Below are 72,089 nucleotides of genomic sequence, written 5' to 3' on the forward strand. Positions count from 1 at the left end.
ATCATGACACAAGTAATAACGTTTGAGAGATCAAGACATAGATCAGGGCTAGATGTGGAACGCAGACCTCGTTGAGTTAATTTTGAATAATGGTACTGAAAACATGGCGGCTCGGTGGTGCACTGGGTAGCACGTCCGCCTCACAGTTAGGAGGGTGCGGGTTCGATTCCACCTCCGGCCCTTCCTGTGTGGGGTTTGCATGTTCTCCCCGGGCCCGCGTGGGTTTTCTCCGGGCACTCCGGTTTCCTCCCACAACCCAAAAACATGCTTGGTAGGTCGATTGAGCACTCCAAATTGTCCCTAGGTGTGAGTGCGAGTGCGTATGGTTGTTTGTCTCTGTGTGCCCTGCGATTGGCTGGCAACCGGTTCAGGGTGTCCCCCGCCTACTGCCCGATGACGGCTGGGATAGGCTCCAGCACGCCCGCGAACTCCGTGGGGACTAAGCGGTACAGAAAATGTGCTGTGCCATTAAATTGGAACTATAGACGAAACGTAGCTCGGAAATAGGATGAGTTGCAGGACTTACAATATAAAGACTAGATCCCTGTTACTAGGAGAATTTAAAGTTTGGTAAACAAACGTTACTAGCGAATTGATGGCAGCAGCAATTGCGACACATGGGCCTTGCCATGTGTCGACCGGAGGGATGAAGTCCATCATACATCAACAATTCACTACCTTTGGTTTAGATGCTTACTTAAAACAAAATTGTAAAGCATGTCTTGTTTGTGTGAAACATAATCCACAAGGAAATATGAGACCTAAGAGAGGCTCATTTCCAAAACCGTCTTACCCATTTCAAATGCACATGGATTTTATTGAGCTCACACAAAGTGGACCTCACAAATACTGCTTAGTGATGATTGATGCATTTTCCAAATGGGTGGAAATAGTTCCATCCAAACGAGCATCTGCAAAGCCATCATACGATAAGTACGCTCAAACTGAAAGATGTGTCAAATGCAAATTCACTGCCGCCTGATCTTTCCTCCTCTCAGGTCGACAACCCCATTAAAAGAAAGAACTGGGTCAGCCCACGGTGGGAGGGACCATTCCAAGTCTTGCTGACTACCCCCACCACAGTGAAGATCGCTGAACGGCCCAGCTGGATTCACCTCAGCCACTGCAAGTTGCAGAGAGTGCTGGACCCCTAATTCGGAGTGGTGGGGAAGGTTGACTTCAAAGGGGTCCTATCGTTTAGGGTGGGTGGTCTCAATGTTGATGAAGAAAACAACTATCCCCACTCCGCTAGGCGAGGGGATGTCCCAGTGTCTGTGCCATCCTAGTAGCAACAGGGCTCCATATGGCAGATGGATCCTCTGCTGCGTTGTGGTTGGAGCGTGCTATGGTCTATGGACTCATTTGAACAGACCAAGTGACAATGTTGACCGTGGAAAACGATGGTCCCACGATGAGAACTTTGAGGACTGGTCATGGGACCCCAAAAACCCATACGAAACCAACACGTGGTACCGGTACGTCAAGGTCACTGTGAGAGCCCACACACAGGAGGGGTGTTATGTTTGTTCAAAACTCCCCCCTTCCTCCACGCAAGTTCATTTGGAGGCCAGAGCAATGAATGAGGCAGATCGTGGCCAGAGTGCCTAGACTTAGTGAAGCGCTATATGATAATTACTCCCACTTCAGAAGGGTTAACACCTTTTGAAATCATCCATGGGAGACCATATAGACTACCTGTGTTCCCTGCAGATGTGCAAAAAGCAGATGAAGAACAGTCCTTGGCAGACTATATGATAAGGACGCTCAAACTGAAAAATGTGTCAAATGCAAATTTACTGCCGCCTGATCTTTCCTCCTGACAGGTCAACAACCCCATCAATCCAGGAGACTGGGTCTACATCAAGGTTGTTAAAAGAAAGAACTGGGTCAGCCCATGGTGGGAGGGACCATTCCAAGTTTTGCTGACTACCCCCACCGTAGTGAAGGTCCCTGAACGGCCCAGCTGGATTCACCTCAGCCACTGCAAGTTGCAGAGAGTGCTGGACCCCTAATTCGGAGTGGTGGGGAAGGCTGACTTCAAAGGGGTCCCATCGTTTAGGGTGGGACGTCTCAATGTTGGTGAAGAAAACAACCATCCCCACTCCGCTAGGCGAGGGGATGTCCCGGTGTCTCTGCCATCCTAATAGCAACGGGGTTCCACATGCCAGGTGGATCCTCTGCTGCGTTGTGGTTGGAGCGTGCTAGTGTCTATGGAACCATCTGAACAGACAATGTTGACCGTGGAAAACGATCGTCACACAATGAGAACTTTGAGGACTGGTCATGAGATCCCGGAAACCCATACAAAACCAACACTTGGTACCGGTATGTAAAGGTCACTGTGAAGCACACACACAGGAGGGATGTTATGTGTGCGTTCGAAAACACCTCTTACTCCACACAAGTTCATTTGGAGGCCAGAGCAATAAATGTCACTGAAACGAAATGTATGGCATCCATGGGAGGAGTTGGATAACAACACCGTGCTGTCACAGACAGTGACGCTACCCCTACCGCCCTGGACTCGCAGAAATGAATCTGTGATTGAACTCTTTTGGATTGATCCCAATGTAACTGTTGGAGGACGACAGATGCCACAAGTGGCCTAAACAAAAAGGCTACCTGGAATGGACTACACGTGTTTCATCCAAGAAAACAAGACCCACGAATGCATTAACGACAACTGCTCTCCAGGAGGAAACTGGATGGGAGCTTTGGACATCACCGCTGTGTGCCAGGATGGGAGAGCCATTTCAAGGCGTAAGGGCTCTCCTACCAACATGGCTGCACCATCAAACGGAACATACTTCATACAGAATGGCTGGTGGCTTTGTGGTCGCAAGGTTTACCCGATGCTGCCAGCCAATTGGACAGGAGTGTGTGCACCAGTGTGGGTGACAGACCACACCTACAGGATACGACATCGTCAGCTGGCGACAGCACACAACTCTTCTGGACGTCAACGCAGGGCGGTTGCAACCTTTGCCCCTCATGGCCCTGTCTGGGGTGCGAATGTTCCAGACGACCATAAAGTATGGTCCGTTGGAGACAAAGTTGTTCATGCGCTTTTTCCCTGGGTCAGAGTTGGAAAACATTCACTCTTCATCGAGACACTGAACTATCGTTTTCAATCCTTTGCGAATCTCTCACTACAAGTCAACGATGGACAAAATAGAGAGATTCAGGCTATTAGGCTGATGGTCTTGCAAAACAGGATGGTTCTGGACTTGTTAACGGCAGCACAAGGCGGTGTGTGCCACATCATTGGGACTTCCTGTTGCACATACATTCCGGGAAAAAATGACACACACATCTACGACGCCATGGCTTCACTGAAGAACTTACAGCAGGTCATGTTGAATGACAAAGTTCCACAACAGTGGGGTTTCTTTTCATGGCTATTCTCTCGCAACTGGTAGCAACTGCTGTTGAAAATTGTGTCTCCTGTGCTGGTTGTGCTGGTGTTGTTGTGCTTGTTTACGACCTGTGTTATCCCATGTTTGAAGTCTGCTGTGACAAGGGTTGTCTCTTCTACCGTAGCGCAAGTACATATACAACTTCTTGGTCGTGACGGATGTGATAACCATAATGAAACGCGGATTTCGTAGGTGCTATTATACTGTGCGTGTTTTACAGAAACTTGATGATTTGACCATCGAAAATGCTTCGCAAGAGATGGATACAATGATGTACTGTTTCTGTGTTTTCCTTTTTATTTTTTATTGGTAGCTTTCTGGTCGCCTAAGGCAGAGGGACCGTGTGAGACTTTTCCTACATATTAACATCGGCCACCAGGTTTTTAGATCACACAATAAGTTTGAACTGGAGTATTGAGGAAAATCCTCGTCTTCACTTGAGATTGTTGCTATCATTGTTTGTTGTTTTTGTCATGTTTCACCCTACACTAGGGGTGTCCAAAGTTTTTGCAAGGAGGGCCATATTTAGTAACATGAAGGGGCCCGACGGCCAATATTTTTTGTCGCTTCACTTCCGGGGGGTCGGCGGCACTAGTGGGACAGCAAACGCTGTGCGTTCCCTTCTCTTCCGGCGGGGGGGGGGTGCTAGTGAGACGTCCAACGCTGCGTTCACTTCTCTTCCGGGGGGGCGGGGGCTAATCAGACGTCAAGCGCTTTGTGTGGCGGGCTCCATCTAGTGTGGAAACTGAGAAGTGCTCAGGCTGTTGTGCGGGCCACATTCAATTATGTTTCCAGAATTTGCTGCGGGCCAATAAAAAGGCTATAACCACCTACAACGTTTGGTTTATGTTTTATAAGCATTTTTAATTTTATTGCTTAAATCGCATTTTCTCGACGAGCTGAGCACGTTTTCTGAATGGTGCTTCTCCCGTCACTCTGGTGAGGTTGGCATAGAAAAAAGCGCTCTCGGGTGCTTCAGAGTGCCGAGTTCATCACTGCGCATGAAGAAATTGTGCTACAAGTACAGCGGGCTGGTTCAGCTCGACATCGGCGGAAGCGAGTTTTGTGGCGATCTGGACTTTGAAGCAGGGACATTAAAGGCGCTCGGTCTGCTCCGTCCTGAAGCGAGAGCGGGGGCGTCCGGGCCAGGCTGGCGGCCAACCCAGCTCGACCGGCCGTGCCTTCCTTTCTTCGGGCGAACGTTCGATCGCTGGGCATCAACATGCCTGCTGAGATCTATGAAACGGACAGTGCGTAACTGCTGTGCATCTGGAGCGGCTAGCGTGCTATCGGGCGGACCGGGCCATTGTACGAGGGGGAACATCGCGAGGAGGTGGAATGCGTGTCTACATCCGTGACGAATGGTGCCGGGACTCTGTGGTGGGATGCAAGCACTGCTCGCCTCTGGCGAAGTTTGTGATCTTCAGGCTTTTGGCGTCCTGAACTCTCTCCCCCGTTGTTTACTTGTATGTTACTCGTGTACTGTGTCTCGTCACCGTGGGATGGAGGAAACGTAATTTCGATTTCTTTGTGTGTCTTGGCATGAAGGAATTGACAATAAAGCTGACTCTGACTCTGACCTGCAACGTTTGGTTTATGTTTTATAAGCATTTTTAATTTTATTGCTTAAATCGCATTTTCTCGACGAGCTGGGCACTTTTTCTGAATTGTGCCGCTCCCGTCACTCTGGTTAGGTTGGCATAGAAAAAAACGCTCTCGGGTGCTTTAGAGTGCCGAGTTTATCACTGCGCATGAAGAAATGACCACCTGCAACGTTTGGTTTATGTTTTATTAGCTTTGTTAGAAAAATGTATATATAAGTTATCATGCGTTCTCTAATCAATGCTTTACCCCAATAGTACTGCAAGAGATGCTTGCTGTTTGGCCTTGCTGTTTTTATGATGTACCACAGAAGAGAGATTACAGCTGGGTCAGACAGGACGTAGCTGGCAACTCAGTGACAACTCAGCAAAAAGCATCATCTACCGTTCCTTTCTAACAATGACCACTTTTTTAGACAATATGCCTCATTGCTGTCTTGCACCCCAGATGAACCTCCAAGTGACCATTAAAGTCAGGGTTTTTCCTAACTATCTTTATTGTAGGATTAGGTTGGAATGTATATAACCAGTAATAAATAACTTAGCTTGTCAGGGTTTTCCAAAACTATCTTGATCATATGATTATGTTGGAATGTATGTAACCAGTAATGAATAACCTTGGTAGATTAGTTTTATGCTTATGTTGGTGTGTAACCAGTAATAAATAACCTAGCTTGTTCCATCCTACACAATGTCGTAAAACATCCCCTGCCCTGCTAATCTAGAGGTCAAGGGCCTTTTTTACTTGTCTATTCAGTCTATGGTCACCCCCACCCTTTTTCTCTTAATAAAGATGGTCTTGTGGGAAGCGAGAGTCAGACGTCATTCGATCATTGCTGTACGCACAGTGACGAATGGACTCTCCGCCTGCAGGTGCCCAAAACGACTAACTTGTCTCCGAGTGGTTCTTGCAAAATAAGTTAGAGTGAGCACCACTCTAACATAGCTTGTTGCATCCTACACAATGTCGTAAAACTTCCCTTGCTATGTTTTAACTAGAGGTCAAAGGTTTTTCTTCTGTATCCAGTCCACTCAAACTCCTCTTCCCAGATGTTCTTATCAGTATGTAAACACCTAGTGATTTTTTGCTTACGAGACAAAGCCCACATGCCTCCCCCCTCCCCTTAGTTGGCTCTTGTCTCACACTGTGGGTAGGGCAAATCCAAATAAAAAGAGCGGGAGTGCATACAGATATTTTAGTGTAGTGAGATTGTTGTGAAGGATCTGTACTGCACTCCTCGCGAGAAAAGACTTAATATTCTGTCTCACTTGTGGTTTGTTTGCTGTTGCTCTTCTATTCACTTATTCAGTCAGCGAAATAAACCTGACAGAAATTGGGGGCTCGTTCCGGGATCTCGACACACCTGGCGGGTCCAGCGGACTCTTCGACGCAGGCGAAAATCCTCGGCCGAGGTAAACAAAACCCCATTGACGGGACTGTCTCGGTCAGTCCGGCTGGACACCGGGAGGGTTGAGTAGGAATATTAATTCTACTAAAAAGGAATGAATGAGCTGTGACAAGAGGTCGTTTAATGCACTTAAAACCTTGAGAATTCTAATCCCTATCAAGTACAACTAGAATTTTGCAATTTCTGGAGAAATTGCGTGTGAAGGCGAAATGTATGAATAACTTTTTCGGGGAATGCTGCCGAACGATGTTGAAACGTGTTGAATTACTTGAGAAATGTAGAATATTTGGAGAATTTGTGGTGAATTTCAAAATTGAAAGTTTGGAATATTTGGTAAGTGGGAAGTTGTGGAATAGGTAGGCAAAAAACGAACAGTTGAAAGTTGGAATGGGTTGAATCGGTAGAAAAATGTAGAAGTTAGAGTAGAAAAACGAAATTTTGGAGAATTTGGTTGAACTTTAATTTGGAATTGTTGGTAAGTGGGAAGTTGTGGAATAGGTAGGCAAAAGATGAACAGTTGAAAGTTGGAACGGGTTGAATCAGTTAAAAAATGTAGAAGTTAGAGCAAATGTTGAGTCCCCATAGAGAATGAATGGGAAAACAAAAAAAAGCAATTGCGCCAAAATCTGTCTAAATTTGGAACAAAACAAAAAAAACGGCCTCAGGAGGTTCACTTTTGGGGTAAAAATGTTGAAACGGGTTAAATCAGACAAAAAACGAAAAAGTTAGCGCAATTGTAGCTATTTGGGCCACTCAGTGTTGAAATAAGGTCACTTCCGGTTTGATTCGGGTCATTTCCCGTCTAATTTGGGTCACTTACGGTTTATTTGGGTCACTTCCGGTTTAAAATAGGTCACTTCCGGTTTAGCTGAGGTCACTTACGGTTTATTTGGGGTCATTTCCGGTTAAAAAGGTCACTTCCGGTTTATTTGGGGTCACTTCCGGTTTACCTGAGGTCACTTCCGGTCTATTAGGGGTCACTTCCGGTTTGATTTGGGGCACTTCCGGTTTATTTGGGTAACTTCCGGTTTAATTTGGGTCACTTCCGGGTTCGTCGGAGGTCACTTCCGGTTTATTAGGGGTCATTTCCGGTCTAAGAAGGTCACTTCTGGTACATTTGGGGTCACTTCCGGTTTGATTTGGGGTCACTTCCGGTTTACCTGAGGTCACTTCCGGTCTATTTGGGGTCACTTTCGGTTTGATTTGGGGCACTTCCGGTTCATTCTGGGTTCATTGGTGGCACTTCAGGGTCATCCAAGATGGCCGCCACACTGGAATTGGGGGTCAAGGGTTGAATTGTGTAAGCATAGTGGAAGTGGGGGTGAATGGGAGTGAATGTGGGAAGCATAGTGGAAGTGGGGGTGAATGGGAGTGAATGTGGTAAGCATAAGGTGAATAAGGGGAATAAATGTGGAATGGGTTGAATCGGCTGAAAAATGTAGAAATTAGAGTAGAAAAACGAAATTTTAGAGAATTTTGGTTGAATTTCAAATTTGAGAATTTGGAATTTTCGGTAAGTGGGAAGTTGTGGAATAGGTAGGCAAAAGATGAACAGTTGAAAGTTGGAATGGGTTGAATCGGTAGAAAAATGTAGAAATTAGAGTGGAAAAACGGAATTTTAGAGAATTTTGGTTGAATTTCAAATTTGAGAATTTGGAATTTTTGGTAATTGGGAAGTTGTGGAATAGGTAGGCAAAAGATGAACAGGTGAAAGTTGGAATGGGTTGAATCGGTTGAAAAATGTAGAAATGAGAAGGGAAAAAGGAATTGGGTGTGAATTTCAAAATAAAAGATGTGAAGTTTTTGGGAAGTTGTGGAATAGGTCGAAAAATGATGAACAGTTGAAAGTTGGAATGGGATGAATCGGTTGAAAAATGTAGAAATGAGAAGGGAAAAAGGAATTGGGTGTGAATTTCAAAATAAAAGATGTGAAGTTTTTGGTAAGTGGGAAGTTGTGGAATAGGTAGAAAAATGCTGAACAGTTGAAAGTTGGAATGGGTTGAATCGGTTGAAAAATGTAGAAATGAGAAAGGAAAAAGATATTGGGTGTGAATTTCAAAATAAAAGATGAAAACGTGAAAATGTTGAATTTGGCAAGTTTGGGAATGTGCCCAATGTGATTTGAATGTGTTGAATGATGTGAATTTCAAACTGGAACAACGTACCGTTTTTTTCCGTGTATAGTGCGCCCCCATGTATAGTACGCACCCCTAACAATGGCATGCTGATGCTGGAAAAAAGCTTGTACCCATGTATAATACGCACCCAATTTTTATGAATTTCTTTTAATTTTTTTTTTAATTTTTTTTTTTTTTTTTTTTTTTTAAGTCCCAAAGATCGTCACACACGCAGGGAGGCAATGGGTCCCATTTTTAAAGTCTTTGGTATGGTCTTAACTAGGCTGGATGTCATTTTTTTTGTTGGCGTTGATTTCTCCGACTGCCCCTAAACGCACCACCGCGCTCCGTGCGCACACGGCAGCTCTGTACGGGAGAGACGTTGAAGAGGAATAAAAACACCCTTGGAAACCAAAACTTGCCCCTCGTCGTGACTCGGAGCCGCAACAAATGTTTTGGATTTGTGTAGGGTACATTGTGACAGACGGCAAACTAGCAGGTGATCGAGCGAGCGTCTGATACAAGAGCATTGCGGTCGTATGGAGCGTGTTTGAAATGAACAGCAGAGACGAAAGGAACAAGGCAAAGTGTTGTGAAATAAAATAATACCTGTAATACGCATTTTGTTATTTGCTGATTGAAACTGCTAATTAAACTGTGAATTGAAACTAATAGGAAGAAAACAACTCTCGCTCTTTATATAGCTGACGTGTCTTGCGCAACCGTTCTGCGCATCTGTAATGGCGGCCTCCGTATGACGTCCGGTCCGCGATGGAGATTAAAAAACAAACAATATTTGACAATAACACACCATCGAGGATTGCACCATCGCATCAAACGATGTGTCGTCAATTATGAATTTTACTAAGTGTGTTGGGCAGGATGGCTGAATGCGATGCGCGATTGACAACAAACAAGAAGAAAGGTGAGTTTTATTTCGGGGGAGATTTGTCATGTCTCGTCCCCAGTTTTGCTATGTGTCTAGGTTGCCATAGTTTCTGTTCGCGTCGCCCCTCTCTTCCTGTGTCACCTCAATCGATGTAACGTGTTTTGTATTTAAGTCCTGTCTGCCCCTCGCTCACCGTTGGATCATTGCATGTGTTACTGTCATTCTGTTCCTGTCTTTGGTAATGTCACCCTGTCTTTTTGTTCCACGACTTTGTCGGTCAGTCCTGTTGTTGGTTTTGTTGTACCATGACTTTATTTAAAAAAAAAAAAAAAATTAAATTTTCTTTTCTTTGTACCCATGTATAATACGCACCCCAGATTTTAGGACAATAAATTAGTAAAATATTGCGCACTATACACGGAAAAAAACGGTAAATGTGAAATGTTGAATCTGCCATTAAGAATGAATGGGGCAAAATTCGCCGTAAATTTGTGAATTTTGCGAAAACGGAAAATTTTTGGAAGGAAAAAAAGTGAGCAGACGTGCCATGAATATTTGGAATAAGTGAAAAGTGGAATGGAGTGAATAGGTTGAAGTATGTGGAAGTAGTTAAGCGTCAAAAAAGTGAGCGGAAGTTGAATAATAATAATAACTAGAATTTGCAATTCCTGAAGGAATTGCGTGTGAAGGTGAAGAAGTTGAATAAATATTTAAGGAATGTTGCAGAATGATGTTGAAACGAGTTGAATCGGTTGAAAAATGTAGAAATGAGAAGGGAAAAAGGAACTGGGTATGAATTTCAAAATAAAAGATGTGAAGTTTTTGGTAAGTTGTGGAATAGGTAGAAAAATGATGAACAGTTGAAAGTTGGAATGGGTTGAATTGGTTGAAAAATGTAGAAATGAGAAAGGAAAAAGGAATTGGGTGTGAATTTCAAAATAAAAGAAGTGAAGTTTTTAATAAGTGGGAAGTTGTGGAATAGGTAGAAAAATGATGAACAGTTGAAAGTTGGAATGGGTTGAATCGGTTGAAAAATGTAGAAATGAGAAGGGAAAAGGGAATTGTGTGAATTTCAAAATAAAAGATGTGAAGATTTTGGAAAGTTGTGGAATAGGTAGAAAAATGATAAACAGTTGAAAGTTGGAATGGGTTGAATCGGTTGAAAAATGTAGAAATTAGAAGGGAAAAAGGAATTGGGTGTGAATTTCAAAATAAAACACGTGAAGTTTTTGGTAAGTGGGAAGTTGTGGAATAGGTAGAAAAATGATGAACAGTTGAAAGTTGGAATGGGTTGAATCGGTTGAAAAATGTAGAACCGAGAAGGGAAAAAGGAATTGGGTGTGAATTTCAAAATAAAAGATGTGAAGTTTTAGGGAAGTGGGAAGTTGTGGAATAGGTAGAAAAAGTGATGAACAGTTGAAAGTTGGAATGGGTTGAATCGGTTGAAAAATGTAGAAATGAGAAGGGAAAAAGGAATTGGAAATGAATTTCAAAATAAAAGATGTGGAGTATTTGGTAAGTTGTGGAATAGGTAGAAAAATGATGAACAGTTGAAAGTTGGAATGGGTTGAATCGGTTGAAAAATGTAGAAATTAGAGTAGAAAAAGGAAATTTTAGAGAATTTGGGTTGAATTTCAAAATAAAAGATGTGAAGTTTTTGGTAAGTGGGAAGTTGTGGAATAGGTAGTCAAAAGATGAATAGTTGAAAGTTGGAACGAGTTGAATCGGTGGAAAAATGTAGAAGTTAGAAGTGAAAAATGAAATTTTATGAAATTTTGCAAAATTTTATGCAAATTTTAAAAGTGAAAACGTGAAGATTTTGAATTTGGCAAGTTCGGGAATGTCCCCAATGTGATTTGAATGTGTTGAATGATGTGAATTTCAAACTGGAACAACGTAAATGTGAAATGTTGAATCTGCCATTAAGAATGAATGGGGCAAAAATCGCCATAAATTTGTGAATTATGCGAAAACGGAAAATTTGTGGAACGAGAAAAATGTGAGCAGACGTGCCATGAATATTTGGAATAAGTGAAAAGTGGAACGGAGTGAATAGGTTGAAGTATGTGGAAGTAGTTAAGCGTCAAAAAAGTGGGCAGAAGATGTTGAATAATAATAATAAAGGACAGGAATAACAATAGTGTGAAGGTCTTCACCTTCACACTAACTAGAATTTGCAATTCCTGAAGGAATTGCGTGTGAAGGTGAAGAAGTTGAATAAATATTTAAGGAATGTTGCAGAATGATGTTGAAACGAGTTGAATCGGTTGAAAAATGTAGAAATGAGAAGGGAAAAAGGAACTGGGTATGAATTTCAAAATAAAAGATGTGAAGTTTTTGGTAAGTTGTGGAATAGGTAGAAAAATGATGAACAGTTGAAAGTTGGAATGGGTTGAATTGGTTGAAAAATGTAGAAATGAGAAAGGAAAAAGGAATTGGGTGTGAATTTCAAAATAAAATAAGTGAAGTTTTTAATAAGTGGGAAGTTGTGGAATAGGTAGAAAAATGATGATTAGTTGAAAGTTGGAATGGGTTGAATCGGTTGAAAAATGTAGAAATGAGAAGGGAAAAGGGAATTGTGTGAATTTCAAAATAAAAGATGTGAAGATTTTGGAAAGTTGTGGAATAGGTAGAAAAATGATAAACAGTTGAAAGTTGGAATGGGTTGAATCGGTTGAAAAATGTAGAAATTAGAAGGGAAAAAGGAATTGGGTGTGAATTTCAAAATAAAACACGTGAAGTTTTTGGTAAGTGGGAAGTTGTGGAATAGGTAGAAAAATGATGAACAGTTGAAAGTTGGAATGGGTTGAATCGGTTGAAAAATGTAGAACCGAGAAGGGAAAAAGGAATTGGGTGTGAATTTCAAAATAAAAGATGTGAAGTTTTAGGGAAGTGGGAAGTTGTGGAATAGGTAGAAAAAGTGATGAACAGTTGAAAGTTGGAATGGGTTGAATCGGTTGAAAAATGTAGAAATGAGAAGGGAAAAAGGAATTGGAAATGAATTTCAAAATAAAAGATGTGGAGTATTTGGTAAGTTGTGGAATAGGTAGAAAAATGATGAACAGTTGAAAGTTGGAATGGGTTGAATCGGTTGAAAAATGTAGAAATTAGAGTAGAAAAAGGAAATTTTAGAGAATTTGGGTAGAATTTCAAAATAAAAGATGTGAAGTTTTTGGTAAGTGGGAAGTTGTGGAATAGGTAGGCAAAAGATGAATAGTTGAAAGTTGGAACGAGTTGAATCGGTGGAAAAATGTAGAAGTTAGAAGTGAAAAATGAAATTTTATGAAATTTTGCAAAATTTTATGCAAATATTTAAAGTGAAAACGTGAAAATTTTGAATTTGGCAAGTTCGGGAATGTCCCCAATGTGATTTGAATGTGTTGAATGATGTGAATTTCAAACTGGAACAACGTAAATGTGAAATGTTGAATCTGCCATTAAGAATGAATGGGGCAAAAATCGCCATAAATTTGTGAATTATGCGAAAACGGAAAATTTGTGGAACGAGAAAAATGTGAGCAGACGTGCCATGAATATTTGGAATAAGTGAAAAGTGGAACGGAGTGAATAGGTTGAAGTATGTGGAAGTAGTTAAGCGTCAAAAAAGTGGGCAGAAGATGTTGAATAATAATAATAAAGGACAGGAATAACAATAGTGTGAAGGTCTTCACCTTCACACTAATAATAATAACTAGAATTGCAATTTCGGAAGAAATTGCGTGTGAAGGCGAAGGCAGATGTTAATTTACAAACGTTAAGCGTTAAAAATGATGAGCGGGAAGAGTAGAAAGGGAAAATAAATTATTGTGAAATAAATGGGAAAATGTTACAAATACATGTTACAAAAAGGTACAAATGATAAGCGTTAAAAATGAAATGTTACAAATGTTACAAAAAAGGTACAAATGATAAGGGGGAAGAATAAAGAGTAAAATAATTTATGACGCCCAAAGTGGGAATTGAACCCACTACAGGAAACTGGCTCGGGTTGACATTGCCATTAAGAATGAATGGGGAAATAAAAGGCACAAATTTGCTAATTACTTAAAAACGGTAAATGTTATGAACGAGAAAAAAAGTGGCAAGCTTGCCATGAATTTTTGGAACGTGTGAAAGGTTGAACGAGGTGAATCGGTTGAAGCCTGTGGGAGTAGTTGGATGTCAAAAAAGTGGGAGGAATAAGTTGTTTAATAAAAATAATAATAAAGTAGAATAACAATGTGTGAAGGCCTTCGCCTTCACACAACTAGAATTTGCAATTCCTGAAGGAATTGCGTGTGAAGGTGAAGAAGTTGAATAAATATTTAAGGAATGTTGCAGAATGATGTTGAAACAAGTTGAATCGGTTGAAAAATGTAGAAATGAGAAATGAAAAAGGAATTAGGTGTGAATTTCAAAATAAAAGATGTGAAGTTTTTGGTAAGTTGTGGAATAGGTAGAAAAATTATGAACAGTTGAAAGTTGGAATGGGTTGAATCGGTTGAAAAATGTAGAAAAGAGAAGGAAAAAAGGAATTGGGTGTGAATTTCAAAATAAAAGATGTTAACTTAATGGTAAGTGGGAAGTTGTGGAATAGGTAGAAAAATGATGAACAGTTGAAAGTTGGAATGGGTTGAATCGGTTGAAAAATGTAGAAATGAGAAGGGAATTGGGCGTGAATTTCAAAATAAAAGATGTGAATTTTTTGGTAAGTGGGAAGTTGTGGAATAGGTAGAAAAATGATAAACAGTTGAAAGTTGGAATGGGTTGAATCGGTTGAAAAATGTAGAAATGAGAAGGGAAAAGGGAATTGGGCGTGAATTTCAAAATAAAAGATGTGAATTTTTTGGTAAGTGGGAAGTTGTGGAATAGGTAGAAAAATGCTGAACAGTTGAAAGTTGGAATGGGTTGAATCGGTTGAAAAATGTAGAAATGAGAAGGGAAAAGGGAATTGTGTGAATTTCAAAATAAAAGATGTGAAGTTTTTGGGAAGTTGTGGAATAGGTAGAAAAATGATGAACAGTTGAAAGTTGGAATGGGTTGAATCGGTTGAAAAATGTAGAAATGAGAAGGGAAAAAGGAATTGGGTGTGAATTTCAAAATAAAAGATGTGACGTTTTTGGTAAGTTGTGGAATAGGTAGAAAAATGATGAACAGTTGAAAGTTGGGATGGGTTGAATCGGTTGAAAAATGTAGAAATGAGAAGGGAAAAGGGAATTGGGTGTGAATTTCAAAATAAAAGATGTGAAGTTTTTGGTAAGTGGGAAGTTGTGGAATAGGTAAAAAAATGATGAACAGTTGAAAGTTGGAATGGGTTGAATCGGTTGAAAAATGTAGAAATGAGAAGGGAAAAAGGAATTGGGTGTGAATTTCAAAATAAAAGATGTGAAGTTTTTGGTAAGTGGGAAGTTGTGGAATAGGTAGAAGAATGATGAACAATTGAAAGTTGGAATGGGTTGAATCGGTTGAAAAATGTAGAAATGAGAAGGGAAAAAGGAAGTGGGTGTGAATTTCAAAATAAAAGATGTGAAGTTTTTGGTAAGGGGGAAGTTGTGGAATAGGTAGAAAAATGATGAACAGTTGAAAGTTGGAATGGGTTGAATCGGTTGAAAAATGTAGAAATGAGAAGGGGAAAATGAATTGTGTGAATTTCAAAATAAAAGATGTGAAGATTTTGGAAAGTTGTGGAATAGGTCGAAAAATGATGAACAGTTGAAAGTTGGAATGGGTTGAATCGGTTGAAAAATGTAGAAATGAGAAGGGAAAAGGGAATTGGGTGTGAATTTCAAAACAAAAGATGTGAAGTTTTTGGTAAGTGGGAAGTTGTGGAATAGGTAGGCAAAAGATAAACAGTTGAAAGTTGGAATGGGTTGAATCGGTTGAAAAATGTAGAAATGAGAAGGGAAAAGGGAATTGGGTGTGAATTTCAAAATAAAAGATGTGAAGTTTTTGGTAAGTGGGAAATTGTGGAATAGGTAGAAAAATGATGAACAGTTGAAAGTTGGAATGGGTTGAATCGGTTGAAAAATGTAGAAATGAGAAGGGAAAAGGGAATTGGGAGTGAATTTCAAAATAAAAGATGTGAAGTATTTGGTAAGTTGTGGAATAGGTAGAAAAATGATGAACAGTTGAAAGTTGGAATGGGTTGAATCGGTTGAAAAATGTAGAAATTAGAGTAGAAAAACGAAATTTTAGAGAATTTTGGTTGAATTTCAAAATAAAAGATGTGAAGTTTTTGGTAAGTGGGAAGTTGTGGAATAGGTAGGCAAAAGATGAATAGTTGAAAGTTGGAACGAGTTGAATCGGTGGAAAAATGTAGAAGTTAGAAGTGAAAATCGAAATTTTATGCAAATATTTAAAGTGAAAACGTGAAAATTTTGAATTTGGCAAGTTTGGGAATGTCCCCAATGTGATTTGAATGTGTTGAATGATGTGAATTTCAAACTGGAACAACGTAAATGTGAAATGTTGAATCTGCCATTAAGAATGAATGGGGCAAAAATCGCCATAAATTTATGAATTATGCGAAAACGGAAAATATTTGGAATGAGAAAAATGTGAGCAGTGTTGCCATGAATATTTGGAATAAGTGAAAAGTGGAATGGAGTGAATCGGTTGAAGTATGTGGAAGTAGTTAAGCGCCGAAAAAGTGGGCAGAATAAGTAGAATAATAATAACTAGAATTGCAATTTCGGAAGAAATTGCGTGTGAAGGCGAAGGCAGATGTTAATTTACAAACGTTAAGCGTTAAAAATGATAAGCGGGAAGAATGAAAAGGGAAAATAAATTATTGTGAAATAAATGGGAAAATGTTACAAATACATGTTACAAAAAGGTACAAATGATAAACGTTAAAAATGAAATGTTACAAATGTTACAAAAAAGGTACAAATGATAAGGGGGAAGAATAAAGAGTAAAATAATTTATGACTCCCAATGTGGGAATCGAACCCACTACAGGAAACTGGCTCGGGTTGACATTTCAATTGTGTTTCCGACTGAGCTAATGAGGATCCTTCCTTCTTGCTGGTTGAATTTGGTTAATGTAATGAATGTGTTTGTTGAATGCGAATGCGTTATCAAAGTGGTGGAAATTGCTTAATGTAATGAATGTTGAATGCGAATGACAAAAGTTACAAATGATAACCGTTGAAAATGATAACCGGGAAGGATAAAGAGTAAAATAAATAATGACGCCCAATGTGGGAATCGAACTGACGCGGGTTTTGATACCACTCGGGAATGATGCTCGTGTACTGGAATCACTTGTGTTTCCCACGAGCTAATTGAGTCCCTTACTATGTCGTGGTTGCAATTGGTTAATGTAATGAATGTGTTTGTTGAATGCGAATACGTAATCAAAGTGGTGGAAATTGCTTAATGTAATGAATGTTGAATGCGAATGTTAGTTACAAATGATAAGCGTTGAAAATGATAAGCGGGAAGAATAAAGAGTAAAATAATTAATGACGCCCAATGTGGGAATCGAACCCACTACAGGAAACTGGCTCGGGTTGACATTGCCATTAAGAATGAATGGGGAAATAAAAGGCACAAATTTGCTAATTACTTAAAAACGGTAAATGTTATGAACGCGAAAAATACTGGCAAGCGTGCCATGAATTTTTGGAACGTGTGAAAGGTTGAACGAGGTGAATCGGTTGAAGCATGTGGGAGTAGTTAGATGTCAAAAAAGTGGGAGGAATAAGTTGTTTAATAATAAAGTACAATATCAATGTGTGAAGGCCTTCGCCTTCACACAACTAGAATTTGCAATTCCTGAAGGAATTGCGTGTGAAGGTGAAGAAGTTGAATAAATATTTAAGGAATGTTGCAGAATGATGTTGAAACGAGTTGAATCGGTTGAAAAATGTAGAAATGAGAAGGGAAAAAGGAACTGGGTGTGAATTTCAAAATAAAAGATGTGAACTTTTTGGTAAGTTGTGGAATAGGAAAAAAAATGATGAACAGTTGAAAGTTGGAATGGGTTGAATCGGTTGAAAAATGTAGAAATGAGAAGGGAAAAAGGAAATGGGTGTGAATTTCAAAATAAAAGACGTGAAGTTTTTGGTAAGTGGGAAGTTGTGGAATAGGTAGAAAAATGATGAACAGTTGAAAGTTGGAATGGGTTGAATCGGTTGAAAAATGTAGAAATGAGAAGGGGAAAATGAAATATTGGCGAATTGGGTGTGGATTTCAAAATAAAAGATGTGAAGTTTTTGGTAAGTGGGAAGTTGTGGAATAGGTAGGCAAAAGATGAATAGTTGAAAGTTGGAACGAGTTGAATCGGTGGAAAAATGTAGAAGTTAGAAGTGAAAAAGGAAATTTTATGAAATTTTGCAAAATTTTATGCAAATATTTAAAGTGAAAACGTGAAAATTTTGAATTTGGGAAGTTTGGGAATGTCCCCAATGTGATTTGAATGTGTTGAATGATGTGAATTTCAAACTGGAACAACGTAAATGTGAAATGTTGAATCTGCCATTAAGAAGGAATGGGGCAAAAATCGCCATAAATTTATGAATTATGCGAAAACGGAAAATTTTTGGAACGAGAAAAATGTGAGCAGTCGTGCCATGAATATTTGGAATAAGTGAAAAGTGGAATGGAGTGAATCGGTTGAAGAATGTGGAAGTAGTTAAGCGTCAAAAAAGTGGGCAGAAGATGTTGAATAATAATAATAACTAGAATTTGCAATTCCTGAAGGAATTGCGTGTGAAGGTGAAGAAGTTGAATAAATATTTAAGGAATGTTGCAGAATGATGTTGAAACGAGTTGAATCGGTTGAAAAATGTAGAAATGAGAAGGGAAAAAGGAACTGGGTGTGAATTTCAAAATAAAAGATGTGAAATTTTTGGTAAGTTGTGGAATAGGAAAAAAAATGATGAACAGTTGAAAGTTGGAATGGGTTGAATCGGTTGAAAAATGTAGAAATGAGAAGGGAAAAAGGAAATGGGTGTGAATTTCAAAATAAAAGACGTGAAGTTTTTGGTAAGTGGGAAGTTGTGGAATAGGTAGAAAAATGATGAACAGTTGAAAGTTGGAATGGGTTGAATCGGTTGAAAAATGTAGAAATGAGAAGGGAAAAATGAAATATTGGCGAATTGGGTGTGGATTTCAAAATAAAAGATGTGAAGTTTTTGGTAAGTGGGAAGTTGTGGAATAGGTATTCTATCATCAATAGAAATATGATGAACAATTGTTGTTAGAAAAGTAAACATGTAACATTTATTCAATCACACATTCAATTAATTTCAACCATTCAATAAATTTCAACAATTCATTCAATTATGCATCATTCATTCATTCATTAATTCATTCATACATACATACATACATACATACATACATACATACATACATACATACATACATACATACATACATACATACATACATACATACATACATACATACATACATACATACATACATACATACATACATACATACATACATACATACATACATACATACATACATACATACATACATACATACATACATACATACATACATACATACATACATTCATTCATGCATGCATTCATTCACACATTCGATCTTAGTCACGTCACCCTGCACACGAGTGACAATAATGGGCATCCCATCTTGTGGGATATGGGGGGGCTGGCTGAAAGTTTTTAGCCAGATATCCAGCTTGATGCTTGTGACTTCTCCCAAATCCGAGACAACCTCCACCACCTCTTCCCCATAGAGGATACCAACGACCGTGACGATGAGGCTGGAGTTGCAGGCCTGTTGAATAAAATAAAAAGCAAATTAGTTTTTATGAATGGAAAACAACGTTTACCAAAGGCTAATCATGCCTCCAAAAAAAGCAAGTGGGAGCAGTAAAGCCATCCTAAAACACAAAGACAATGCGACAGTGAGCGCCTGGCGCGCTGCGGGCGGTTGCGCGATCGGACCAAATTAAGCTCCCTGCGCACTGAGGTACACTTCAATTTTGGAAAGTACATCAGGACGTTACAAATCATTTCTAAATTTCAGCGACGACTCTGTCACAATAATGCAACCAGCGCGGAGCAGTTGCGCGGTCGGCAGCGGGCTACGGTTACGCGCTGGGCGGAAGGCTGCAATTGCAACTGCAAAAATGAGCAAAAAAAATAATAAGCAAGCACCTTTTCAATTCCACTGCTATGAAGCCATTTACTAACCGTTATATCTGTGTATATAGTGGAGTGGAGCATTACTCCAGAATCGGTCACCCGGGCACTCAGGTGGGTGAAGAGGAAGGAACCCCCTACTTTCAACTCCATGAGATTCGCATCCCGCCAAAGGCCAATTTTGACAGTGGCATCATCCTGCGGTAGTTTAAAAAAAGTATGTGTGCAAAGTGCTACAACAGGGGAAGTACAAATGGCTACTTACCTTTTTAAGTGTCAAATGCCGAAAAGGCGCAAGGTGGTTCCCCCTTTGGCGCACCATGCGGATTGGACGCATCTAAAGTGAACCAAATTGATATCACAATTAGAATAATTATGTTTGACAATGAGCGTGTCATGTGTCAGTGTACACAACCTTAACGATGACAAAAAAAAAAAAAAAATTGGTACCTTAGTACTAAACAGAGGATTTCAATGATATTGTGTGTGTGTGCGTGCGTGTGGGTCGGTGGGTGGGTGGGTCGGTTGGTTGGCTTTGCATACGCATGCATGTACATTATTGCACATGCATCATGTCTTCACAGGTGTACACAAATACATGTGTGTATATGTGCATTTGTGGGTGCAGGTGACTTACATCTGTAATTATGCCATCCAGTGACACCATCTCGTCAGGTAGTTTTTTCACTACTTCCTGAGGAGATGATGCCACTGAGTTGGGGTAGACCAGGGCCCTGGCCTCTTCCTCCAACTGTGGGCTGGTCTGCACTTCCGCCCCGATGAAGATCTTGGAGCCGGGTTTAGTGAGGAGCAAAACGCCCCGTTCGTCGACACCAAAGTTTAAAAATATGTAACTGTTGCCCTCTGTGACAAGGGCTGCCAAGTGTTCAAACAGAACGACTTGATAGGCTTTCTTGCCGTCACAGAGGGCAACAGTTACATTATTATGCTGTCCTTGCATGGACAAGGTGCCATCCGCACCACAAATCCAGCTCCGCGCTCGAACAGCACTCCTTATAGCAACGGCTTTAGCAGCAATCATTTTTGTCGCCATTCTGAAAGAGAAAAAAAAGAGATAAATTGACTTGTTTAGTTAGTAGATGGCAAATGGCAAATTATTCATTTAATAATAAATATTATAATACATCTGACTGACTTTGAGATTATTTTATTAGCGACACAAGATATCATTACCATATTGAAATTGGATAAAAATAAATGGATACCACGTATAATAAAAACAACAACAATTATTTAAATGTTATACTGAAAAAAGAAAGAGTTTGCCAGCAATGATTTTAACATCCACCAGATGTCACTGCAGAGTGCCAAAGTCAATAGTTCATTGGTGTGGAGCATATCAAGACTGCTACAAATTAACACTGGGCAATGAATACTACTGATCTTACTCGGTCAGTGCATATCAGTGGTTACAGTTACAATGTCATCTGCTATATAAATTTGGAAGCACATTTCATAATGGCGCCTGTGCGTTTTTTGGGGGGGCTAACCTAAAACAAAGATTTTAATAAAAGAACACCGTAAACCATTTTTATCCATTTGCGTGTGGCGACTACGAGGTGTCGTCTGAAATAAATGAATTACGCGTCGTGTATCTTTCCAGAAATGTCGTTACTCCGTAACGCAAAGTGCAAGCATCATGCGTCCATCTTGTTAGATGGCAAATGCACACGGCGGACGATAGTGTATAATACTTAAACGCAAGAGCAATAAAATGGGGAATCCTCCGTCATAAATAGGAACGCAAAACAAACATGTATTTTCGACTGACTAGTTAATTAATAATTACAAGTTCATTTGCTATATGCGCATTTCGTAATGGCGGCCTTTTTTTTTTTTTTTTTTTTTTTTGCTCGACGCAAACCAAAGATGTGGTCACTGAAAATACAATACTTGTGCCGCGAATAATGTTCACGTTCATCAACCGATGGAATTAATCCATACTAAATTCACCGAGAAACAACTCGGCAAAAGTCCGTCGTGAGAACAGGAGACTATTTTTTTCTATATGTACAGTTAATGAGTAATAACATGTAATAGTACAGTAATAGAACTGTGACGATCGTAATTAGAAGTGGGGAAGTGCTACTTTCCCCACTAACGCAACAATCCTGGTTAAAATGTAAGTATATACTTAGGGGTTTTAATACAGTTGTGAGGAAATCTCGGCTTTCCACTTACCTATCTCGTCTTCAAGTTGATAATGAGACCGTGTAAAGTCCCTCCCCACTTTTCGGCGGCGCGAAAGGTCGGCGCGAAAGGTCTGAGCGAAGTCTGAAAAGAGAGGGTAAGTTTTAGTCGTACCGTCAAAACTTTAGTACATACAGAAAAAAAACACTGAGACCGGAACACATCGCTCTAAATTCGTGTGAAATATGATTACACAATTGAGTGAACATGTGCATGTTTATATTTACGTGGACTCAACGCTTTTAGAGCCCCCCCCCTTAAAAGGTGAAAAATGGTAGCGTCCACTTTAAGTAGAGACAGAAAAAGACGTCCCCGTAAAATCACGCGATACGTGACGATACGATTGAGTGGCGATATTTCAGTATATTTAAAATATGATCATGATAGTAATAAAATAGCCTTACAGTAATGGTAATAACTATAATCGCCACGGTTTATGAGGTTTCCGATTTGTTTTCAAAGTATTTCAATGCAACGTGATCAGTACAATCGCGAAGATAAAATAATGGACACTATATCAACTTATAGAATGTACATACAAGACAACATACATACAAGACAACATAACAATAAACTATGATCACAAGACAATATATTAATAAACTTTCAATAATTGTCTCATTTCCCCAAAAACAACCCACTTCCCCCCTGATGCATGCATTGGCTGATGAATAATGATAACATCACATTAAAATATTTAGTGAGTAGTGTGAAAGTAATGAATGAACATGCAGAGTTAAAATCAAAAATAAGTATTTAATTACAGTTTCATATCAACACAGAAAAGACCTATTTTCTATTAAAGAAAGAATTAAATAAATGTCAATTATGAATAATGTCATTCAAAACAGGTTATTTTATACGACAAATCACAACATAAGTTGTCAACATACACTTTACACTTTTCCTTCTAAACAAGAAGGAAAAAAAACAGTTGCATGGTGCTTTTTGGAACCAAAATACAGCATGATATTAGTTGTTTTGGGCAGAATGGAATATATAATGCGTGAAATCTTATAAATAATAAAAAAAATAGATAAAATGTTTAACTGACTCAATAAATACTGAACATACAAAATGACAAACAAGAACGTATACATTGGACTGGACTTGTATGTGATGAAATGAACATGCACATATTGGAAACACAAAACTTAATAAACAAAATTTAAGGCAAAGAAATATAGAAAGGCCAATAAATCAATAAATCAATCAATCAATAAATCAATCAATCAATCAATCAATCAATCAATCAATCAATAAATAAATAAATAAATAAATAAATAAATAAATAAATAAATAAATGAATGAATGAGAACAGAAAACAGACTATACTATGAGGCCTCGCAGAGGGACAGCTTCCGACAGTTAAAGGCTAAGGTGTTCTCTGTCTGCATGACTGGATGCATGTAGAACCACAGGCAAGACCCAGGAACATACTAGAGGAACATGAAAGAGGTGTTGAGGAGAAGGGGTAAAATTAAAGAGTGCTTCCTGACAATTTTCCTTGTTGGCTACTCACAGATGAAGCAGGAGAAGTCATGTGTGTTTGGGAGTTTGTGTTCCATGATGCAGGCCTCCCTTGTACAAGTCTTCTTGAAATGCGTGGCTCTCGCTGTGCTACAACATAATATGTTAATCAATTCATGTTGAGGAGAAGCGGTAAAATTAAAAAGTGGTTCCTGACAAATTTCCTCTTTGCCTACTCACAGAAGAATCAGGAGAAGTCATGTGTGTTTGGGAGTTTGTGTTCCATGATGCAGGCCTCCCTTGTACAAGTCTTCTTGAAATGCGTGGCTCTCGCTGTGCTGCAACATAATATGTTAATCAATTCATGTTGAGGAGAAGCGGTAAAATTAAAGAGCGCTTCCTGACAAATTACCGTCTTGGCTACTCACAGAAGAAGCAGGAGAAGTCATGTGTGTTTGGGAGTTTGTGTTCCATGATGCAGGCCTCCCTTATACAGGTGTTCTTGAAACTGTTGCCCTCTGTGACGACAAGAAAGCCTGTAAAGTTGTTCTGTTTGGTCTGTTAGGTGGGTTCTCATCAAAAAAACATTGAGTTTCTACACTTACATTACAATAAAGTAATATGTCATGGCTACCTCTGGCCTCGATTCTGGGATGAGCTTCTTCTTATCGTGGCTACAAGGCAGTTAGTTACAGGCTTGGCTAGATGTGGTTGAGCCACAGCTGAACACATTTCTGTCCCTTCTCGTTAAACTCTGCTAAATTCGATGCTGTGCAGGGATGTTCCAGCAGGGGCAGGAGGTGTTGCATGGTCTGTGGTTCAGTGCCACAGTCACACTCGCTGTTCCGATCCTCCAGATGTCCCCATTTGGCGAGAGTGACTTTTGCACGTCCAACACCAGATCTTAGTCTATTTAGGCATTTCCACGTTGCATACATAGTTGGTGTCTGCTCCTGGGGTCATTGCCTCGCTTGCTTTAAGCTCCATTGTAGTTTCTGGTGGAAGATTGTCAAGTCTTTCTTCCCGCCGAGTGACTCTTTCACTGCCTGTGTTCGGCGTTCTGAGGGGTGGGACACTTTTCAGAAAACTTTTCCTGGACTTAAGGCGGCATTTGGCTGGTACATGGCCGAAGAGAGGATGTCTTTGGTCAGTGGACTGTGGATGAGCTGCTTTCGCCACATAAAATGAACTGTTAAAATACAGAAGAGTGAAATAGCAGCATTTAGTGTCTTTTGAAAGAAAGATAAAACATGTCTAATGATGAGAAACTTACCTCGTCTGTTTTCTGTTGTCGCCTCACGATTATGACGTAGAAAAAATATAATACATAAAAAAATGAAGTAATTAATGTGAAAAACAATTCAAAAAAAAAAGTTTAAAAGGCCTTTCTATAACTAAAATCAGAAATAAAAACATGTAAAACGCTAAAAAGTCTCCCCTTAACTCGTCTAAGATAGTTTAAAAAATGTAAAAGTTTCAAAAGTTAAAAATTTGGAAAGTGAAACATTTTAAGTTAAAAGTTTAAAAAGTTAAAAATGTTACAAGAGTTAAAAATTTAGAAAGTGAGCATTTTAAGTTAAAAGTTTAAAAAGTTAAAAATGTTACAAGAGTTAAAAATTTAGAAAGTGAGCATTTTAAGTTAAAAGTTTAAAAAGTTAAAAATGTTACAAGTTAAAAAGTTAAATCAACTTGAGTTAAGGGAAGACTTTTTGAAAGCTAATTAAAAAGTCTAAAAAGTTTAAAATTTTAAAAAGTTACATCAAGTTAAGGGAAGGCTTGTAGAAAATTTCAAAAGCCTTGGCCTTCCCTTAACTGAACTTGAGTCCACAACAACCCCCATTCCATCTCAACATACAGGCCCATCTCAACTTACCACCACAGACATGAGTTCAGCTACATCAACTGTCCTTGTCTTTACATGTATGACCACCTTTACTCATGATACTTTTTAATGACAGTTTCATGTAAGGCTTTACTCACGGTTTGTTTCCATTTATCACTCTTCTATGATTTGCCTGGGACCATTTAAAAATGATAAAAGTGAATCCAAGTTAAAAAGGCCACTCCTCTCCGTCTCCCCTTCACTCACTCTGAAGCATGTTTCTCGCGTCAAGCAAACCTTTGCCATCGATAAGTATTTTCCAATTCGATGTTTTCTCCATTTGTAATGCCAGCCAGGCAACAGGTTTATTGCTAGCATCATGCACAAACCTCAGTGTCCAAAATAGGGGTGGACTTCATTGCCACCAATTTATATTATCAGTATAAAGCTGCTTTTCCAGCTATCGCTATCCACATGGGTTGGTAGTTATTTTCTATGTGGAAATTGTGAGGCTAATGGCAACATTACGTTTACCATTCTGAGCCCCAGATCCCATTTCATCTCTAGTCAACAAATCACCCACCACATCCCACCACTAATATTATACACTTACGCCATTCGACGTCTGTCCTCGTTGTTTTTCCAACTACTGAAAAACATGATATAGATTTGACTTACCTTTCACTGGTCAAAACACAGAAAACAGGATTGTGATAGCTGTTGTATGTTCGCACGGAACCTGAATAAAGAGCACAGAGGTCGAGAGAAAGAAAAAGAGGTCAAGTAATGAGCACTTCCACTCTGGATCCCATCTCTCCTCAAGTCAACAAATCACCCACCGCATCCCACCACTATTATTATACACTTACGACACCGTTGACGTTTCGATTTCCATCCTTGTTGTTTTAGAAAATGCTGATTTAGCTGTGACTTACCTTTCACTGGTCAAAACACAGAAAACAGGATTGTGATAGCTGTAGTACGTTTGCAGGACACCTGAATGAAGGGCACACTGAGGTCGAGAGACAAAAATGAGGTCAAGCAATGTGTTTTTGTCAGTGGTAGCAGTGGCTATGAGTTGCGTGTAGCCTTTCGAGCGGAACAAATCAAGAATGGGCTTGAATGAGGCAGATAGCATATCTTCATTAAAATCTCCACATACCAAGATCTGATGATGCTCCATTACTTCAAGGTACCGCAAGAGATTTCCCAAGCTTGGCAGAAAAGTGCGCAGACTGTTGCCTGGAGGCCTGTAAACGGCAGCAATCAACACATTGAGGGGATCTTCAAGTTTCACCACAACAAATTCAATGTCGGTCACACCCTGAACGTATTTCTTTTCCTGGGCCGCGATGTGACTTTTGACACAAATACCTACGCCGCCACCACGTTTTGTCGCCAAGTCAGGACAGTTTGTGTAAGAATCACTTCGGTTCCTGCAAAACATCGTGTAGCCTTCCAAGCAAGCACGTCCATCGGCCACTGATCCTTGGAGGTGTGTCTCTGTGAAGCACAAAACATCAGCGAAAAGCAGTTCGTGATGAGACACGATATCTTGCACGTGACAAGACAGCCCTTCGGTGTTATGATGGACGACAACCAGGTGATTTGCCCGATCTACCGACGGCATCACGTGAAGGAGGGGCATGACGCTCTCCAAAGAATCCTCTGCCATCTCAGCAAGAGCAGCAGTGATTTGTGGATTTGCATGAAGCCTTCTCTCATCCATATGCAGAATATGCAGACCACTGAGCGAAGTCACTCTACTCAGAGCTACGTACCCCATGCCGTGTTCGAAAACACCTTTCAGCGAAACTGCAGCCTGTGACGTTGTCATGCCTTGTACCTTGTGGATCGTGCAGGCAAAAGCAAGCTTGATGGGAAACTGTCGGCGCGTCACTCCAGCCTTGTTCAGCTTCTCCTCCAGTCTGTCAATGTACACGGGGTTAGCAGCACGCGCATTGTTACTCACATGATCGAGTTCCAACCCAAGTTTCTGGACACGGGCTTCATTTGGATAGTTCACCAATTTGACAACTTTTGCAAACATTCCGTTGCACAGACCTGATTGAACATCAACGTTCCGTGTGATCATAACACGAGCACCCAGGGCAACTTTGATGGAGTCCGGGAGCTCATTCTTAGCGCCTTGCACAGGGGAAGCTTGCCTTGCCATTCTGCCAGTTCCTTTGTCTTTCTTGTAGTCATCCGCGTCAATCTGCACAATGTCCTTATGAAGCAGTTCCAGCATCGCAGAGTTATGGCCATCCACCTGTTTATTGGTGGCAAAAACATGCAGAATATGCTTTGGACACATTTCTGGGGAAGTGTACCTCGTGGCAAGGAGAGCTCTGTCCATTTCCGACAGTTCATCTGACTTTTCTTTGACGCGGAGTCGGTTCAGCAGTTCGGCAAAGGCGACATCGTCTTTCTGCCTCATGATGGCGGTGAGCGTGATCTTTTTGAAGTCGTCACGCCAGTGGTCCAGCCGCGTAGGATCGTACACGCACAGAGGTTTGGACTGTCTCACGGGAGGGAGCTGAAAGAAATCTCCAACAGCAAGAACAGACATGCCACCGAAAGGTAAATTAATTCCTTTGATTTGTTTCAACCTGGCATTCACGTAGGCGAAGAGGTCTTTCGACACCATGGAAATCTCATCGATGATGAGTATTTCGGCGATGGACAGCTCGGCTCGGACTTCGTCCAGTTTATTGCCCAGCCCGTGGTACGGGGGTTTGAGACTTCTCGGCAGTTTGAGTAGACAATGCAACGTTGCCCCGGAAATGTTGAACGCCGCCGTGCCAGTGAAAGCTGCGAGAACAACCGTTTGCTTGGAAATGTCAGCCTCCTCAGCCAGTCGTGGTAGTCTCTGCAGTATTTTGGTAGCGTCAGCGTGGATACACTTGATGAGATGAGATTTGCCGGTCCCGGCGCCACCGTTGATGTGGTAGAAGAACTGCTCAATGGGCTTTGAGCTACACACACGTTTTATGCACCAATCTCTGACCTTGTAGAAGACGGACGCTTGCTTTTGGTTCAGGTTACGATACATGTCGCGTAACACCGCGGGATCGATGGCAGCAGGCTCTGTCACGATGGACATTTGGGTTGTTTTGGACCTGACGTTATAGTCCGGGACATTTTCCTCCACGTTGTCGTTCGGTTCATCTCTCGCGTTCATTTCCTCAACGCATTCGAGTCTTTGCAACTCACTCTCGGGAGCCAGGTGGCACCATTCGTTTATGATGAGCCCACTCTCCTCCACCTCTTGGATGGCGTTGTCAATGTCTCGACTGTATTTCTCATACCTTTCTCTGTTCCTTCTGACAATTTGGCACACGCGCTCCACAGAGTCGTTATACGGTAACTGCACACAGGCGTTATCATGAAACAACTGATAGGAAGGACAGCGTTCAGATTTTAATTGGCAATCAGCACGATGAGGCAGGTACAGCTTGAGCAAGCAGCAGTAATATTCCTCCGGATTCTTTTGTTCAGAGTATTTGCAGTATTTGATGACCGCATGTTTTTCTGTTCTTTTCTGGACAAAGCCCATGTCGTTCAGCAGAGGCAAAACATTCTTACCTTTGGCTTGTTTGCCATAAACAATTCTGCACATTGATGCAAAATCAGCCAAGCACATGACTTCGAATTCCTCTGTTTGAGGTCTGGATTTGTATTTTTCCGGCAGGCCAGTCATCCACACTTCATGAGATTCCTGCGTTTTGCCCTCAAGGAGCGAGAGAGGATAACTCATTTTCAGCGCATTGTCACTCGTTTGTACAAATACCACCATGCGGGAGGACTGTTTCATATGCAAGCCGCACGCACGTGCGACGCATTCCTGAGCACTCACTTCTCTTTTCTTGGAGTACGCTTGCATAATTTGCTTCATTTCATCGCTCTCGTTGACATTTGCGCAGCGGGAGTTTTCAATGACCGATTTCAGGTATTGGCTCAGACCGTGTTCAGCCTTGCTGATGTAGCTGCAGATGTATGCGATGCAAGAGTAGGCATTCAGGATGTATTGGATGTCCAGGTTTCCATCCCAGGCAAGAAGCAAATGGCGGTTGTAGTTGTTGACCCAGCAGTCTTTCGGTTCTCGCTTAAGCACGACAGAACTCGACGAGGCCGTCATGCGCAAACAGTTCATGTACTCGTCACCGGTGAGCTTACATTTAGCCAGTAGCTGAGGCAAAGTCAGGCATGCCGTTTCAGGCTCATTCAGCAGATTTAGCACGGGAACAAGCTTGGCATTCGACGCCAAGCGATCATCATTGCGTTGATCTCGATTGTCGTCGTCGACGGGCGCAGGTCTGACGATCATTGTTTCATCGCACGGTTGTTTGGGGAATCCAAAGCGGCAATTTGCACCTTGGTGTTTGACGCACGATTTGGAGTGACTTTTGCTGTGCATCTGAACCTCTGTGACCTTTTTGTACAATTCCGGTTCCTTCTGCGGGTCCGGCAGCTCGGCCGAGATGTAGCGAGACACAAAATGACAGATGGCTCCATCCGTGGCTTCCTCAAATACAGGGGCACCTCGAACCCATATGAGGCAATGAATGTGAGGACTTCCTCTGTGTTGAAACTCCAGTCGGTAAAAGTAGTCGACGACCTCACCAATCGGTTGCGCCGGAGAGAGGATCAAATCTCTGAACAGAGCTTCCACACGCTTGTCGAACATGCGCATCGTCGTCACAGGATTGCTGCGTAGGATCTCACACTTGGTAGCCCAGTCAAGTTGGGCGAAATTCACTACTTCACCTTGTTGCGCTTTGATGGCGGTGATGACCTCTTCCCAACGCATTTCGGCAGCAGAAAATGTGCAAAAGAACGTGGGTGTGCCCAGCTGCCGGATCATAGCAAAAAGATCTTTGGTGGTTCTCTCCCAATAGGCCGGCGTACCTCTCAGCGGTGTCATGAATCGGACAGCATCTTTGCTGCGCACCAGTTTCTCAACTTCACGTTTGTCCTGAAGCATGGCATTGTTTATCCTTCGACCATCCCTGGTAAAAGGCTTACCTTTGCGCAGCTGTATTGTCATGCTCGACGTTGCCTGGTAAATTTCAGTCACAAACTGGGCAAAGAACAAGTAGTTGGTATCTCGAGCAAAGCGTTCATCCACACAACACAGACGCGTTTTGAAATATTTGCTTGGTGTGAGTTTAATTGCTCTCTCTTCATCGAGGGTGTTTTGACCAGTGGGAAACTGCACTGGAAAAGCCATGGCCTCAAGCTTGGGAGTCTTGAAAAAGCTTACTGGGTTGTTTCTTTCTGCAGGAGCAACACAATAAATGCCCTCTGTAAAACTCATAATTTCCTCTGACACATCATTGGGTTGGAGACATGATTCAAGTATCACTCCACCATTTGGTTGATCACCGTCTTCCACATTTTCTTGTTGCTGTTTGTTACCACTGTTGTCATGTTGTGAGTCACTGTTCATCCCACACAGAGCATCACTCTCAAATCTGTATATCTCCTCCAGAGCTTCCACATTGTACTCACTGTCGCTCATTTGCGCTTCATCGGAGCTGCTCTCATCGTCAGTGAGGGTTGGGTCGCAAAGGTCCGCATCGTCGCGAATAGTTATGTCTCTGTACTGTGGATGGACTTGTTGCAGTTTCATCAGAGCGCTCATTAGCTTGGACCAAGTGACGGTTTGAAAAAACTGATGGCCTTTGTAGCAAAGCCGTCTCTTCAGTTTCACTCTCAACATCTGTGACTTACTTCTTAGTCTGGGCAAGACATTGACCGTCTCTTGTACTTCCGATGGCACGCACACCACATTTCCACGAATGGCTCGTTGTTGACCTTTGGGAAGAGGTACAATTTTGGCAAATGATATGCATTTGGAAATGAGGTGTCTCTCCAGTATGTTCAATCCACACAGTTCCTTTGGAATATCAGAGAGTGTCAGATTGTTCGCAACAGCAAGTGCAGGCATTTTACCATCTTTGAGGTGACTAAAGCAAGTGTGACATATCCACTCCAGTTTTCTTTCAGCTGGTACGCTGCACGAGGGCTGACATTCATCATCACAGATATGGACAAATTGTCCCGTGAGACAACTTGCAACAACATGTCTGTTTTTCTTATAAAATCTACGTTGACAAGCGCGTACTTGGTTCGGAAACAATGCTCTGTGGCAAACAGTGCAGACAAATGTGGGGCCATTCTTAATTTGGGCTTTGAATACATCAACAGCTTTCATAAGCACACAGTCGTTTCGCTCCCTACACAGTCGGTTTATGACTTTGTATTTTTTCAAAAGCGTACTTACTCTGCGCATTGTTTTGGTCCTCAGTGAATCAGATTTTGTTTTCATTATGCGCCTCATGATTTCCTGATGTTTTAATCGGAATTCAGGGTTGTTTAAATAACGGCGTGTAATGTAATATCGCTGCCTGTTTCGAAACTCAACATCATCACGGTAACGTTCTGTGATGTAAGAACGCTGTCTGTTCTTAAACCCAACATCGTCACGGTAACGTTCTGTGATGTAAGAACGCTGTCGGTTCTTAAACGCAACATCGTCACGGTAACGTTGTGTAATGTAAGCGCGTCGTCTCATCGTAAAACACTCATCTGTCCTATAACGACGTGAGAAACGGGTACGGTTTTTCTTCTTAAACTCAGGATCTGTCTGACAACGTTGTGTAAAATAGGACTTTTGTTTGGCACAAAAACGCTTGTCCTGTTGATAACGGGTCCTAATATAACCCAATTTCCTTTGTCTTACCTCTGCATTTTGACTGTACTGTTCCTTCTGTTTAGAGTTTTTCATCATTCTCTTTAGTTCCTGTTTTTTACGTCTTACTTCAGATTTTTCTTTTGTTTCCTGTGCTTTTATTTGTCGTAGGAACTTTCTCCTACTAGATTTCGCAATTTTTGACACATTTGGCAGCTGTTTACCTGTTGTCAAAACCACTTCACCGTTATCGGGAAATTCTTGGTAGTGATGTTCACCTGAACACGGTGTAGTCTCGCTCGTCTCAACACGTGGGACAATTTCAGCAACAGGTCTGCTTGCGGCAGCGTCATCGATGCTCATCACGGGAGGAATCTGTGTACATGGCGCCATCTCATGGTTACTTACGGGAACTTCAACAGGTTCGAAGCAGATCGGTACAAGCTCATATGGCTCATCGCCAGAGCACCTCAAGCTTGTATAAACCTTCGTCAACTTATCGATCAGGTCGGACACACATGTGAAGAGCATCATGATCGCTGTGCCGTTGTCATCATGGAGGCCGTCTCGTCCTCTAGAGTGGGGATCAAAAAAACCATACCTGCCTTGGTGGTCTCGGAAAACAGCAATGCACGTTAACCGCATAATCAGAAGCGCACAATTGACCCCTGAGGTCAAGCACCGGAGTCTGTCACGAAGGTTCAGGAACAGCTCATCTCCGTAGAAAGAGGTGAACAAACCACCCATTGACTGACTCTTTATTAAGACATGCTGCTTAGAAAAACCACGCACAACCCCTGGAAGTTCATCAGCCGTCAGAAATCTGTCCAAGAAGCATCCTTGGGCTTTCAGTGCAGCAACAGTACATGTATACAGTTCATTGCCAACATTAAGAACAGCATCAAGATCAGAGCTGGTCAGGTGATTTAACTCCTGCAAGAAAGCCAGAAATGTAACAGAGTTAGCCACACATTGACTGTTTCTGAATTCTCCATATCTGGGATGATTTTGGCTGTGAGATGCCAACACATACGTTACCAAATGAGGTTGCACAGAAGCCGTGGCTGCAGCGGGAATGTCAGGCCCAGTGTCACAAGAATCAGTCTCAAATTGTGCATCAAGGGCACGTGCAGGAGTTTGACAAAGTGGATCATGGCCACGTGCGTCAGTTTCAAAAGGCGGATCATGACCACGTGCGTAAGTTTGAGAGCGTGGAGCATGACCGCGTTCAGTTTCAAAGTGTGGCTCAAGGCCATGTTCAGGTTCAAAAAGTGCAGTAGGTTCAAAAAGTGCAGTATTGGCACATGTGTCAGGAGTTTCAAAACGTGCAGAATCTGCACTTGTGACGTCATTATGCCGGGTAGGTAAGGTTGGATCACTGCATGTAACTGGCGGCGGGGAGCATCGACGATTTAAACGTCGCTCCCAGCTCAACTTTACAGCCTGGGATCGCCTTCCTTTCCTCGGCATGGCAAGTTATGATGGATGTGAGATAGAAGGAAGACAGAAGACAAAAGATAGAGCAGCCACAAAGAGGGTATAGGGGGTCAGCCACAGGGTCCCTGGAGCGTCACAGAACTACAGGCCACGGAGCGTCTCAGAAATACAGGTCCACGGAGCGTGCCAGAACCGCAGGTCACAGAGCTCTGCAGGAAAAAAAACAACATATATCAATAAGGTACAATGTAATTAGTCATACTTTCGATTTACAACGAACTGAAAGCAAAATTACATTAGAATTGATGAAGTTATTTATTAAAATAAGACATTACATAACATTGGAAAAATCAGACGCAAAACTGTTTTAACTGTAGTTTTAACTTGTATACAAGAGGCTTAATAGTGAGAAGAATGTGGTACTAAAGAATTTGTGGGTGGTATATCACATCTTGAAAATATTATGGCACAATGTAATGATGTACAGTGACGGTGTCCTTCGCACTGGAGTTTATGAGATGGAGAAAATGAAACTTTGATTATGGCGGAAGCATGTCAGTATACAATGTTACCGCAATGTAAAAATGTAAATGGTACAGTGACCCCAATTATAACATAAAAGAATGCTAAACTAACAATTTGCTCCTGGATGATTCTTTTGTATCAGATCAGGTATAAGTAATTTTGTCATCCAGCATGGGAAAAGACACAGGTTTTGAACTTCAGTGCTCACTACTTAACCAAAAGCACAATAACAATACATAAGCATAGTAATCAAAATTAAACAAACCATTGACTAAAATACGTAAACAGTAGCCAAATTTAATCACGATTTCAAAGCTATCATCACAGGAACTTGAAATACAATCACTTTATAATGATGATAACATAAAATTGACTGACTGAATCATGCCTCACCTTGGAAGTAGTTATGTACTGCAAGGAAAGAAATAACAGAAAGCAGGAAACAAATAATTAACTGACATTTCCACAATGCTTTGAATGTCTTTTATGATTACAAATAGTGAGAGAAATACGGTGGCGAGATTGAAAGTCAATATTTCCTAACTAGTCAAAAACAGCTTTTAATGATACAGTAGTCACAATGCACAACTGTAGTACTAATGATAATTCATCATCCTATTTTTTAATGAATGCTATTTGACTTTATCCCAAACTTGAACAGTACAAAAAACGCACAATTGAGAAACTAATCATTTGCTCCTGGATGCTTCTTTTGTACGAGAGCAGGTATAAGTAATTTTGTCATCTGGCATGAGAAAAGAGACCTAGATTTACATGTCTACTTTATATGTAAATGTATACATGATTTTTAATCTCATGACAGCCTGAAATGTCAGCACGATGCCATATGATTACTTTTAATCCCGTCATAATTTAAAACCATATATTTGTGGCATGTAAATAAACGCGAAGGAAAAAAACTACAATATGACGTCATTTTTGGTCGGCGATTTGTAGCATACAAGTAAACGCGAGGCGGGAAAACTACAATGTGACGTCATATCCGGTCGTCGTGCGCCACCGTAAACGCGCCGACGAAATAAAGACATTTATTGCGATTATATAATGAATCAAAGTTTGATATAGAAAATGTAATTCGACACAGCAACCGCCTCTTATGTTGAAGCTCTTTACGCCTATTGAACTCCGGAGCCGAGCTGCAACGAAGACGTTTCGCTAATGCTAGCTAGCTAGCTAGCGGCAATGCTTCACTGAGAAAAGAAACCAAATAAACGACTTATGTAAAGCATCGCCGAAGCTACCAACCCAACGGCGCATACACGAAACAATGTGGAATCAGACAAACAGCACAAAAGTAAACAGGAGTAACACTTAAATGTATAACTCACTTTTTGGCAAACAGCCACACGATCACAGCAACGGTCTCTCTCGATACGCGCCGTCTGTGACTGACCACTGCGCGCGGGCCGCAACAATCGCGATAAGCGGATATAACTCACGCGAGACTAGGCGTGGTGACGTCACTTTCCAAAGCAACAATTTAACGCCAAAATGTACATTGATTTTGCAACATAGGACACTGAAACAACAGGTTGTCAAGATGCTTTGTTTGTCTACTAAACATAACAATTTATTTCTATTACAGTATGCCTAAGAATAGTGAAAACGCGACGGTCAAAACTACAATGTGACGTCATATTTAGTCGCCGATTTGTTGGCTACAAGTAAACGCGAGGGGGAAAAAACTACAATATGACGTCATATCGGGTCGCCGTGCGCCACCGCAAAAGTCCCGATGAAATAAAGACACTTGTATACATATTATTGCGATTATTTAAAGAATCAAAGTTTGACATAAAATATTTGATTCGACACAGCAACCGCCTCTTATGTTGAATCTCTTTACGCCTATTGAACTCCGGAGCCGAGCTACAAGGTAGTTGCTAGTGGACGTTTCGCTAATGCTAGCTAGCGGCGATGCTTCACTGAGATTATAAAGCAAATAAACGACTTCTTATGTGAAGCATTACCAACCAAACGGCGCACACACGAAACAGTCTGGGATCAGACATCAGCACAACAGTAAACAATGTAACACTTAAAAGTCTATACTTACTTTTTGGCAAACACGCACACAATCACAGCAACAATCTCTTTCGGTAACCGCCGTCTGTGACTGAGCACTGTGCGCGGCCTGCAACAATCGCGATAAGCGGATCTAACTCACGCGAGACGTCAAACGCAGCGTGTTCGCTTCTCTTCCGGGGGTGGGGGGGTGGTGGTGTAGGGGCAGCCATTTGTGGGGACTCGTGGTAAAAGATTTTCTTTGCTTGATTTCATTTGTGTGGCGGGCTCCATCTAGTGGTGAAACTGAGAAGTGCAACAGCGTTGAGCTCAAGCTTCTTGTGCGGGCCATATGCATGTTTTCAGAATTTGCTGCGGGCCAATAAAAACTGCACCACGGGACGCAGTTTGCCCGCGGGCACTTTCGGTTCATTCTGGGTTCATTAGGTCACTTCAGGGTCAATCCAAGATGGCCGCTACACTGGAAGTGGGGGTCAAGGGCTGAATTGCGAAAGCATAGTAGAAGTGGTGGTGAAGGGGGTGAATATGGTAAGCATAAGGTGAACAAAGTGAATAAAGTTTGAATGGGTTGATTCGGTTGAAAAATGTAGAAATGAGAAGGGAAAAAGGAAATATTGGAGAATTGGGTGTGAATTTCAAAATAAAAGATGTGAATTTTTTGGTAAGTTGTGGAATAGGTAGAAAAAGGATGAACAGTTGAAAGTTGGAATGGGTTGAATCGGTTGAAAAATGTAGAAATGAGAAGGGAAAAAGGAAATATTGGAGAATTGGGTGTGAATTTCAAAATAAAAAATGTGAAGTTTTTGGTAAGTTGTGGAATAGGTAGAAAAAGGATGAACAGTTGAAAGTTGGAATGGGTTGAATCGGTTGAAAAATGTAGAAATGAGAAGGGAAAAAGGAATTATTGGAGAATTGGGTGTGAATTTCAAAATAAAAGATGTGAAGTTTTTGGTAAGTTGTGGAATAGGTAGAAAAAGGATGAACAGTTGAAAGTTGGAATGGGTCGAATCGGTTGAAAAATGTAGAAATGAGAAGGGAAAAAGGAATTATTGGAGAATTGGGTGTGAATTTTAAAATAAAAGATGTGAAGTTTTTGGTAAGTTGTGGAATAGGTAGAAAAAGGATGAACAGTTGAAAGTTGGAATGGGTTGAATCGGTTGAAAAATGTAGAAATGAGAAGGGAAAAAGGAAGTAGGTGTGAATTTCAAAATAAAATATGTGAAGTTTTTGGTAAGTTGTGGAATAGGTAGAAAAATGATGAACAGTTGAAAGTTGGAATGGGTTGAATCGGTTGAAAAATGTAGAAATGAGAAGGGAAAAAGAAAATATTGGTGAATTGGGTGTGAATTTCAAAATAAAAGATGTGAAGTTTTTGGTAAGTTGTGGAATAGGAAAAAAAATGATGAACAGTTGAAAGTTGGAATGGGTTGAATGGGTTGAAAAATGTAGAAATGAGAACGGAAAAAGGAAATGGGTGTGAATTTAGAAATAAAAGACGTGAAGTTTGTGGTAAGTGGGAAGTTGTGGAATAGGTAGAAAAAAGATGAACAGTTGAAAGTTGGAATGGGTTGAATCGGTTGAAAAATTTAGAAATGAGAAGGGAAAAAGGAATTGGGTGTGAATTTCAAAACAAAAGATGTGAAGTTTTTGGTAAGTGGGAAGTTGTGGAATAGGTAGAAAAATGATGAACAGTTGAAAGTTGGAATGGGTTGAATCGGTTGAAAAATGTAGAAATAAGAAGGGAAAAAGGAATTGGGAGTGAATTTCAAAATAAAAGATTTGAAGTTTTTGGTAAGTGGGAAGTTGTGGAATAGGTAGAAGAATGATGAACAGTTGAAAGTTGGAATGGGTTGAATCGGTTGAAAAATGTAGAAATGAGAAGGGAAAAAGGAATTGGGCGTGAATTTCAAAATAAAAGACGTGAAGTTTTTGGTAAGTGGGAAGTTGTGGAATAGGTAGAAAAATGATGAACAGTTGAAAGTTGGAATGGGTTGAATCGGTTGAAAAATGTAGAAATGAGAAGGGAAAAAGGAATTGGGTGTGAATTTCAAAATAAAAGATGTGAAGTTTTTGGTAAGTGGGAAGTTGTGGAATAGGTAGAAGAATGATGAACAATTGAAAGTTGGAATGGGTTGAATCGGTTGAAAAATGTAGAAATGAGAAGGGAAAAAGGAAGTGGGTGTGAATTTCAAAATAAAAGATGTGAAGTTTTTGGTAAGGGGGAAGTTGTGGAATAGGTAGAAAAATGATGAACAGTTGAAAGTTGGAATGGGTTGAATCAGTTGAAAAATGTAGAAATGAGAAGGGAAAAAGGAATTGGGAGTGAATTTCAAAATAAAAGATGTGAATTTTTTGGTAAGTGGGAAGTTGTGGAATAGGTAGAAAAATGATGAACAGTTGAAAGTTGGAATGGGTTGAATCGGTTGAAAATGTAGAAAGGAGAAGGGAAAAAGGAATTGGGTGTGAATTTCAAAATAAAAGAAGTGAAGTTTTTGATAAGTGGGAAGTTGTTGAATAGGTAGAAAAATGATGAACAGTTGAAAGTTGGAATGGGTTGGATCGGTTGAAAAATGTAGAAATGAGAAGGGAAAAAGGAATTGGGTGTGAATTTCAAAATAAAAGAAGTGAAGTTTTTGATAAGTGGGAAGTTGTTGAATAGGTAGAAAAATTATGAACAGTTGAAAGTTGGAATGGGTTGAATCGGTTGAAAAATGTAGAAATTAGAGTAGAAAAAAGGAAATTTTAGAGAATTTTGGTTGAATTTCAAAATAAAAGATGTGAAGTTTTTGGTAAGTGGGAAGTTGTGGAATAGGTAGAGAAAAGATGAACAGTTGAAAGTTGGAATGGGTTGAATCGGTTGAAAAATGTAGAAATGAGAAGGGAAAAGGGAAAAAGGAATAGAGTGTGAATTTCAAAATAAAAGATGAAAACGTGAAAATGTTGAATTTGGCAAGTTTGGGAATGTCCCCAATGTGATTTGAATGTGTTGAATTATGTGAATTTCAAACTGGAACAACATAAATGTGAAATGTTGAATCTGCCATTAAGAATGAATGGGGCAAAAATCGCCGTAAATTTGTGAATTTTGCGAAAACGGAAAATTTTTGGAAGGAAAAAAATCTAAGCAGTGTTGCCATGAATATTTGGAATAAGTGAAAAGTGGAATGGAGTGAATCGGTTGAAGTATGTGGAAGTAGTTAAGCGCCGAAAAAGTGGGCAGAATAAGTAGAATAATAATAACTAGAATTGCAATTTCGGAAGAAATTGCGTGTGAAGGCGAAGGCAGATGGTAATTTAGAAACGTTAAGCGTTAAAAATGATGAGAGGGAAGAATGAAAAGGGAAAGAAATAATTGTGAAATAAATGGGAAAATGTTACAAATACATGTTACAAAAAGGTACAAATGATAAGCGTTAAAAATGAAATGTTACAAATGTTACAAAAAAGGTACAAATGATAAGCGTTGAAAATGATAAGGGAAAGGATAAAGAGTAAAATAAATAATGACGCCCAACGTGGGAATCGAACTGACGCGGGTTTTGATACCACTCGGGAATGATGCTCGTGTACTGGAATCACTTGTGTTTCCCACGAGCTAATTGAGTCCCTTACTATGCCGTGGTTGAAATTGGTTAATGTAATGAATGTGTTTGTTGAATGCGAATACGTAATTAAAGTGGTGGAAATTGCTTAATGTAATGAATGTTGAATGCGAATGTTAGTTACAAATGATAAGCGTTGAAAATGATAAGCGGGAAGAATAAAGAGTAAAATAAATAATGACGCCCAATGTGGGAATCGAACCCACTACAGGAAACTGGCTCGGGTTGACATTGCCATTAAGAATGAATGGGGAAATAAAAGGCACAAATTTGCTAATTACTTAAAAACGGTAAATGTTATGAACGAGAAAAAAAGTGGCAAGCTTGCCATGAATTTTTGGAACGTGTGAAAGTTTGAACGAGGTGAATCGGTTGAAGCATGTGGGAGTAGTTGGATGTCAAAAAAGTGGGAGGAATAAGTTGTTTAATAAAAATAATAATAAAGTAGAATAACAATGTGTGAAGGCCTTCGCCTTCACACAATAAAGGACAGGAATAACAATAGTGTGAAGGTCTTCACCTTCACACTAATAACTAGAATTGCAATTTCGGAAGAAATTGCGTGTGAAGGCGAAGGCAGATGTTAAGTTACAAACGTTAAGCGTTAAAAATGATGAGCGGGAAGAATACAAAGGGAAAATAGATAATTGTGAAATAAATGGGAAAATGTTACAAATACATGTTACAAAAAGGTACAAATGATAAGCGTTAAAAATGAAACGTTACAAATGTTACAAAAAAGGTACAAATGATAAGCGTTTAAAGTGATAAGGGGGAAGAATAAAGAGTAAAATAATTTATGACTCCCAATGTGGGAATCGAACCCACTACAGGAAACTGGCTCGGGTTGACATTTCCATTGTGTTTCCGACTGAGCTAATGAGGATCCTTCCTTCATGCTGGTTGAATTTGGTTAATGTAATGAATGTGTTTGTTGAATGCGAATGCGTAATCAATGTGGTGGAAATTGCTTAATGTAATGAATGTTGAATGCGAATGACAAAAGTTACAAATGATAACCGTTGAAAATGATAACCGGGAAGGATAAAGAGTAAAATAAATAACGACGCCCAATGTGGGAATCGAACCGGCGCGGGTTTTGATACCACTCGGGAAAGCCGCTCGTGTTCTGGAATCACTTGTGTTTCCCACGAGCTAATTGTGTCCCTGTCTACATACTGGTAGAATTTGGTTAATGTAATGAATGTGTTTGTTGAATGCGAATACGTAATCAAAGTGGTGGAAATTGCTTAATGTAATGAATGTTGAATGCAAATGTTAGTTACAAATGATAAGCGTTGAAAATGATAAGCGGGAAGAATAAAGAGTAAAATAATTAATGACGCCCAATGTGGGAATCGAACCCACTACAGGACACTGGCTCGGGTTGACATTGCCATTAAGAATGAATGGGGAAATAAATGCACAAATTTGCTAATTACTTAAAAACGGTAAATGTTATGAAGGGGAAAAAAGGTGGCAAGGGTGCCATGAATTTTTGGAACGTGTGAAAGTTTGAACGAGGTGAATTGGTTGAAGCATGTGGGAGTAGTTGGATGTCAAAAAAGTGGGAGGAATAAGTTGTTTAATAATAACTAGAATTGCAATTTCGGAAGAAATTGCGTGTGAAGGCGAAGGCAGATGTTAAGTTACAAACGTTAAGCGTTAAAAATGATGAGCGGGAAGAATACAAAGGGAAAATAGATAATTGTGAAATAAATGGGAAAATGTTACAAATACATGTTACAAAAAGGTACAAATGATAAGCGTTAAAAATGAAACGTTACAAATGTTACAAAAAAGGTACAAATGATAAGGGGGAAGAATAAAGAGTAAAATACTTTATGACGCCCAAAGTGGGAATCGAACCCACTACAGGAAACTGGCGCAGGTTGACATTGCCATTGTGTTTCCAACTGAGCTAATCAGGTTCCTACCTCAGTAACTGTTGAATTTGGTTAATGTAATGAATGTGTTTGTTGAATGCGAATGCGTAATCAAAGTGGTGGAAATTGCTTAATGTAATGAATGTTGAATGCGAATGACAAAAGTTACAAATGATAACCGTTGAAAATGATAACCGGGAAGGATAAAGAGTAAAATAAATAATGACGCCCAATGTGGGAATCGAACTGACGCGGGTTTTGATACCACTCGGGAAAGATGCTCGTGTACTGGAATCACTTGTGTTTCCCACGAGCTAATTGAGTCCCTTTCTTTTATTGGTTGAATTTGGTTAATGTAATGAATGTGTTTGTTGAATGCGAATACGTAATCAAAGTGGTGGAAATTGCTTAATGTAATGAATGTTGAATGCGAATGTTAGTTACAAATGATAAGCGTTGAAAATGATAAGCGGGAAGAATAAAGAGTAGAATAATTAATGACGCCCAATGTGGGAATCGAACCCACTACAGGAAACTGGCTCGGGTTGACATTGCCATTAAGAATGAATGGGGAAATAAAAGGCACAAATTTGCTAATTACTTAAAAACGGTAAATGTTATGAACGCGAAAAATACTGGCAAGCGTGCCATGAATTTTTGGAACGTGTGAAAGTTTGAACGAGGTGAATGGGTTGAAGCATGTGGGAGTAGTTAGATGTCAAAAAAGTGGGAGGAATAAGTTGTTTAATAATAAAGTACAATATCAATGTGTGAAGGCCTTCGCCTTCACACATTAAAGTAGAATATCAATGTGTGAAGGCCTTCGCCTTCACACAACTAGAATTTGCAATTCCTGAAGGAATTGCGTGTGAAGGTGAAGAAGTTGAATAAATATTTAAGGAATGTTGCAGAATGATGTTGAAACGAGTTGAATCGGTTGAAAAATGTAGAAATGAGAAGGGAAAAAGGAACTGGGTGTGAATTTCAAAATAAAAGATGTGAACTTTTTGGTAAGTTGTGGAATAGGAAAAAAAATGATGAACAGTTGAAAGTTGGAATGGGTTGAATCGGTTGAAAAATGTAGAAATGAGAAGGGAAAAAGGAAATGGGTGTGAATTTCAAAATAAAAGACGTGAAGTTTTTGGTAAGTGGGAAGTTGTGGAATAGGTAGAAAAATGATGAACAGTTGAAAGTTGGAATGGGTTGAATCGGTTGAAAAATGTAGAAATGAGAAGGGAAAAATGAAATATTGGCGAATTGGGTGTGGATTTCAAAATAAAAGATGTGAAGTTTTTGATAAGTGGGAAGTTGTGGAATAGGTAGAAATATGATGAACAATTGTTGTTAGAAAAGTAAACATGTAACATTTATTCAATCACACATTCAATTAATTTCAACCATTCAATAAATTTCAACAATTCATTCAATTATGCATCATTCATTCATTCATTCATTCATTCATTCATACATTCATACATACATACATACATACATACATACATACATACATACATACATACATACATACATACATACATACATACATACATACATACATACATACATACATACATACATACATACATACATACATACATACATACATACATACATACATACATACATACATTCATGCATGCATTCATTCACACATTCGATCTTAGTCACGTCACCCTGCACACGAGTGACAATAATGGGCATCCCATCTTGTGGGATATGGGGGGGCTGGCTGAAGGTTTTTTGCCAGATATCAAGTTTGATGACTGTCACTTCCCCCGAATCCGACACAACCTCCACCACCTCTTCCCCATAGAGTATACCAACGACGGTAATGATGAGGCTGGATTTGCAGGCCTGTTGAATAAAATCAAAATGTAATTAATTTTTATGAATGGAAAACAACGTTTCCCAAAGGCTAATCATGCCTCCAAATAAAGCAAGTGGGAGCAGTAAAGCCATCCTAAAACACAAAGACGTTCTTAAAGCAATGCGACAGTGAGCGCCCGACGCGCTGCGGGCGGTCGCGCGATCGGACCAAATTAGGCTCCCTGCTCAGTGAGGTACACTTCAATTTGAGAAAGTACATCAAGACGTTACAAATATTTTCTAAATTTCAGCGACGGCTCTGTCACAATAATGCGACCAGCGCGGAGCAGTTGCGCGGTCGGCTGCGCGTCGGGCAGAACGCTGCAATTGCGCGATGGGACAATAAGTTGATCTTGGAAAAGGGAACAATAAGCAATAAGCAAGCACCTTTTCAATTCCACTGCTATGAAGCCATTTACTAACCTTTACATCCGTGTACGTTGTCGAGTGGAGCATGACTCCCGACTCGGTCGCCTGGGCACTCAGGTGGGTGAACACGAAGGAACCCCCTACCTTCAGCTCTACGAGGTTAGCCTCCCGCCAAAGTCCAATTTTGACAGTGGCTTCATCCTGCGGTAGTTTGAAAATGCGTATAAGTATGTGTGCAAAGTGCTACAACAGGGGAAGTGCAAATGGCTACTTACTTTTTTGAGCGTCAAATGTCGAAATGGTGCCAGGCGGTTCCCTCGCTGGCGCACCATGCGGATAGGACGCATCTAAAGTGGACCAAATTGATATCCCAATTACAATAATTGTGTTTGACAATGAGCGTGTCATGTGTCTGTGTACACGACCTTAACGATGCCAAAAACCCCAAAACTTTTGGTACATTAGTACTACACAGAGAATTTCAATGATTTTGTGTGTGCATGCGCATGCATGTACATTATTATTGCACATGCATCATGTCTTCACAGGTGTACACAAATACAAGTGTGTATATGTGCATTTGTGGGTGCAGGTAACTTACATCAGTTATTATGCCCTCCAGTGACACCATCTCTTCAGGTAGTTTATTCACTACCTCTTGAGGAGATGATGCCACTGACTTGGGGTAGACCAGGGCCCTGGCCTCTTCCTCCAGCTGTGGGCTGGTTCGGACTTCCGCCGCCGAGAAAATTTTTGAGGCGGGTTTGGTGAGGAGCCCTTGCCCCCGTTGGTCCACACCGAAGTTTAAAAAAATGTAACTGCTGCCCTCTGTGACGAGGGCAGCCAAGTGTTCAAAGAGAACTATTTTATAGGCTTTCTCGCCGTCACAGAGGGCCACAGTTACATTATTGTGCTGGCCGTGCATAGATAAGGTGCCATCAGATGCACAAACCCAGGTCTTGGCACGCAGCGCACTCCTTATTGCCACTACTTTGGCGCGAATCATTTTTGTCGCCATTCTGAAAAATAAAAAAAAAAGAGAGAAATTGAGTTGTTCAGTTAGTAGAGGACAAATGGCAAATTATTCATTTAATAATTACTATTATAATACATCTGACTGACTTTGCGATGAATTTATTAACTACCACAAGGTATCATTGCTATATTAATATAGGATAAAATAAATGAATGCCACGTACAATAAAAAAAACACACAATTATTTAAATGTTATACTGAAAAGAAAGCGTTTCCCAGCAATGATTAACATCCACTAGATGTCACTGCAGCGTGACAAAGTCAATAGTTCATGGGTGTGTAGCACTGGGCAATGATTCGATACTACTGATCTTACTCGGTCATTACATATCAGTGCTTACAGTTACAATGTCATCTGCTATATAAATTTGGAAGCACATTTCATAATGGCGCCTGTGCATTTTTTGGGGGGCTAACCTAAAACAAAGATTTTAATAAAAGAACACCGTAAACCATTTTTATCCATTTACGTGTGGCGACTACGAGGTGTCGTCTGAAATAAATGAATTACGCGTCGTGTATCTTTCCATAAATGTCCTTACTCTGTAACGCAAAGTGCATGCATCATGTGTGTGGCGCATCCATCTTGTTACATGTCGGCAAATGCACGCGGCGGACGATAGTGTACATTACTTCAACGCAAGAGCAATAAAATGGGGAATCCTCCGTCATAAATAGGAACGCAGAAGAAACATGTATTTTCGACTGACTAGTTAATGAATAATTACAAGTTAATTTGCTATATGCGCATTTCGTAATGGCGGCCTTTCTTTTCTTTTTTTTTTTTGCTCGACGCAAACCAAAGATGTGGATGCCTCGGTCACGAATAATGTTCACGTTCATCAACCGATGGAATTAATCCATACTAAATTCACCGAGAAACAACTCCGCAAAAGTCCGTCGTGAGAACAGGAGACTATTTTTTTCTATATGTACAGTTAATGAGTAATAACATGTAATAGCACAGTAATAGAACTGTGACGATCGTAATTAGAAGTGGGGAAGTGCTACTTTCCCCACTAACGCAACAATCCTGGTTAAAATGTAAGTATATACTTAGGGTTTTTAATATTGTTGTGACAAAATCTCATGTTGCCACTTACCTATCTCGTCTTCAACTGGATAATGAGACGGTGTAAAGTCATTATCCCTCCCCACTTTTCGTCGGCGCGAAAGGTCGGCGCGAAAGGTCTGAGCGAAGTCTGAAAAGAGAGGGTAACTTTTAGTCGTAGCGTCAAAACTTTAGTACATACAGAAAAAAAACACTGAGACCGGAACACATCGCTCTAAATTCGTGTGAAATATGATTACACAATTGAGTGAACATGTGCATGTTTATATTTACGTGGACTCAACGCTTTTAGAGCCCCCCCCCTTAAAAGGTGAAAAATGGTAGCGTCCACTTTAAGTAGAGACAGAAAAAGACGTCCCCGTAAAATCACGCGATACGTGACGATACGATTGAGTGGCGATATTTCAGTATATTTAAAATATGATCATGATAGTAATAAAATAGCCTTACAGTAATGGTAATAACTATAATCGCCACGGTTTATGAGGTTTCCGATTTGTTTTCAAAGTATTTCAATGCAACGTGATCAGTACAATCGCGAAGATAAAATAATGGACACTATATCAACTTATAGAATGTACATACAAGACAACATACATACAAGACAACATAACAATAAACTATGATCACAAGACAATATATTAATAAACTTTCAATAATTGTCTCATTTCCCCAAAAACAACCCACTTCCCCCCTGATGCATGCATTGGCTGATGAATAATGATAACATCACATTAAAATATTTAGTGAGTAGTGTGAAAGTAATGAATGAACATGCAGAGTTAAAATCAAAAATAAGTATTTAATTACAGTTTCATATCAACACAGAAAAGACCTATTTTCTATTAAAGAAAGAATTAAATAAATGTCAATTATGAATAATGTCATTCAAAACAGGTTATTTTATACGACAAATCACAACATAAGTTGTCAACATACACTTTACACTTTTCCTTCTAAACAAGAAGGAAAAAAAACAGTTGCATGGTGCTTTTTGGAACCAAAATACAGTATGATATTAGTTGTTTTGGGCAGAATGGAATATATAATGCGTGAAATCTTATAAATAATAAAAAAAATAGATAAAATGTTTAACTGACTCAATAAATACTGAACATACAAAATGACAAACAAGAACGTATACATTGGACTGGACTTGTATGTGATGAAATGAACATGCACATATTGGAAACACAAAACTTAATAAACAAAATTTAAGGCAAAGAAATATAGAAAGGCCGATAAATAAATAAATAAATAAATGAATAAATGAATAAATAAATGAATGAATGAGAACAGAAAACAGACTATACTATGAGGCCTCGCAGAGGGACAGCTTCCGACAGTTAAAGGCTAAGGTGTTCTCTGTCTGCATGACTGGATGCATGTAGAACCACAGGCAAGACCCAGGAACATACTAGAGGAACATGAAAGAGGTGTTGAGGAGAAGGGGTAAAATTAAAGAGTGCTTCCTGACAATTTTCCTTGTTGGCTACTCACAGATGAAGCAGGAGAAGTCATGTGTGTTTGGGAGTTTGTGTTCCATGATGCAGGCCTCCCTTGTACAAGTCTTCTTGAAATGCGTGGCTCTCGCTGTGCTACAACATAATATCATAATCAATTCATGTTGAGGAGAAGCGGTAAAATTAAAAAGTGGTTCCTGACAAATTTCCTCTTTGCCTACTCACAGAAGAATCAGGAGAAGTCATGTGTGTTTGGGAGTTTGTGTTCCATGATGCAGGCCTCCCTTGTACAAGTCTTCTTGAAATGCGTGGCTCTCGCTGTGCTGCAACATAATATGTTAATCAATTCATGTTGAGGAGAAGCGGTAAAATTAAAGAGCGCTTCCTGACAAATTACCTTCTTGGCTACTCACAGAAGAAGCAGGAGAAGTCGTGTGTTTGGGAGTTTGTGTTCCATGATGCAGGCCTCCCTTGTACAGGTGTTCTTGAAACTGTTGCCCTCTGTGACGACAAGAAAGCCTGTAAAGTAGTTCTGTTTGGTCTGTTAGGTAGGTTCTGATCAAGGTTGATTCCCAGAGTGGCCGAGCTCCCGTTAAACTCTGCTAAATTCGATGCTGTGCAGGGATGTTCCAGCAGGGGCACATGAGGAGGTGTTGCATGGTCTGTGGTTCAGTGCCACAGTCACACTCGCTGTTCCGATCCTCCAGATGTCCCCATTTGGCGAGAGTGACTTTTGCACGTCCAACACCAGATCTTAGTCTATTTAGGCATTTCCACGTTGCATACATAGTTGGTGTCTGCTCCTGGGGTCATTGCCTCGCTTGCTTTAAGCTCCATTGTAGTTTCTGGTGGAAGATTGTCAAGTCTTTCTTCCCACCGAGTGACTCTTTCACTGCCTGTGTTCGGCGTTCTGAGGGGTGGGACAGTTTTCAGAAAACTTTTCCTGGACTTAAGGCGGCATTTGGCTGGTACATGGCCGAAGAGAGGATGTCTTTGGTGAGTGGACTGTGGATGAGCTGCTTTCGCCACATAAGATAAACTGTTAAAATACAGAAGAGTGAAATAGCACCATTTAGTGTCTTTTGAAAGAAAGATAAAACATGTCTAATGATGAGAAACTTACCTCGTCTGTTTTCTGTTCTCGCCTCACGATTATGACGTAAAAAAAATTTAATACATAAAAAAATGAAGTAATGTGAAAAACAATTAAAAATAAAAAAAGTTTGAAAGGCCTTTCTAGAACTCATCTTTAAAATGTGATTGTAAAATCAGAAATAAAAACATGTAAAACGTTAAAAAGTCTCCCCTTAACTCGTCTAAGATAGTTTAAAAAATGTAAAAGTTTCAAAAGTTAAAAATTTAGAAAGTGAAACATTTCAAGTTAAAACTTTAAAAAGTAAAAAATGTTACAAGAGTTAAAAATGTAGAAAGTGAAACATTTTAAGTTAAAAGTTTAAAAAGTTAAAAATGTTACAAGTTAAAAAGTTAAATCAACTTGAGTTAAGGGAAGACTATTTGAAAGCTAATTAAAAAGTCTAAAAAGTTTAAAATTTTAAAAAGTTACATCGAGTTAAGGGAAGGCTTTTCAAAAGGCTTGGCCTTCCCTTAACTGAATTTGAGTCCACACCAACCCCCATTCCATCTCAACATACAGGCCCATCCTCAACTTACCACCACAGACATGAGTTCAGCTACATCAACTGTCCTTGTCTTTACATGTATGAGCACCTTTACTCATGATACTTTTTAATCACAGTTTCATGTAAGGCTTTACTCACGGTTTGTTTCCATTTATCACTCTTCTATGATTTGCCTGGGATCATTTAAAAATGATAAAAGTGAATCCAAGTTAAAAAGGCCACTCCTCTCCGTCTCCCCTTCACTCACTCTGAAGCATGCTTCTCGTGTGAAGCAAACCTTTGCCATCGATAACTATTTTCCAATTCGATGTTTTCTCCATTTGTAATGCCAGGCAGGCAACAGGTTTATTGCTAGCATCACGCAGAAACCTCAGTGTCCAAAATAGGGGTGGATTTCATTATGTTTGCCACCAATTTATGTGATCAGTATAAAGCTGCTTTTCCAGCTATCGCTATCCACATGGGTTGGTAGTTATTTTCTATGTGGAAATTGTGAGGCTAATGGCAACATTACGTTTACACTTACGCCATTCGACGTCTGTCCTCGTTGTTCCAACTAGTGAAAAACATGATTTAGATTTGACTTACCTTTCACTGGTAAAAACACAGAAAACAGGATTGTGATAGCTGTTGTATGTTCGCACGAAACCTGAATAAAGAGCACAGAGGCCGAGAGAAAGAAAAAGAGGTCAAGTAATGAGCACTTCCACTCCGGATCCCATCTCTCCTCAAGTCAACAAATCACCCACCGCATCCCACCACTATTATTATACACTTACGACACCATTCACGTTTCGATTTCCATCCTTGTTGTTTTAGAAAATGCTGAACCGCATGATTTAGCTGTGACTTACCTTTCACTGGTCAAAACACAGAAAACAGGATTGTGATAGCTGTAGTACGTTTGCAGGACACCTGAATGAAGGGCACACTGAGGTCGAGAGACAAAAATGAGGTCAAGCAATGTGTTTTTGTCAGTGGTAGCAGTGGCTATGAGTTGCGTGTAGCCTTTCGAGCGGAACAAATCAAGAATGGGCTTGAATGAGGCAGATAGCATATCTTCATTAAAATCTCCACATACCAAGATCTGATGATGCTCCATTACTTCAAGGTACCGCAAGAGATTTCCCAAGCTTGGCAGAAAAGTGCGCAGACTGTTGCCTGGAGGCCTGTAAACGGCAGCAATCAACACATTGAGGGGATCTTCAAGTTTCACCACAACAAATTCAATGTCGGTCACACCCTGAACGTATTTCTTTTCCTGGGCCGCGATGTGACTTTTGACACAAATACCTACGCCGCCACCACGTTTTGTCGCCAAGTCAGGACAGTTTGTGTAAGAATCACTTCGGTTCCTGCAAAACATCGTGTAGCCTTCCAAGCAAGCACGTCCATCGGCCACTGATCCTTGGAGGTGTGTCTCTGTGAAGCACAAAACATCAGCGAAAAGCAGTTCGTGATGAGACACGATATCTTGCACGTGACAAGACAGCCCTTCGGTGTTATGATGGACGACAACCAGGTGATTTGCCCGATCTACCGACGGCATCACGTGAAGGAGGGGCATGACGCTCTCCAAAGAATCCTCTGCCATCTCAGCAAGAGCAGCAGTGATTTGTGGATTTGCATGAAGCCTTCTCTCATCCATATGCAAAATATGCAGACCACTGAGCGAAGTCACTCTACTCAGAGCTACGTACCCCATGCCGTGTTCGAAAACACCTTTCAGCGAAACTGCAGCCTGTGACGTTGTCATGCCTTGTACCTTGTGGATCGTGCAGGCAAAAGCAAGCTTGATGGGAAACTGTCGGCGCGTCACTCCAGCCTTGTTCAGCTTCTCCTCCAGTCTGTCAATGTACACGGGGTTAGCAGCACGCGCTGTGTTACTCACATGATCGAGTTCCAACCCAGGTTTCTGGACACGGGCTTCATTTGGATAGTTCACCAATTTGACAACTTTTGCAAACATCCCGTTGCACAGACCTGATTGAACATCAACGTTTCGTGTGATCATAACACGAGCACCCAAGGCAACTTTGATTGAGTCCGGGAGCTCATTCTTAGCGCTTTGCACAGGGGAAGCTTGCCTTGCCATTCTGCCAGTTCCTTTGTCTTTCTTGTAGTCATCCGCGTCAATCTGCACAATGTCCTTATGAAACAGTTCCAGCATTGCAGAGTTATGGCCATCCACCTGTTTATTGGTGGCAAAAACATGCAGAATATGCTTTGGACACATTTCTGGGGAAGTGTACCTCGTGGCAAGGAGAGCTCTGTCCATTTCCGACAGTTCATCTGACTTTTCTTTGACGCGGAGTCGGTTCAGCAGTTCGGCAAAGGCGACATCGTCTTTCTGCCTCATGATGGCGGTGAGCGTGATCTTTTTGAAGTCGTCACGCCAGTGGTCCAGCCGCGTAGGATCGTACACGCACAGAGGTTTGGACTGTCTCACGGGAGGGAGCTGAAAGAAATCTCCAACAGCAAGAACAGACATGCCACCGAAAGGTAAATTAATTCCTTTGATTTGTTTCAACCTGGCATTCACGTAGGCAAAGAGGTCTTTCGACACCATGGAAATCTCATCGATGATGAGTATTTCGGCGATGGACAGCTCGGCTCTGACTTCGTCCAGTTTATTGCCCAGCCCGTGGTACGGGGGTTTGAGACTTCTCGGCAGTTTGAGTAGACAATGCAACGTTGCCCCGGAAATGTTGAACGCCGCCGTGCCAGTGAAAGCTGCGAGAACAACCGTTTGCTTGGAAATGTCGGCCTCCTCAGCCAGTCGTGGTAGTCTCTGCAGTATTTTGGTAGCCTCTGCGTGGATACACTTGATCAGATGCGATTTGCCGGTCCCGGCGCCACCGTTGATGTGGTAGAAGAACTGCTCAATGGGCTTTGAGCTACACACACGTTTTATGCACCGATCTCTGACCTTGTAGAAGACGGACGCTTGCTTTTGGTTCAGGTTACGATACATGTCGCGTAACACTGCGGGATCGATGGCTGCAGCCTCTGTCACGATGGACATTTGCGTTGTTTTGGACCTGACGTTATAGTCCGGGACATTTTCCTCCACGTTGTCGTTCGGTTCATCTCTCGCGTTCATTTCCTCAACGCATTCGAGTCTTTGCAACTCACTCTCGGGAGCCAGGTGGCACCATTCGTTTATGACGAGCCCACTCTCCTCCACCTCTTGGATGGCGTTGTCAATGTCTCGACTGTATTTCTCATACCTTTCTCTGTTCCTTCTGACAATTTGGCACACGCGCTCCACAGAGTCGTTATACGGTAACTGTACACAGGCGTTATCATGAAACAACTGATAGGAAGGACAGCGTTCAGATTTTAATTGGCAATCAGCACGATGAGGCAGGTACAGCTTGAGCAAGGAGCAGTAATATTCCTCCGGATTCTTTTGTTCAGAGTATTTGCAGTATTTGATGACCGCATGTTTTTCTGTTCTTTTCTGGACAAAGCCCATGTCGTTCAGCAGAGGCAAAACATTCTTACCTTTGGCTTGTTTGCCATAAACAATTCTGCACATTGATGCAAAATCAGCCAAGCACATGACTTCAAATTCCTCTGTTTGAGGTCTGGATTTGTATTTTTCCGGCAGGCCAGTCATCCACACTTCATGAGATTCCTGCGTTTTGCCCTCAAGGAGCGAGAGAGGATAACTCATTTTCAGCGCATTGTCACTCGTTTGTACAAATACCACCACCATGCGGGAGGACTGTTTCATATGCAAGCCGCACGCACGTGCGACGCATTCCTGAGCACTCACTTCTCTTTTCTTGGAGTACGCTTGCATAATTTGCTTCATTTCATCGCTCTCGTTGACATTTGCGCAGCGGGAGTTTTCAATGACCGATTTCAGGTATTGGCTCAGACCGTGTTCAGCCTTGCTGATGTAGCTGCAGATGTATGCGATGCAAGAGTAGGCATTCGGGATGTATTGGATGTCCAGGTTTGCATCCCAGGCAAGAAGCAAATGGCGGTTGTAGTTGTTGACCCAGCAGTCTTTCGGTTCTCGCTTAAGCACGACAGAACTCGACGAGGCCGTCATGCGCAAACAGTTCATGTACACGTCACCGGTGAGCTTACGTTTAGCCAGTAGCTGAGGCAAAGTCAGGGATGCCGTTTCAGGCTCATTCAGCAGATTTAGCACGGAAACAAGCTTGGCATTCGACGCCAACCGATCGTCATTGCGTTGATCTCGATTGTCGTCGTCGACGGGCGCAGGTCTGACGATCATTGTTTCATCGCACGGTTGTTTGGGGAATCCAAAGCGGCAATTTGCACCTTGGTGTTTGACGCACGATTTGGAGTGACTTTTGCTGTGCATCTGAACCTCTGTGACCTTTTTGTACAATTCCGGTTCCTTCTGCGGGTCCGTTAGCTCGGCCGAGATGTAGCGAGACACAAAATGACAGATGGCTCCATCCGTGGCTTCCTCAAATACAGGGGCACCTCGAACCCATATGAGGCAATGAATGTGAGGACTTCCTCTGTGTTGAAACTCCAGTCGGTAAAAGTAGTCGACGACCTCAACAATCGGTTGCGCCGGAGAGAGGATCAAATCTCTGAACAGAGCTTCCACACGCTTGTCAAACATGCGCATCGTCGTCACAGGATTGCTGCGTAGGATCTCACACTTGGTAGCCCAGTCAAGTTGGGCGAAATTCACTACTTCACCTTGTTGCGCTTTGATGGCGGTGATGACCTCTTCCCAACGCATTTCGGCAGCAGAAAATGTGCAAAAGAACGTGGGTGTGCCCAGCTGCCGGATCATAGCAAAAAGATCTTTGGTGGTTTTCTCCCAATAGGCCGGCGTACCGCTCAGCGGTGTCATGGATCGGACAGCATCTTTGCTGCGCACCAGTTTCTCAACTTCACGTTTGTCCTGAAGCATGGCATTGTTTATCCTTCGACCATCCCTGGTAAAAGGCTTACCTTTGCGCAGCTGTATTGTCATGCTCGACGTTGCCTGGTAAATTTCAGTCACAAACTGGGCAAAGAACAAGTAGTTGGTATCTCGAGCAAAGCGTTCATCCACGCAACACAGACGGGTTTGGAAATATTTGCTTGGTGTGAGTTTTATTGCTCTCTCTTCATCGAGGGTGTTCTGACCAGTGGGAAACTGCACCGGAAAAGCCATGGCCTCAAGCTTGGGAGTCTTGAAAAAACTTACTGGGTTGTTTCTTTCTGCAGGAGCAACACAATAAATGCCCTCTGTAAAACTCATAATTTCCTCTGCCACATCATTGGGTTGGAGACATGATTCAAGTATCACTCCACCATTTGGTTGATCACCGTCTTCCGAATTTTCTTGTTGCTGTTTGTTACCACTGTTGTCATGTTGAGAGTCACTGTTCATCCCACACAGAGCATCACTTTCAAATCTGTACATCTCCTCCAGAGCTTCCTCATTGTACTCACTGTCGCTCATTTGCGCTTCATCGGAGCTGCTCTCATCGTCAGTGAGGGTTGGGTCGCAAAGGTCCGCATCGTCGCGAATGGTTATGTCTCTGTACTGTGGATGGACTTGTTTCAGTTTCATCAGAGCGCTCATTAGCTTAGACCAAGTGACAGTTTGAAAAAACTGATGGCCTTTGTAGCAAAGCCGTCTCTTCAGTTTCACTCTCAACATCTGTGACTTACTTCTTAGTCTGGGCAAGACATTGACCGTCTCTTGTACTTCCGATGGCACGCACACCACATTTCCACGAATGGCTCGTTGTTGACCTTTGGGAAGAGGTACAATTTTGGCAAATGATATGCATTTGGAAATGAGGTGTCTCTCCAGTATGTTCAATCCACACAGTTCCTTTGGAATATCAGAGAGTGTGAGATTGTTCGCAACAGCAAGTGCAGGCATTTTACCATCTTTGAGGTGACTATAGCAAGTGTGACATATCCACTCCAGTTTTCTTTCAGCTGGTACGCTGCACGAGGCCTGACATTCAACATCACAGATATGGACAAATTGTCCCGTGAGACAACTTGCAACAACATGTCTGTTTTTCTTATAAAATGTACGTTGACAAGCGCGTACTTGGTTCGGAAACAATGCTCTGTGGCAAACAGTGCAGACAAATGTGGGGCCATTCTTAATTTGGGCTTTGAATACCTCAACAGCTTTCATGAGCACACAGTCATTTCGCTCCCTACATAGTCGGTTTCTGACTTAGTATTTTTTCAAAAGCGTACTTACTCTGCGCATTGTTTTGGTCTTCAGTGAATCAGATTTTTTTGCCATTATGCGCCTCATGATTTCCTGATGATTTAATCGGAATTCAGGGTTGTTTAAATAACGGCGTGTCATGTAAGAGCGCTGCCTGTTTCGAACCCAACATCGTCACGGTAACGTTCTGTGATGTAAGCGCGTCGTCTCATCGTAAAACACTCATCTGTCCTACAACGACGTGAGAAACGGGAAAGGTTTTTCTTCTTAAACTCATGATCCGTCTGACAACGTTGTGTAAAATAGGACTTTTGTTTGGCACAAAAACGCTTGTCCTGTTGATAACGGGTTCTAATATAACCCAATTTCCTTTGTCTTACCTCTGCAATTTGACTGTACTGTTCCCTCTCTTTAGAGTTTTTCATCATTCTCTTTAGTTCCTGTTTTTTACGTCTCACTTCCAATTTTCCTTTTAACTTTTCTTGTGCTTTTATTTGTCGTAGGAACTTTTCTCTATGAGATTTTGGAATTTTTGTCACATTTGCCAGCTGTTTACCTGTAGTGAAAACCACTCCACTGTCGTTATCGGTAAATTCTTGGTGGTGACGTTCACCTGAACACCGTCTAGTGTCGCTCGTCTCAACACATGAGACAATCTCAGCAACAGGTCTGCTTGCGGCAACACGGATTTGCGTCATCCACTGCTTCTGTGTCAGCGTTTTCTCTCGTGTGTCTGTCTGTGCATTAAAACTGAGAGATGAATAGAATTCAAGTCGACGTTGCAATGTGATCAACTGCAATTTTCAAAACCGCAAAGGCTGCAATTTGAAAAAGAAAATGTGCGTATATTTATTTATTGAATGACTACCATTTCAGTCAAACTGTTTTCTAAGTTGTATTTGAGGTAGTGCCCTTTTTTTGTATTGAAGTTAATGTATCGCTTGTGTTTGGTAAATATGCAGAAAGAGAACCTTGAAAAAAATGGCAGATTAAGTCAAAAACAACAATGACATATGTATCGTTGGCTGTTTTTGCTTCGTTTCAGTTTACTTTGGGGTTGAAGAAGGATGACGTGCACCTGCATCAACAACCTCCACCCGAAGACCACGACGAGTTGGCCACCTGAAAGTCAATTTGGTCTGAGATATTTATTTGTTATTGTTACGACATTGTCTTGAAGTCTGTTCCATGTTTTTGTCAATAAATGTCTGACAGTAAAGCCCATAAGTGGCCTTACGATATTTCAGTTTTGAAAATATATATATATATATATATATATATATATATATATATATATATATATATATATATATATATATATATATATATATATATATATATATACGATGTCTTTGAATCTCAGAAAAAGAGATTTCTGTAGTTCAATCAAATAAGTGAAATTCTCAAAAGACACTTGCCAAAGTGTTATAAATCAAGCAGTTCAATTCACAAGTAAGCAAATAGTTTTATTCATGTTTTAAAAATACATTCCGTTTAAAAAATAAATATAATTATCATGCCTTCAAGTATAAAAACAATAATATGTAATAAATATCTTCTTTAAATAATTCATACGACTGTTTGCAATAAATAAGGTCTTAGATTCACAATGGCTTTTTTGAATGAGCAATAAATAGGTTATCTACAGAATAAAAAAATTAAAAAACTCAGTGCGTCATGCAAAAACAAATACATCATCAATCCGTCAGTGGGTTACGACACGTCAGTGCAGATCCAACAACTTAATTCACTTCATGTTTTGCCCAACATTTCCGACGGGCTTCAGTGGCGGACGTGACTACCGCAATAAACTAAACATGGCGAAGACCTTGGCATGTTTTCCCCTTCGCCATTCTTTGCGCCTCAGCGCCCTCTCGCCGTCAACAATGAAGATGTAGAGCTTCCGCAGGATGTTGTCCGCCGTCATCTTTCTGTGGAAAGCATCGGGGTGGTACAGTGACCTCAATAGGCTCTCTTCCTCATTGCTACTCAGGCCTGTGACCTCTTCTGGTTTTTTCATCTGCCGGACAAGAGTAAGCAACACAATGTCAAAATAGGTATTATAGTAACAGCAAAATTCATTTCCTATCCCTAAATTGTCACACTGGCCAACCTTTTGTTTGATATTGTAGAGCAGGAGTTCAGAGTAGTGTTTGGCCTCAGACAGAATTTTACTGCCGGGATATTCCTTCTCCACGTGCTTGAGAAGAATTATGTAAGTGGACAGACCTTGGGCCAGCCTGTGCAGGCAAGCCTCCTGGAAAAAAGAATATTTAGGTCAGTTAAAAAACAAATATCTATTCAACCTACGCATAAAAGTCAAGCCGATGCTAGCAAACAATTATGGAAAGTGTCAGTGTCTGTATTTTCTCCCACCTCTGGTGGTTTTCCATTTCTGGTTCTTACCTTGCTAAAGTTGGAGCTGGGGCAGTTTGCTGGAAACTGAGGTGCTTTGTAGTGCTCCAGTAAATGAAAGTTGACATTGTTTTGGAATTCATCATCAAACTGATATTGAAATTAGTCACAAGTCAGATATGTTTTACAGCCAGGAGAAGACAATGAAGGTGCTTTCTGAATTTCCACTTACAGCTTTCTGGTGTTCTTTAGCGGTACCCAGAACCGAGTCCCAAACATGAGCAGAGGTCAGCAGGAGTTCAGAGTAGTGTTTGGCCTCAGACAGAATTTTACTGCCGGGATATTCCTTCTCCACGTGCTTGAGAAGAATTATGTAAGTTGACAGACCTTGGGCCAGCCTGTGCAGGCAAGCCTCCTGGAAAAAAGAATATTTAGGTCAGTTAAAAAACAAATATCTATTCAACCTACGCATAAAAGTCAAGCCGATGCTAGCAAACAATTATGGAAAGTGTCAGTGTCTGTATTTTCTCCCACCTCTGGTGGTTTTCCATTTCTGGTTCTTACCTTGCTAAAGTTGGAGCTGGGGCAGTTTGCTGGAAACTGAGGTGCTTTGTAGTGCTCCAGTAAATGAAAGTTGACATTGTTTTGGAATTCATCATCAAACTGATATTGAAATTAGTCACAAGTCAGATATGTTTTACAGCCAGGAGAAGACAATGAAGGTGCTTTCTGAATTTCCACTTACAGCTTTCTGGTGTTCTTTAGCGGTACCCAGAACCGAGTCCCAAACATGAGCAGAGGTCAGCAGGTCAGAGGGCGCCGTTTCCTCCTCACTTGAGGTGTCGCTTGATGGCAAGACGGTGGTCGCTTCTGTCAACGGAGCGCCATTGGCTCGCAGTACTAGAAAAGCCACCAAGCCCACCGCGAGAATTTGCGTGTCTAATGCGGAAGCAGAAGAAAATCATGAATGAATGGCAAAAGAGGAAGAAAATTCAGGAAACATTCATCACTGACTTACACATGTTGGGCATGTTGCGTCGAGATTACTCTTGCCTTGACCGCCTGCTCTCGTGGAACATGTCTTGACTTCTCATTGCACAGCCGTTATATATTCTACTGACCGCAGGGATTTCCGAATACCTTCCGGTTTCAATTATATACTGATGAAACCGATATTACACTCTTTTCTTTTTTGGTGCATACAGCAGAATGTAATTACACAGAATGAAAAAAGACGAATTCAATCATTTTTAAAGAACAACAATTTTATTTCAATTATTTCAATTAAATTTCACAACAGGTCGGAGCAGATTTTATTAAAAAAAAGCCCATTTAATTGTATTGTTATACAATATTTTTATAATGTGACCATGTCAAAAGTCAAAGTCTGCTTTATTGTCAATCCCTTCATATGTCAAGACACACAAGAAACCGAAATTCCATTTCCTCTATCCCACGGTGGAAGTGGAATTTCCATCATCATCTTCCAAACGTGCGCCAGTGGCTTTGCTCATCCTTATTTCCTGGAAGAAAAACGGACGTCAAAAGAGAAATATTGCTTCTTGTCGCTTGAAAGATGTGTCACCTCTCCGTTGGCGTTGATCAAGGTAAAGTGGACCTGGCCTACGGGTCCCCAGTTGGACTGTGTCTCCCAGACTAGATCAGAGGGAGGATTGTGGTTTCGGCCAGCGTCAGCCGCCCAGATCTGATGCATGTAAAGGTCATTGAAATATTGAGCACCTTGTATCTGAGATCTTCCAGATAAGATTGATTACCGTGACACTCTCGTGGGCCTTCAGGATGAATTCTGCGGCAAACTTGAATACGATGGGAGCAGAAGATCCAATCTGGAGCTTCACCTGCCAGTTCCCCAAATTCTGATCCTAATAGTTGAAATTGATCTCAACAGGTTAGTCGTTACTGGAAAATGTGCAAATTTCGTAAGATGTTCCCCTGTGACACATCCACTGACCTCATCAACTGTATTGCGGAGTCTGACATATTTGCCGTACGAGTCCACCTCATCCAGAGTGACCTGCTGCTCATCCACAGTGACCTGCTGCTCATCCACAGTGACCTGCTGGGCGATTTTAGGACGAGGCACATTGCATCCGCCCGAGCTCAAACCCTCGCTGTCCTTCGGACGTTTCCTCTTTTTGCTGGCCGACATGGTTTGGCGTACCCTGGGGACAAACGTGGAGACATTAATTGCTATGAGAGCAAACGTTGTGGTATGTTCTAAAGCTGTAAAAAGACCTCTCCTCCTTGTTCTGGGTCCGCTCCCTCTCTGTAGACAGAGCCTCCTCCAGATCTTTCACTTTTTGGCCGGCTTCCAACTCCACCATGCGAGACTCGTGCTGGCTTTGGACCATGCGCAAGTCCTACGTGAGACGTGAGAATGACTCAGCTTTATTTTCATTAATTAAATAAGCGATAGTGATGGTAATTACCGACCGCGGAATGCAGCTTCTTTTCAAACTCCAGCTCATCTTTAAGGATTTGAATGTGATGCGACTTCCTGAGCAAAAACAGTATTAAGCCCTCGACGCAGTCAAATGCGCTATTTATATTGATGTGCGACTATGGGATGGTTAACTGAAAGTCCAATTGAGCTGCAATTAGTCACGAGGAGGATTTTCCTTGGGGTGTGGCCCCAGCAGCAAAGCAATTATGTCAGCACTAATATCCACTATCCATTTTGTTGTTGGCATATTTTTGATAAAATCGCCGGGCGGGCCTCACCTTGCTTCCAGCTCGTCAAAATCAATCTTCAGCTTGGACAACTTCACCTGCAGACGTTCACGCTCTGTGGCCTCTGAGTCCAGAGCCGCACGGGCTTTCGCCAGATTGGATTCTTTCTTCGTGTCCCTGTGATGACAGATATACACATAAACTGAGAATATGGAAAATTTCGGGCAGTCGGAGAAATCAGCGTGAACAAACAAATACATACAGCCGAGTTAAAAAAACACCAGAACAATCAAGTCAAGTCAAGTTTATTTGTATAGCCCTAAATCACAAGCAGTTTCAAAGGGCTTCACATAGACAGAAATTGACAATTATTCTCAAAGCATCCCCTGATCTTAAGCTCCCAAAAGGGCAAGGAAAAACTTAAAAACCCCTACCAGGGGAAAATGAGAAACCTTGAGAAGGGACCACAGATGGAAGGATCCCCCTTTCAGGATCACCAGGTTGAAATGGATGCAGAGAGGGCACAAATGATACAACATGAAAATCAATTAAATAAAAAGTGGATGTCCATGTCATAGCAGAGGGCTGCCGAAGGAGCCCTCAATTGTCCTGGCAGTGTCTTCGAGGAGGTTGAGCTGCAGTTCCCCCATCCTGAATTGGCCCACGAGAATCCAGATAGCCGCTGTCAGCATGGGTGCCACCTAACCACCTCCCCGGCCGGGGAGGGGGGAGGGAGGGGGTGGAGAGGGAGAGAAAACAAACTCCAGCCGAATCGGCCACTACAGGTTAGTTAAAGGCCATGTCATAGAAATGTGTCTTTAAACATGTCTTAAATGTTTCTACTGAGGTAGCAGTCCTAATATCCATTGGTAGGGCATTCCAAAGCTCTGGAGCCCGAATAGAAAATGCTCTAGAGCCTGCAGACATTTTCTTGGCCCTCTGTGTCGCTAAAAGGGTAGCGTTTTGCGAACGAAGGTTACGAGACGGAACATAAGGAACAACTAGGTCGACGAGATATGAAGGCGCTAAGCCATGCAGCGATTTATAGGTTAGTAGAAGAACCTTGAAGTCATATCTTAAATGGACCGGGAGCCAATGTAAGTTGGCTAGTATTATCACCATGACAATTGCGAACACACAGAAAGAAAATAAATAACTGGAACATCACTCAAACACCGGTGATCCCATCGTGAGTCCCACATATGGGATGGTTAACTGAAAGTCCAATTGAGCTGCAATTAGTCACGAGGAGGATTTTCCTTGGGGTGTGGCCCCAGCAGCAAAGCAATTGTGTCAGCACTAATATCCACTATCCATTTTGTTGTTGGCATATTTTTGGTAAAATGGCCGGGCGGGCCTCACCTTGCTTCCAGCTCGTCAAAATCAATCTTCAGCTTGGACAACTTCACCTGCAGACGTTCACGCTCTGTGGCCTCTGAGTCCAGAGCCGCACGGGCTTTCGCCAGATCGGATTCTTTCTTCGTGTCCCTGAGATGACAGATATACACATAAACTGAGAATATGGAAAATTTCGGGCAGTCGGAGAAATCAGCGTGAACAAACAAATACATACAGCCGAGTTAAAAAAACACCAGAACAATCACCATGACAATTGCGAACACACAGAAAGAAAATAAATAACTGGAACATCACTCAAACACCGGTGATCCCAACATCACCACAACAAATTCAATGTCGGTCACACCCTGAACGTATTTCTTTTCCTGGGCCGCGATGTGACTTTTGACACAAATACCTACGCCGCCACCACGTTTTGTAGCCAAGTCAGGACAGTTTGTGTAAGAATCACTTCGGTTCCTGCAAAACATCGTGTAGCCTTCCAAGCAAGCACGTCCATCGGCCACTGATCCTTGGAGGTGTGTCTCTGTGAAGCACAAAACATCAGCGAAAAGCAGTTCGTGATGAGACACGATATCTTGCACGTGACAAGACAGCCCTTCGGTGTTATGATGGACGACAACCAGGTGATTTGCCCGATCTACCGACGGCATCACGTGAAGGAGGGGCATGACGCTCTCCAAAGAATCCTCTGCCATCTCAGCAAGAGCAGCAGTTATTTGTGGATTTGCATGAAGCCTTCTCTCATCCATATGCAGAATATGCAGACCACTGAGCGAAGTCACTCTACTCAGAGTTACGTACCCCATGCCGTGTTCGAAAACACCTCTCAGCGAAACTGCAGCCTGTGACGTTGTCATGCCTTGTACCTTGTGGATCGTGCAGGCAAAAGCAAGCTTGATGGGAAACTGTCGGCGCGTCACTCCAGCCTTGTTCAGCTTCTCCTCCAGTCTGTCAATGTACACGGGGTTAGCAGCACGCGCTGTGTTACTCACATGATCGAGTTCCAACCCAAGTTTCTGGACACGGGCTTCATTTGGATAGTTCACCAATTTGACAACTTTTGCAAACATCCCGTTGCACAGACCTGATTGAACATCAACGTTCCGTGTGATCATAACACGAGCACCCAAGGCAACTTTGATTGAGTCCGGGAGCTCATTCTTAGCGCCTTGCACAGGGGAAGCTTGCCTTGCCATTCTGCCAGTTCCTTTGTCTTTCTTGTAGTCATCCGCGTCAATCTGCACAATGTCCTTATGAAACAGTTCCAGCATCGCAGAGTTATGGCCATCCACCTGTTTATTGGTGGCAAAAACATGCAGAATATGCTTTGGACACATTTCTGGGGAAGTGTACATCGTGGCAAGGAGAGCTCTGTCCATTTGCGACAGTTCATCTGACTTTTCTTTGACGCGGAGTCGGTTCAGCAGTTCGGCAAAGGCGACATCGTCTTTCTGCCTCATGATGGCGGTGAGCGCGATCTTTTTGAAGTCGTCACGCCAGTGGTCCAGCCGCGTAGGATCGTACACGCACAGAGGTTTGGACTGTCTCACGGGAGGGAGCTGAAAGAAATCTCCAACAGCAAGAACAGACATGCCACCGAAAGGTAAATTAATTCCTTTGATTTGTTTCAACCTGGCATTCACGTAGGCAAAGAGGTCTTTCGACACCATGGAAATCTCATTGATGATGAGTATTTCGGCGATGGACAGCTCGGCTCTGACTTCGTCCAGTTTATTGCCCAGCCCGTGGTACGGGGGTTTGAGACTTCTCGGCAGTTTGAGTAGACAATGCAACGTTGCCCCGGAAATGTTGAACGCCGCCGTGCCAGTGAAAGCTGCGAGAACAACCGTTTGCTTGGAAATGTCGGCCTCCTCAGCCAGTCGTGGTAGTCTCTGCAGTATTTTGGTAGCCTCTGCGTGGATACACTTGATTAGATGCGATTTGCCGGTCCCGGCGCCACCGTTGATGTGGTAGAAGAACTGCTCAATGGGCTTTGAGCTACACGCACGTTTTATGCACCAATCTCTGACCTTGTAGAAGACGGACGCTTGCTTTTGGTTCAGGTTACGATACATGTCGCGTAACACTGCGGGATCGATGGCTGCAGCCTCTGTCACGATGGACATTTGCGTTGTTTTGGACCTGACGTTATAGTCCGGGACATTTTCCTCCACGTTGTCGTTCGGTTCATCTCTCGCGTTCATTTCCTCAACGCATTCGAGTCTTTGCAACTCACTCTCGGGAGCCAGGTGGCACCATTCGTTTATGACGAGCCCACTCTCCTCCACCTCTTGGATGGCGTTGTCAATGTCTCGACTGTATTTCTCATACCTTTCTCTGTTCCTTCTGACAATTTGGCACACGCGCTCCACAGAGTCGTTATACGGTAACTGTACACAGGCGTTATCATGAAACAACTGATAGGAAGGACAGCGTTCAGATTTTAATTGGCAATCAGCACGATGAGGCAGGTACAGCTTGAGCAAGGAGCAGTAATATTCCTCCGGATTCTTTTGTTCAGAGTATTTGCAGTATTTGATGACCGCATGTTTTTCTGTTCTTTTCTGGACAAAGCCCATGTCGTTCAGCAGAGGCAAAACATTCTTACCTTTGGCTTGTTTGCCATAAACAATTCTGCACATTGATGCAAAATCAGCCAAGCACATGACTTCAAATTCCTCTGTTTGAGGTCTGGATTTGTATTTTTCCGGCAGGCCAGTCATCCACACTTCATGAGATTCCTGCGTTTTGCCCTCAAGGAGCGAGAGAGGATAACTCATTTTCAGCGCATTGTCACTCGTTTGTACAAATACCACCACCATGCGGGAGGACTGTTTCATATGCAAGCCGCACGCACGTGCGACGCATTCCTGAGCACTCACTTCTCTTTTCTTGGAGTACGCTTGCATAATTTGCTTCATTTCATCGCTCTCGTTGACATTTGCGCAGCGGGAGTTTTCAATGACCGATTTCAGGTATTGGCTCAGACCGTGTTCAGCCTTGCTGATGTAGCTGCAGATGTATGCGATGCAAGAGTAGGCATTCAGGATGTATTGGATGTCCAGGTTTCCATCCCAGGCAAGAAGCAAATGGCGGTTGTAGTTGTTGACCCAGCAGTCTTTCGGTTCTCGCTTAAGCACGACAGAACTCGACGAGGCCGTCATGCGCAAACAGTTCATGTACTCGTCACCGGTGAGCTTACATTTAGCCAGTAGCTGAGGCAAAGTCAGGGATGCCGTTTCAGGCTCATTCAGCAGATTTAGCACGGGAACAAGCTTGGCATTCGACGCCAACCGATCGTCATTGCGTTGATCTCGATTGTCGTCGTCGACGGGCGCAGGTCTGACGATCATTGTTTCATCGCACGGTTGTTTGGGGAATCCAAAGCGGCAATTTGCACCTTGGTGTTTGACGCACGATTTGGAGTGACTTTTGCTGTGCATCTGAACCTCTGTGACCTTTTTGTACAATTCCGGTTCCTTCTGCGGGTCCGGCAGCTCGGCCGAGATGTAGCGAGACACAAAATGACAGATGGCTCCATCCGTGGCTTCCTCAAATACAGGGGCATCTCGAACCCATATGAGGCAATGAATGTGAGGACTTCCTCTGTGTTGAAACTCCAGTCGGTAAAAGTAGTCGACGACCTCACCAATCGGTTGCGCCGGAGAGAGGATCAAATCTCTGAACAGAGCTTCCACACGCTTGTCAAACATGCGCATCGTCGTCACAGGATTGCTGCGTAGGATCTCACACTTGGTAGCCCAGTCAAGTTGGGCGAAATTCACTACTTCACCTTGTTGCGCTTTGATGGCGGTGATGACCTCTTCCCAACGCATTTCGGCAGCAGAAAATGTGCAAAAGAACGTGGGTGTGCCCAGCTGCCGGATCATAGCAAAAAGATCTTTGGTGGTTTTCTCCCAATAGGCCGGCGTACCTCTCAGCGGTGTCATGGATCGGACAGCATCTTTGCTGCGCACCAGTTTCTCAACTTCACGTTTGTCCTGAAGCATGGCATTGTTTATCCTTCGACCATCCCTGGTAAAAGGCTTACCTTTGCGCAGCTGTATTGTCATGCTCGACGTTGCCTGGTAAATTTCAGTCACAAACTGGGCAAAGAACAAGTAGTTGGTATCTCGAGCAAAGCGTTCATCCACGCAACACAGACGGGTTTGGAAATATTTGCTTGGTGTGAGTTTTATTGCTCTCTCTTCATCGAGGGTGTTCTGACCAGTGGGAAACTGCACCGGAAAAGCCATGGCCTCAAGCTTGGGAGTCTTGAAAAAACTTACTGGGTTGTTTCTTTCTGCAGGAGCAACACAATAAATGCCCTCTGTAAAACTCATAATTTCCTCTGCCACATCATTGGGTTGGAGACAGGATTCAAGTATCACTCCACCATTTGGTTGATCACCGTCTTCCGAATTTTCTTGTTGCTGTTTGTTACCACTGTTGTCATGTTGAGAGTCACTGTTCATCCCACACAGAGCATCACTTTCAAATCTGTACATCTCCTCCAGAGCTTCCTCATTGTACTCACTGTCGCTCATTTGCGCTTCATCGGAGCTGCTCTCATCGTCAGTGAGGGTTGGGTCGCAAAGGTCCGCATCGTCGCGAATGGTTATGTCTCTGTACTGTGGATGGACTTGTTTCAGTTTCATCAGAGCGCTCATTAGCTTAGACCAAGTGACAGTTTGAAAAAACTGATGGCCTTTGTAGCAAAGCCGTCTCTTCAGTTTCACTCTCAACATCTGTGACTTACTTCTTAGTCTGGGCAAGACATTGACCGTCTCTTGTACTTCCGATGGCACGCACACCACATTTCCACGAATGGCTCGTTGTTGACCTTTGGGAAGAGGTACAATTTTGGCAAATGATATGCATTTGGAAATGAGGTGTCTCTCCAGTATGTTCAATCCACACAGTTCCTTTGGAATATCAGAGAGTGTGAGATTGTTCGCAACAGCAAGTGCAGGCATTTTACCAATTTTGAGGTGACTATAGCAAGTGTGACATATCCACTCCAGTTTTCTTTCAGCTGGTACGCTGCACGAGGCCTGACATTCATCATCACAGATATGGACAAATTGTCCCGTGAGACAACTTGCAACAACATGTCTGTTTTTCTTATAAAATCTACGTTGACAAGCGCGTACTTGGTTCGGAAACAATGCTCTGTGGCAAACAGTGCAGACAAATGTGGGGCCATTCTTAATTTGGGCTTTGAATACCTCAACAGCTTTCATGAGCACACAGTCATTTCGCTCCCTACATAGTCGGTTTATGACTTAGTATTTTTTCAAAAGCGTACTTACTCTGCGCATTGTTTTGGTCTTCAGTGAATCACATTTTTTTTGCCATTATGCGCCTCATGATTTCCTGATGTTTTAATCGGAATTCAGGGTTGTTTAAATAACGGCGTGTCATGTAAGAGCGCTGCCTGTTTCGAAACCCAACATCGTCACGGTAACGTTCTGTGATGTAAGCGCGTCGTCTCATCGTAAAACACTCATCTGTCCTATAACGACGTGAGAAACGGGAAAGGTTTTTCTTCTTAAACTCATGATCCGTCTGACAACGTTGTGTAAAATAGGACTTTTGTTTGGCACAAAAACGCTTGTCCTGTTGATAACGGGTTCTAATATAACCCAATTTCCTTTGTCTTACCTCTGCAATTTGACTGTACTGTTCCCTCTCTTTAGAGTTTTTCATCATTCTCTTTAGTTCCTGTTTTTTACGTCTCACTTCCAATTTTTCTTTTAACTTTTCTTGTGCTTTTATTTGTCGTAGGAACTTTTCTCTACGAGATTTTGGAATTTTTGTCACATTTGCCAGCTGTTTACCTGTAGTGAAAACCACTCCACTGTCGTTATCGGTAAATTCTTGGTGGTGACGTTCACCTGAACACCGTCTAGTGTCGCTCGTCTCAACACATGAGACAATCTCAGCAACAGGTCTGCTTGCGGCAACACTGATTTGCGTCATCCACTGCTTCTGTGTCAGCGTTTTCTCTCGTGTGTCTGTCTGTGCATTAAAACTGAGAGATGAATAGAATTCAAGTCGACGTTGCAATGTGATCAACTGCAATTTTCAAAACCGCAAAGGCTGCAATTTGAAAAAGAAAATGTGCGTATATTTATTTATTGAATGACTACCATTTCAGTCAAACTGTTTTCTAAGTTGTATTTGAGGTAGTGCCCTTTTTTTGTATTGAAGTTAATGTATCGCTTGTGTTTGGTAAATATGTAGAAAGAGAACCTTAAAAAAAATGGCAGATTAAGTCAAAAACAACAATGACATATGTATCGTTGGCTGTTTTTGCTTCGTTTCAGTTTACTTTGGGGTTGAAGAAGGATGACGTGCACCTGCATCAACAACCTCCACCCGAAGACCACGACGAGTTGGCCACCTGAAAGTCAATTTGGTCTGAGATATTTATTTGTTATTGTTACGACATTGTCTTGAAGTCTGTTCCATGTTTTTGTCAATAAATGTCTGACAGTAAAGCCCATAAGTGGCCTTACGATATTTCAGTTTTGCAAATATATATATATATATATATACGATGTCTTTGAATCTCAGAAAAAGAGATTTCTGTAGTTCAATCTAATAAGTGAAATTCTCAAAAGACACCTGCCAAAGTGTTATAAATCAAGCAGTTCAATTCACAAGTAAGCAAATAGTTTTATTCATGTTTTAAAAATACATTCCGTTTAAAAAATAAATATAATTATCATGCCTTCAAGTATAAAAACAATAATATGTAATAAATATCTTCTTTAAATAATTCATACGACTGTTTGCAATAAATAAGGTCTTAGATTCACAATGGCTTTTTTGAATGAGCAATAAATAGGTTATCTACAGAATAAAAAATTTAAAAAACTCAGTGCGTCATGCAAAAACAAATACATCATCAATCCGTCAGTGGGTTACGACACGTCAGTGCAGATCCAACAACTTAATTCACTTCATGTTTTGCCCAACATTTCCGACGGGCTTCAGTGGCGGACGTGACTACCGCAATAAACTAAACATGGCGAAGACCTTGGCATGTTTTCCCCTTCGCCGTTCTTTGCGCCTCAGCGCCCTCTCGCCGTCAACAATGAAGATGTAGAGCTTCCGCAGGATGTTGTGCGCCGTCATCTTTCTGTGGAAAGCATCGGGGTGGTACAGTGACCTCAATAGGCTCTCTTCCTCATTGCTACTCAGGCCTGTGACCTCTTCTGGTTTTTTCATCTGCCGGACAAGAGTAAGCAACACAATGTCAAAATAGGTATTATAGTAACAGCAAAATTCATTTCCTATCCCTAAATTGTCACACTGGCCAACCTTTTGTTTGATATTGTAGAGCAGGAGTTCAGAGTAGTGTTTGGCCTCAGACAGAATTTTACTGCCGGGATATTCCTTCTCCACGTGCTTGAGAAGAATTATGTAAGTTGACAGACCTTGGGCCAGCCTGTGCAGGCAAGCCTCCTGGAAAAAAGAATATTTAGGTCAGTTAAAAAACAAATATCTATTCAACCTACGCATAAAAGTCAAGCCGATGCTAGCAAACAATTATGGAAAGTGTCAGTGTCTGTATTTTCTCCCACCTCTGGTGGTTTTCCATTTCTGGTTCTTACCTTGCTAAAGTTGGAGCTGGGGCAGTTTGCTGGAAACTGAGGTGCTTTGTAGTGCTCCAGTAAATGAAAGTTGACATTGTTTTGGAATTCATCATCAAACTGATATTGAAATTAGTCACAAGTCAGATATGTTTTACAGCCAGGAGAAGACAATGAAGGTGCTTTCTGAATTTCCACTTACAGCTTTCTGGTGTTCTTTAGCGGTACCCAGAACCGAGTCCCAAACATGAGCAGAGGTCAGCAGGTCAGAGGGCGCCGTTTCCTCCTCACTTGAGGTGTCGCTTGATGGCAAGACGGTGGTCGCTTCTGTCAACGGAGCGCCATTGGCTCGCAGTACTAGAAAAGCCACCAAGCCCACCGCGAGAATTTGCGTGTCTAATGCGGAAGCAGAAGAAAATCATGAATGAATGGCAAAAGAGGAAGAAAATTCAGGAAACATTCATCACTGACTTACACATGTTGGGCATGTTGCGTCGAGATTACTCTTGCCTTGACCGCCTGCTCTCGTGGAACATGTCTTGACTTCTCATTGCACAGCCGTTATATATTCTACTGACCGCAGGGATTTCCGAATACCTTCCGGTTTCAATTATATACTGATGAAACCGATATTACACTCTTTTCTTTTTTGGTGCATACAGCAGACTGTAATTACACAGAATGAAAAAAGACGAATTCAATCATTTTTGAAGAACAACAATTTTATTTCAATTATTTCAATTAAATTTCACAACAGGTCGGAGCAGATTTTATTAAAAAAAAGCCCATTTAATTGTATTGTTATACAATATTTTTATAATGTGACCATGTCAAAAGTCAAAGTCTGCTTTATTGTCAATCCCTTCATATGTCAAGACACACAAGAAACCGAAATTCCATTTCCTCTATCCCACGGTGGAAGTGGAATTTCCATCATCATCTTCCAAACGTGCGCCAGTGGCTTTGCTCATCCTTATTTCCCAGAAGAAAAACGGACGTCAAAAGAGAAATATTGCTTCTTGTCACTTGAAAGATGTGTCACCTCTCCGTTGGCGTTGATCAAGGTAAAGTGGACCTGGCCTACGGGTCCCCAGTTGGACTGTGTCTCCCAGACTAGATCAGAGGGAGGATTGTGGTTTCGGCCAGCGTCAGCCGCCCAGATCTGATGCATGTAAAGGTCATTGAAATATTGAGCACCTTGTATCTGAGATGTTCCAGATAAGATTGATTACCGTGACACTCTCGTGGGCCTTCAGGATGAATTCTGCGGCAAACTTGAATACGATGGGAGCAGAAGATCCAATCTGGAGCTTCACCTGCCAGTTCCCCAAATTCTGATCCTAATAGTTGAAATTGATCTCAACAGGTTAGTCGTTACTGGAAAATGTGCAAATTTCGTAAGATGTTCCCCTGTGACACATCCACTGACCTCATCAACTGTATTGCGGAGTCTGACATATTTGCCGTGCGAGTCCACCTCATCCAGAGTGACCTGCTGCTCATCCACAGTGACCTGCTGCTCATCCACAGTGACCTGCTGGGCGATTTTAGGACGAGGCACATTGCATCCGCCCGAGCTCAAACCCTCGCTGTCCTTCGGACGTTTCCTCTTTTTGCTGGCCGACATGGTTTGGCGTACCCTGGGGACAAACGTGGAGACATTAATTGCTATGAGAGCAAACGTTGTGGTATGTTCTAAAGCTGTAAAAAGACCTCTCCTCCTTGTTCTGGGTCCGCTCCCTCTCTGTAGACAGAGCCTCCTCCAGATCTTTCACTTTTTGGCCGGCTTCCAACTCCACCATGCGAGACTCGTGCTGGCTTTGGACCATGCGCAAGTCCTACGTGAGACGTGAGAATGACTCAGCTTTATTTTCATTAATTAAATAAGCGATAGTGATGGTAATTACCGACCGCGGAATGCAGCTTCTTTTCAAACTCCAGCTCATCTTTAAGGATTTGAATGTGATGCGACTTCCTGAGCAAAAACAGTATTAAACCCTCGACGCAGTCAAATGCGCTATTTATATTGATGTGCGACTATGGGATGGTTAACTGAAAGTCCAATTGAGCTGCAATTAGTCACGAGGAGGATTTTCCTTGGGGTGTGGCCCCAGCAGCAAAGCAATTATGTCAGCACTAATATCCACTATCCATTTTGTTGTTGGCATATTTTTGATAAAATGGCCGGGCGGGCCTCCCCTTGCTTCCAGCTCGTCAAAATCAATCTTCAGCTTGGACAACTTCACCTGCAGACGTTCACGCTCTGTGGCCTCTGAGTCCAGAGCCGCACGGGCTTTCGCCAGATTGGATTCTTTCTTCGTGTCCCTGTGATGACAGATATACACATAAACTGAGAATATGGAAAATTTCGGGCAGTCGGAGAAATCAGCGTGAACAAACAAATACATACAGCCGAGTTAAAAAAACACCAGAACAATCAAGTCAAGTCAAGTTTATTTGTATAGCCCTAAATCACAAGCAGTCTCAAAGGGCTTCACATAGACAGGAATTGACAATTATTCTCAAAGCATCCCCTGATCTTAAGCTCCCAAAAGGGCAAGGAAAAACTTAAAAACCCCTACCAGGGGAAAATGAGAAACCTTGAGAAGGGACCACAGATGGAAGGATCCCCCTTTCAGGATCACCAGGTTGAAATGGATGCAGAGAGGGCACAAATGATACAACATGAAAATCAATTAAATAAAAAGTGGATGTCCATGTCATAGCAGAGGGCTGCCGAAGGAGCCCTCAATTGTCCTGGCAGTGTCTTCGAGGAGGTTGAGCTGCAGTTCCCCCATCCTGAATTGGCCCACGAGAATCCAGATAGCCGCTGTCAGCATGGGTGCCACCTAACCACCTCCCCGGCCGGGGAGGGGGGAGGGAGGGGGTGGAGAGGGAGAGAAAACAAACTCCAGCCGAATCGGCCACTACAGGTTAGTTAAAGGCCATGTCATAGAAATGTGTCTTTAAACGTGTCTTAAATGTTTCTACTGAGGTAGCAGTCCTAATATCCATTGGTAGGGCATTCCAAAGCTCTGGAGCCCGAATAGAAAATGCTCTAGAGCCTGCAGACATTTTCTTGGCCCTCGGTGTCGCTAAAATGGTAGCGTTTTGCGAACGAAGGTTACGAGACGGAACATAAGGAACAACTAGGTCGACGAGATATGAAGGCGCTAAGCCATGCAGCGATTTATAGGTTAGTAGAAGAACCTTGAAGTC

At 41.7% G+C, this 72,089-nt stretch overlaps 1 protein-coding gene and 2 long non-coding RNA genes across 4 annotated transcripts; all 3 read right to left on the reverse strand.

Annotated features, from left to right (window-relative positions):
• Positions 1-23,018: 23,018 nt before the first annotated feature.
• On the reverse strand, positions 23,019-23,557 carry LOC133147160 (uncharacterized). The gene is made up of 3 exons (XR_009711529.1): positions 23,460-23,557; positions 23,272-23,369; positions 23,019-23,188 (listed from the first exon to the last, which is right to left on the reverse strand). It is a non-coding gene; the product is annotated as an uncharacterized LOC133147160 (long non-coding RNA).
• Positions 23,558-23,633: 76 nt separating this feature from the next.
• LOC133147158 (uncharacterized) lies at positions 23,634-27,793 on the reverse strand. The gene is made up of 4 exons (XM_061271218.1): positions 27,106-27,793; positions 24,493-26,969; positions 23,825-24,408; positions 23,634-23,737 (listed from the first exon to the last, which is right to left on the reverse strand). Exon 2 carries the CDS (start codon positions 26,876-26,878, stop codon positions 25,973-25,975), a length of 906 nt encoding a protein of 301 aa, XP_061127202.1. The 5' UTR covers positions 26,879-26,969; positions 27,106-27,793; the 3' UTR covers positions 23,634-23,737; positions 23,825-24,408; positions 24,493-25,972.
• An 18,611-nt stretch (positions 27,794-46,404) lies between these two features.
• LOC133147166 (uncharacterized) lies at positions 46,405-48,374 on the reverse strand. Of its 2 annotated transcripts, none has more exons than XR_009711538.1 (4): positions 47,454-48,374; positions 47,266-47,363; positions 47,078-47,175; positions 46,405-46,994 (listed from the first exon to the last, which is right to left on the reverse strand). It is a non-coding gene; the product is annotated as an uncharacterized LOC133147166 (long non-coding RNA). The 2 variants fall into 2 exon arrangements; XR_009711537.1 differs by having other exon boundaries at positions 47,438-48,374.
• Positions 48,375-72,089: the final 23,715 nt, after the last annotated feature.

The sequence above is a fragment of the Syngnathus typhle genome, unplaced genomic scaffold (assembly GCF_033458585.1).
Source record: "Syngnathus typhle isolate RoL2023-S1 ecotype Sweden unplaced genomic scaffold, RoL_Styp_1.0 HiC_scaffold_34, whole genome shotgun sequence".
NCBI classification, from domain to species: Eukaryota; Metazoa; Chordata; class Actinopteri; order Syngnathiformes; family Syngnathidae; genus Syngnathus; species Syngnathus typhle.

Coding starts and splice junctions, on each gene's coding strand:
- LOC133147158 (XM_061271218.1), bottom strand. CDS start 26,878: ATGACAACGTCACAGGCTGCAGTTTCGCTGAAAGGTGTTTTCGAACAC.